Below are 69335 nucleotides of genomic sequence, written 5' to 3'. Positions count from 1 at the left end.
TGGAGGGAAGCCAGGTGGGGAAGGACAGCTTGGCCGAGAGCCCAGGGCAGGCTGCTGGGAGTGGAATATTCCACTTAAAACCTTCTCAGGGCGGACAAGGCAGGACGCAAAGCCTGGGGGGCAGGAATGGGGGAGGGCCGAGTCACAATTCCCAGATGTCCCTGAGCTGCATACAAGGGCCAAAGCTAGGGCGACTGATGAACCTTAATAGAGATGGACTCGGGGTTTGGTCTAAAAATCAGCTGTCTGAGCCAGAGTGGGGGAGGCAGAGCTGGGCAGTTGGCCTACCGTTGGTGGCATGGCACAGCAGCCCCCGCCCCCAACACCTGTGAAAATAGAAACTAAAAAGCCCCAAGGGCTGTTCCGCAAGGCCTCCCAGAAGTCCCGGGCCAGGAGGGCCAAGGCAGGGCTCCTACCCCAGCCAAAGGCTCGCTCCTTGTTGAGACCCCCCAGATAAGGAGCTTCCCATCATCCCTGAAAACGGAAGCCAGCGGAACCCAGCTGCCTGCCCACCCCAGCACAGTGGCACATCCGGCCAGAAGCATACGTCCCCGAGAGCCGGCTTTCGTGCACAGTGGAGCTTCTGCCCAGCCTCCCTTGACCCCCTCTGAAGAGCCATCAGCTTTGCCTGGCCTCCTTCCGCCCTGGTCAGCGGCTGTTGCTCTTTGGACAACTGAGTCATCGCCAGGAGAACTGGAAGGAGTGGGTTTGGGGATGCAACTTCTGAGAGGAAACCTCTGACAGGGGAGGAATCGGTGACTCCCACCAGAGTCCAAGGCCATGGCCTTGTCTTGGGACACGAGCTTATTGCAGTTGGGCCCCTGGGGGAAGAAGTCGAGATCCAGCCCCAGCTACCTCCCCACAGTGCCATGTCTCCGGGACAGTATTCTAGGGGGCCTCAGAGGCCACAGAGCCCAACCCATTCATTCTCTAGAGGGGGAAGCTGAGGCTCAAGGAGGCACATGACTTAGCCAAGGTCACTCCACTAGGAAATGGCAGATTAACTGGGCTAGAACCCCAGACCTCTGACTCCAGTCAGTGTTCACTCCTCTCCTACCGTCTGGCCTGGAGCCTGCCCATTACAGGGGAGGGCCAGAGGGGAGGCTAAGATTCTCTACCTTGTTATACCCATTGAGCCTCCCTGGCCCTGGGCATCCACTCCACATCCAGTCCCAAAGCCAGGACCCTCAGTGAGATCTCAGAATCTGAAAATTCACAGGCAAGTCGGCCAGCTGCCCAGGGCAGGTCTTAGGGCCCAGGCAAGGGAATGGCCAGAAAGGTTTCTGATTTGGGGGGTTTCCGCCTAGGCTCTGAAATCGAAGGCAGACCCCCCCCCAGCAGATCTGCCTGGCTCATGGGAGCATCCGCACCCCCAAGAGAAAAGAAGGGCAAGATTGGGGGATGTATTTGTTCGAGAGGGCCCAGGGGAGCTGCTGGCTCAGCCTTCCGCTGTGTCCCTGATCAGTGCTCTGCCCCCCCTCACGCGGCTATCCCAGCCTCTTGAGAGCATCATCATGGACGAGGCCAATCCCCAGGACCCCGCAGGGCTTCTCTAATGCCTCTCTGTGAGCTGGTCTTGCTGGAAAAAAGGTGCATCCATAATGGAGGGCTTTCTGGGTCAGACCAGCTTCAGGCTTGGGGAAAAAGAAGAGTCTGCTTCACTGGGGACACAGGCGCAAGACGTGAAGCTCCTCCTGTTCATCCCTATCGACTGCCTCGGTGTCCTCAGTAAGTCCAAGGGCCAAAGGGTGGGCCGGTAGTGTTACTCTCTGTGAAGGCCAGAGGGTGAGGAGGGGGACAAGATCATTGGCTTTGCTCCTCAAGGCCATTAGTGACTCCCAAGACCCAGAGTTCAGAGGGTGGCAAAGGCAGAAGCCAGGCTCCATCTTCGCTCAAGATGGTACCGAACTGATGGCAAACCCCAGGGTGGTAATATGAGGTAAACTGAAGAAGGCCCTGATGCCCTCAAGAGATTGCTTTCAGCTCAGGATAGGACAATGATGCGAGCTGAGCTGCTGGGGGGATTGGAAAGATCCATCAGGAGGTAGCCCTTGAGCTGAACAATGAGAGGACATGCCAGGTCGGGGAGGGGAGCAATGGTGCCCAGCCCGTCTGACTGAGACCAGCATCTCCTGGAAAGGAGGCATCTAGAATGGCTGTGAAGGTAGACTGAAGCCCAAGGAGGGCTCTCCATGGCAGACGAAGGACAGCTTGGCTCTTGGAGACCCTCAGGACCCACTGGAGTTTTCAGAGCAAAGGAGCAACACAGTGTGGGAGAGGTGAAGGAGATGCCCAAGGGGCTGGGGAGGGGGAGGGGGCACCAGGGAGGAGTCCCTCTGGAGGCACACCAAGGAGTTGTGGAGACGAGCCATCAGAGTACAGGAGAAAGAAGAGTTGAGGGTCAGAGAATGGCGCTGAGGTTGGCCACCAGGAAATCTGTGTGATGTTGGGCTGCATGGAGAGAGAAGGGAGGCCCACAAAGGGCAGAGCCCCATGGGAGCCCACCCTGGCTCTGAGTTCTGCAAGTTGCCGGTGTGAGATCGTGTCCGAGCAACACGAACGTGGACTCGCCCCATGGGTCAGTCAGACATGGCGCTTTGTTGCCTCAGAGGGATGGGGCTGCAGATTCCCTTTTCGGCTAGAGTTCTTGCCCCGATCATTCCTCTGCAAGCTTCAGACCGAGCAGTAAGCCAGAAGTGAGGCACCACTCCCTGTACCCCTGGGCTCGTGACCGCTTGTCCCTCTGGAAAGCACCCCCTGCACCACCCTGGATCTGTGGGTGGATCCGGAATGACTGGGTGGGCCGTGGGCTGGACGTGGGAGCTCTTCTCTCCATGGTGCCCAGCCTTTCCTTCCTCTCGAATGTCCTAAGAAGCAGTTCTGGGGTGGCCGGTATCTCTGGGGCCGCAGACTTCTCTGTCTCTCTCCTCACTGTTCCATTTTTCTTAGATCAGGACAGTCTGGGGTGTTCTCTGGCTCTCTTTGGAGGCTGGACTTTCTGCACCTGCTCCGCCATCTTGGCCCTGTCCCCGTCCCCACCATACTGATCCTTGGCCATCCATTGTGTTTATGGAAACCAGGCACACTAGCGAGGATACTGGAGGAAGACGAGAAAGCTCAGAGGAGGGGCATCGTGAGTGCGTGCGGGCAGCATCGGCCAAGGAGAAGCCCTGGGCAAGGACTGCTTTCAGCGTTCTCCGGTTTGGCATCATTTCCTTTCTAGGTGTCTAAGTTCATCGTGTTTCTCTCCAAATTTTCCCCCAAAGACCATGATGGGACGCTGTCCAGAGACGCGAAAATACGTCTTTGTTAATGGCAACACGCTGAAAGGGAAAAGGCCCAGCTTGGTTTCTGCCATCAGGGATGAGCCCTGCCTGTGGAGATGGTGACCTGCAGCAGGTCTTGTCCTCACACAGAGGATATGAACTAAGCCCCGGAACCGGCAGGAGAGCAGAGCTTCCAGGCTTCCCGGTGGACTTGGTGGTGACATCTATTGCCTTGGACATTGGAGCTGGGAATTGGCACACCCCCAGGAGGCACTGAGCCGCCTCAGACTCCAAGAGTAGCTCGTCAAGCCAGGCTGCCTTAGCAAGATTTAGGGGCTGTGGGGGCCCCTCTGGGTTTCCCTGTAAATCTTCTTACTGACTCAAGCAGTGCACCGAGCACTATTTTACCCATAATCCTCTAAAAGAAACACAGATCAAGGAGGCATGTTTCGCTCCAATAGTGCCACGAGAAGGAAGCCGAGTGAGTTTCATTTTCAATGACGTTTTGCCTCCCATCCCTGCCTCACGGCTCCGTGAATTCTTGTTCATCCTCATTGGCTGTTTCATCCTTACCAATGTGCTCACCATTAATTTACTTTGGGGCTCTCATTTCCCTGATGATGAATTCATGTCAATGGCTGGACACCGTCATGTGCAGTGGATGGGGATGCCTGGATTCTCTGGACCACGTCTCTGAGGATTGCTTTGGCGGAGAAGGCACAGGGACCTCTAGAAGTGGGCCTGACTGCCGGTTGTAGGAGATGCTCCTTCCACGTGGATGCTCCAATCACCTCACCTTCTTGGCCTTGCTTTCCTCATCCAAAAAGTGGGGCTGTTGGATGTTGACTCATAGCACCTTCCAGCCATCAAATTCTTGTCTCGGAAGGCAGCATGGTGTAGAGTGTGGAAAGCTGAACTTGGGGTCAGAGACGGAGTTCAGATCCTGGTTCAGACACTGACCAACTGTATGACCCAAGTTAGGAACTTTGTATCTCAGCCTCAGTTTCTCATCTGTAAAATGAGGAGGGTGGACTCAGGGGCTCTTCAGGTTCCTTCCATCTCTAAATCTACAACCTTCTGGTCCTCTGACCTTGCTCCAAACACACAAAGAAGATGGTCATAATTATAGACTGGAATGGGCCTGTGGGCTTCTTCATTGGGGAGCTTCCTCCATGTTGCCTGTCCATCTTCTCCCATCAACTTGTCCCAGGAGGCCCCTGGCCCTGCTGGCTCTTTCTCTTGACCTCACGAGGACCTCCTGGGTCACTCTGGCCTTTCACCTGCCCTCCTTCATGCTGGTCATCTGACCATCCCACTGTCTCTCCCTGGCTGGTCATTCCTGGGTCAGCTCTTCCATTTCCCTTCATCACTGATGGGTGGCCGCCCGCTGATGCAGCTCAAATTCTGTATTCAATGACATTATGGCTCAGCTATAATTTTTAAAGATCTTTTTGAGAAAACTTCAAGTCGTCCTTCAGTCCTTATAATCCCATTCGTGTATGAATTAGTCTCAGCTAGGGAATAGAGAGGCGCCTTCCTGGTGCCGAGTAATTGAGAAATCAGAATCATATGCTCCCACACCGAGTGCTCATGAGGTCAGTTGCATTTTTCTTAAATTTTGGGCCAACGGCGTGTAGCTCCATTCTTCATCCTTTGGCCAGGCAAGGCTTTCATAGAATGTAAACGCATTGCTTCCCTTCCCTCTAGGACAGTGTTGGTGAAGGTTTTCATGTTCGAGTGCCCAGAGGGCAAATTCAAGCAGTCTGAGAGCCTCCTTACCTGAGAGAGTGGAGGAAGAAATGCTCCCTTTGGACTGCTGGGCAGAGGAGTGGGGCATGCAAAAAAAATGTCCTCACATGCTGGGAAGAGGGGGAATGGAGCAGCTCCCTGAGTGCCGGCCAGGCACGTGTGCCAATACTTCACCAATGTTGCTCTGGGGGGAGGGAGTGAAGAGGGGGAAAGTCTTCTTGCCCATTTTCTTGTCAAAGGGTCATTTAATTTTTTTAATTATTTTTTTAAAAATTAATTTATTAGTCAATTTAGAACATTATTCCTTGGTTACAAGAATCACATTATTTCCATCCCTCCCCTCCTTCCACCCTTCCCACAGCCAACGCACAATTCCACTGGGTATTACATGTGTCCTTGATCAGAACCTATTTCCATGTTGTTGGTGTTTGCATTAGGAAGTTCATTTAGAGTCTACATCCCCAATCATATCCCCCTCGACCCATGTATTCAAGCAATTGTTTTTCTTCTGTGTTTCTACTCCCACAGTTTTCCCTCTGAATGTGGATAATGGTTTTTCTTGTAGATCCCTCCATTGCCACTAACGAAGAAGTCCTTTACGTTCGATTGTACCACAGTGAATTAGTCTCTGTGTACAATGTTCTCCTGGTTCTGCTCCTCTCGCTCTGCATCACTTCCTGGAGGTTGTTCCAGTCCCTATGGAATTCCTCCACTTTATTATTCCCTTGAGCACAATAGTATTCCATCACCAACACATACCACAATGTGTTCAGCCTTTCCTCAATCAAAGGGCATCCTCTCATTTTCCAGGTTTTTGCCACCACAAAGAGCGCAGGTATGAATATTCTTGTACATGTCTTTTTCCTTATTATCTCTTTGGGGTACAAACCCAGCAGTGCTATGGCTGGATCAAAGGGCACACAGTCTTTTAGTGCCCTTTGGGCATAGTTCCAAATTGCCCTCCAGAATGGTTGGATCCATTCACAGCTCCACCAGCAATGCATCAATGTCCCGACTCAAAGGGTCATTTTAGAGAACCGAGTAGTTATACCTAGAATGCTTCAATTCAATTCATTTGATGAATTTATTAGGTTTTATTATAGTTAAAGCAAGGACAACCTAGCAAAGTAGACAGCTAGGTGGACCCAGAAGCATGAAGGCTTGAGACAGAGCTGTAGCAAGAGACAAGTCACGGAGCCATCCATGCCCTGAGTCAAGCTCTTAAAGGATAAGTCATTGGGGAGTTTGCTAATCTGTAAAATGGGGGCAACAACCCTGGCATCGCCCACCTCTTCTGACCTTTTTGGTAATCCATCAAGTGCATTCTCCATGTGGCTAGGAAGCAGCATCCTGGCCGCTGCCTCCTCCTCTCGGTCAGAACAGTGCTGTGAGGAAACTCATGTGACAGGAGACAGAGTTTAGCGTGGACGACCTTTTAAAAATAAGCCGACAAATATGCCATTTATTATATTGAAGTGAATTTTTGAACAAGCGACACAGAAGCATTGCGAGGCCATGGCGGAAGGAAAGAAGAGTTGAGGGCAGGCTTGCTTCAGAGGCCGAGGTCACGCCTGGGCCGTTTGTCGCCAGTGAAATGATTTATTTGGTATTTGGGATAGTTAGAAGGAAGGAGTAGGCTGGAGAGATCGTTTAAAAATTATCTGGGCTCCTTTAGGTCAGAGAAAAGATGTGGCAGTAGGTCCTGGGTAAAGAATTCCCAGAACCCCCCAGGAAAGGGCAGTTGGAGAACTGACACCCTTTGGAGCTGCCCCGTGGAGAGGGCTGTATGGGGGGTCGGCTCTGAGCTGCTTTTGCTAGCTGAAAACGCTCTCCAAATCTTCTCCGATAGAAGATGTCTCTCAAAGGCTCTCTTTCAAGATTGCTCAGAGCCCACAACAGGCAGTAGAGAACAGCAGAAAGGAGTGTCTGGGAGGACACACTGTATCTGTGGAGCTGGGCAGATGCAGAGAGCTCCGTTCAAGCAGGAGCTTAAGGATGACTCTAAGTGTGTGTATACGTATTAAGGATAGATAAAGTGATAGACTTGGGTTGTGGGCAGACAGAAAGTAGTAGAAGGAGGTCTGTTTCAGGCAAGAAGTCCTTCGCGGGCCGGAGGGGTCTGGGATTTATTGAGCGCTGACTAGTTTAGGGATGCATAGACTGAACACCTCCCATCCTGCCCTGCTTCTAAACCCTGGATCCTGCCCCTGTTTCTTCCTCTACTTACAAGTAACCTGGCTTCTACCAGCTTCATCTAGCGACAGAGTCAGCTGCAGTGCTATTACGACCAGCTGACAGGTAACTGGCCTACTATGTGTCAAGACCAAACATGACCGTGACACCAGCCTCCCCAGAACAGCATCTCTTTGGGCAGGAGGTGCTTCTCCTTAGTGGACTCTGTGGTCAGTGAGAACAGTTGAGGAGGGAGGCCACTCATCCCTGAAGGATGTTGTTTCAATCAGGTGTGGGCAGAGAAAGCATTAAGGGCCCAAGGGCAAGTGTGCGCCCAAAGAGTTTGTGATGAGCCACAAAAATGGCAGCACCAAAGGCCCAGCTTCCCCCCATGAAGATGGAATTCTGGGAGGGAGTGGGTAGGCAGGGATCCTAGCAGGTTCTGAACAACTGTAGCAAGAGGCAGAGGAAGGGGTTTCGCGGAGGGGACCAGACTCCTGGTGTGGAGACGCTCTTCACCAATTGAAAGCAATCCCTGCTCTCCATGTTGAAGTCATATTGCCTTGGGCACTGGGACACAAAGGGAAATTAAGGCAGGAGGTGTCAGAAATAGGACCAGATGCCACGGCTTTCTCACTCTAAGCTGGCCTCTCTTCAAATAGGTGCTTAGATTTCCATTTATTTGTTTGTGTTGTTTTGATACCTTTGAAATCACGGTCATCCTCTCCCCCATTTCCATCCCCCAACCCCTGCTGAACAATCCCTTGCCCCAGATTAAAGCAGCAAAGCAAAAACATCTGATACAAAATCCAGGCAGGACTACATAGGAAATATTTCATCTTGGGAACCTGACATCAAAGTGGACGTCCATTTCATTGTCTCTTCTCTGGGTGCATCACATTTTTCTCCCTATCCAAAAACTTTCTTTCTACTTTTTGTTTGAATACATATGTAAGTCAGAAGGCTCTTTTGCCCATTTTACCAATAGAATTAAGTTTGCTGAAGAAGGTGCATTACCGTCTTGTGAGCCATTGGTAAAAATGATGGGCAGCTTCCATATATTCCTGCCCACTGGTGTTTGGGGCCAACTACAGCCTCACAGCCAATATGAAGAAGGCGCTGGGCCATCCCAGCCCTTTGGTGCCCAAAGACCTTCCACGGTTCCTCTGTAGCCTCTTAGACAAAAGAGGAGCCCACTTTGGGCATTTACAGTCCTCTACAATCCAGTTTCAGCCTTGCTGTCCAAACCAATTCACATCCCACCTAATCTGGTCTGCTTTGCTACTCCCTCTTCATTCCCTCATCTGAGTACCCACCATGCTCTCTCTCCTTCCTGGTGTCCTTCAAATTACAGCTCAGTTGCCCTCTTCTAAGAAGTCTTCCTTGATTCCTTCAACTTAAAATGTCCTCTCCTCCTCTAATGGTTCTGAATCATTAGCCCCCTCCTATCCCACGCACACAATCCATCTTGCTCTTCACCTTGCTGCCATTCCCTACTTTGTATTTGTCAGGAAACTTTAGAGATCTGCCCCGACCTCACACAGTCATGTGCAGCCAGGAAACCGGATGTCTCTAATGGGGACGTTTCGGGCATCCTTCATCATGCAATAGTAGAATTATAGAAACAAGGGAAGTTGAAGGTTGCCTTTAAGAGACTAGTATGGGCACGTGCTAGGAACTCTGAAGAGACGATTCTGGAATGCAGGGGGCAGAGGAGGAAGAGCTTGGAAGTTACAACTGGCTCTTCTTGTCCTGAAGCTGGAGAGGAAGGAGGCTGCTCTTTGGCTTTCCCTGGGAGGTACCTGTTCCACAGACAAAACCCACCAAAAGAAAATCTCTCTATTCTATAAACTCCGACTGAGAAGAAGCTTTAGCTAAAGTCCATTGTGTGTGGCCTGAGGGGGACTCAGAGGATTTGAGTTCATCTTTATTCAACTTGGAGGAACTATTCACCAGGGAGGATTTAGTGTCAGGTAGCAGAGAGGGTTCGGGGATACTTGGTCAGAAGCAGGGAGTGATGGGGAGCATCAAGATCTCGAAGACTCCATCTCACGGTGGGTATAGAGGGAAGAGGGAAGTATTAATCCTCCCTCCCTGCCCTTTGTTCATTAATAAATACACCAAGCAGTTTTGAAAGGTTGGTTTGCGCTCTGACCCTAGCGTGGTGAGGCTCAATCTGCCTTACTTCACTAAAGGGGACCGCGGTACTGAGGTCAGTTCCCTGGGGTGGGTAACAGCATCCATCTGCCTCAGTTTTGTTAGATTTAAAATGGTTGAGGTCTTAAACTGTAGTGATTAAAATAGTGGAAGATATAAATTGTGATAGATATAAGAGAGGGTGAGTAAATTTGACCGCAGAAATATGTTTCACTACAGTGTCTTGGTTTTTAAATCAAATATAAGGTGGTTGCCAGGGAAATATTCCCAATTATTCAAATATCCAAGTCAACTGGGTTTATAGAGATTTTAATGAATACAAATGTGGAATTAAAGAAAAGAGAGAAAGAGAGAAAAAGGAAATAAATATGAAGGGCCTTAAGCCAACATGGCCTAGACCTGAGTCTTAAGAGAGAGAGATCAGTCAGTCAGTCTTTTAACACTCACCACAAGGTCTGTCTAAGCAAGGATTCTAGTGACACCAGGCCAGCTCCATCTCAGCTGACTTCACCAGAGAGAGTTCCAAAGGGCCTCTCTCCAGAGCCTCCAGAGGGACAGAGTCCCCTCAGAGGAGCTCCAGCGAGATCTCCTTAGAGATTGTCCTCCAAGAGCTTCCCTTCTCCAGAGCCTCTCTCAAGAGATTCTTCCCAAGCGATCCTCATCAGAGATCCTCCAAAAGGATTTTTTCCAAAAGGATTCTCCTTTTTCTTATATAGGGGTTTTTCTCCTATGTCACCTCCCCTAAGTCCTTACATCTACCAATCACTGTAGACGTTTTCCAAAGTACTGCCCATCTGAATTCTTGCTAAGTCTACAAATCTCCTCAGTAAGTCTGAACCAGAAAAAATGCTGCTGTGTTGACTAATCTCCTCAGTAAGTCTGAACCAGTGAAAACACAGCTGAGTCAACTAATCTCATTAAGAGAAAACTTGCCCGACCCTTTTAGGTACCAAGCATCTCATTGTATCAAGTCTAAAAAACAGGCATGGCTCAAAGAACTTCTTGCCTTATTATAAGCATGGGTCCAAGTACTTTCTTTGTTTAGCAAGGAGTTTTCTCCCCTAAAGCAGTCTTAAGTACGGGTGGAGTAGAGGTCCTCCCATAGCAAGGAGTTTTCTCATCAAAATGGGGAATGTTCCCAGTCCAGTGGGGAAATTTTTTAACATTCACAAGTCTGAGAAATTTCAAGGTTTACAGTTTATACCCATGACTTCAATCATAAGGAATATTTGTATATTCACATTCAAAAAGCAGGAGTTCTTCTCTTTAAAATGAACGATTCCGTCTCACTTAACAGAACAAACCTAAAATGTTCAACACAAAATACTGAATGTTGTTGAGACACCACATGGTGCCTGAGCACTCCTGGCCACAGTCACGATGCTGGTGTTCCCAGAATGCTCTCCGCCCAAAAAGGTGGTCCTCCTAGGGAGACCTAGCTGAACTTTATCCTTTGGACGACAGGTTCTGCCTGCCCGGCCCCTACTCTGCTCATGGGCTCTGGGCGCTTCCCTCTGTCTCAGCTTAGACCAGTCTTCCCAGGCTGTCCAAAATCATGTCCATCACCTTCAGTAGCAAGTCTATCTGAGCACTTTCACATGAAGCAGCTTCTTTGGCCATTCCCCAATGGCTGGGCATCATCCCTCAGCTGCTCCCAACGCAATCTCTCTTCTGTGATCTTCTCCCTGTTTCTTTGATCTGGCTGGGTCATAGCTGGCTCTAAAGGCCCAAACCCCTTAGTAATGGTTTCTCTATTCACCCAGCCTGTCTTCCAGAATGCTTGTACCCATTCACAGGTCCACCAACCGCTCAAGAATGGAACTGTTTTCCCCAAACCCCTCCAGAACTGACCTTGTCCTTTTCTGCCATCTTTGACCTCTGCTGAGAGTGAGATGGGATCTCCAAATGACTTTAATCTGCATTTCTCCCATTAGAACTCTGTTCATAGACTTCTACTCTGTCTGTAGGGCAGGACGTCTTATTCTTGGGAACCTGAATCTGTCCCTGAACGCCTTGGAGATGGGACCTTTGGTAGGGGATCACTGCAAACAATGACCTAGTTTTTTGTTTCCTCTCTTGGAATTTGATTGGTTTTTCCTAGTTCTAAAGTCATCCACTGGCAGCTTGACTGGCCTGGCATCCCATGCGAACATTCATCGACTGTGGTACCGTTGTCTTCTTTATTATGTGGGCTGACCCATTCATTAAGTCTCTCTGGGTTTCCGGCTGTCGTGATCCACGTCCTGTGTGGATCTTAGCAAGGAGACTCCCACCTATATGTCCTTTAGTCATCCCAAAGGGGGTTTTTCTTACTTCCTGCTGGAATTTTTTGGTATTATATTGAAATTCTGATGATTGGCATGAATTTAGTCTGTATCCTGCAAGCCTGCTGAATTTTGAATTGTTTTAATTAATGTGTTAATAGAGGCTACTGGTGGCTCAGTGGATAGAATGCCTGGCCTGGAGTCAGGAAGAACTGAGTTCAAATCTAGCCCCAGACACTTATTAGCTTTGGGATCCAAGGCAAGTCGCTTCACTTTTGCCTGCCTCAATTTCTTCAATCATGAAATGGGGATAGTAACAGCGTCTTCCTCCCAAGGTTGCTGTGAGCATCAGATGAGATTATATTTGTAAAATGCTTAACACAGTGCCCAGCACAGAGCAGGTACCCTATAAGGGGTGCTTCCTTCTCTCCTTTAAGTGGCCCTTTGGGCTTCTTTAGTATATTAGGGTATTATTCTGCAGCAAAAGCAGTTTATATCCTTGGCTTTTGTGTATCCTTTTCCTACCTCGTTCTGCAGTCTATTTCGAGTTCATCCACATCACGCCCCTTATTTGGCGACCCTGCAAGGGCACTGGGGGCTCCAGCTCATTAACTGCAATTTGTCAAGTGTAAATGCCTGATCCATTTTAGCCACTCTCTTGAAGGTCAAAATCACTCAGGAGAAACTCATTTTAGGAAGAACATTTTCTTAGGAAACCAGCCTTTCCTCATCTCTGCACTCAGCTTCCCCTCTGACATTCGAGCATTCCTTTGGATATGAGCCTTAGACACGGTTTCCTCGTGCCTACACTACCTGTGTGCACGTGCGCATGTGTCCATTTGTCTCTGTGGCTTTATTCAGTCTTTGTCTCACTCCATCCATCTGTTTTTGTCCCGTGTCTCTTCCTCTTCCTCCCCCGGCCCAGCTGGGTGAGCAATTATGAAGCTCACCTGCACTTCCAGGAAAATTCAAGGCACGAAGGAGTCGATCTGTTGGCAGAGCGAGCCTCTACTTGCAACTTCCATAAAGGAAGTCCAGAAGGATTCTCCTTCTGTGGGGTTCCCTTACCAGTCTTCTGCCTTGGAACCAATACACAGTATTGTTTCTAAGAGCAGGTAATAAAAGAACCTTTTTTACATTTTTTTAAAGTGACTTGCGCTGTGCATAAGTACATCTGGCTTCCCATAAGAAAGTATTAGGACTTGGTTGTGTAGGAAGTAAAATTGGGAATCTGGTCCCTATTTTTCATAAAGTTTATCAGTATCAGTTGTCGAGGTAAAAGGGGGGGGGGAGAGACAGAGAGACAGAGACAGAGACAGAGACAGAGAGACATGAGGCCATGGCAGGTACAGCCTGGAGAAAGTTGGGGGAGTCACAGAGGGCGGCACCTCTACCTCCTTGGGCATCCGGCCAGTGGCAAGAGGGAGCCGCTACCCTGTGCCGGCACCGGATCCTCGGAACAAGGCTGCCTGGGAGGCCAGGCCCCCCCTTGTCCCCATTTCACAGATGAGGAGCCTGAGACAACTAGGTGACTCCCTTCAAGACTCCGTTTGAATCCCACGTTCTCCCCCAGGCCTCGTCGCTCTCACTGGACTGTTCTCTCGGGCAGAGGAGGCCTGGGTCTGGGCTGCTGCTTCTGCACCCTAGGAAGGGCAGGAGGGGCCCGAACAAGTGCCGAGAGCTCCGCCTCTGGCCTGCGGCCTGGGAGGGAGGAAGACACGGGGTTTGCCTACGCGTTAGAACCATATAAAGGCGCAAAGCCCGGGGCTGAGCCTTGGGTCCAGCCCGCGCAAGTCCTGATGGGCAGACGGAGGACAGGCCTGCAGAGCGCTTTGGAGGTGAGCGCCCGCCCGGTTCGGGGCTGGGATCTTTGGGGGATTGTGTGGATGGCCAGCCTCGGGGTGAGGCCTGCAAACAAGCCGGGGCGACCCCGAGCCCCGCCCCGGCCCCAACCCCGACACGTGCAGTCCTGGGCCGAAGGGGGCCCTCGGAATGCTCTGGGCTGCCCTCCTTGTCGGGTGGAGGAGGCCCGGAGAGCAGACCCAGAGCAGAGCCGCCCCAAAGCTCCTCCGGCCAGGCTGACTGCTCTGCCCAGAGAGAAGGGTGCCGCCTCCGCCCTACGGATGCTGGTCCTTCAGGGCTCACAGAGTCTGCAGACCCAGCACCGTGGAGAGCGCATGGGGGCGGAGCCTCATCCGCCCCGACCCCTTGTCCCGCGGCAGCCTCAGCCTGGGCGTTAGGGGCGGACATGGTGCCTCCGTACCTGGGGCTCCAGCCTTGACTCCTTCGTTCTGCTGAATCCAGAACTGCGCCATTCACCCGGGTTGTATCCTTGAGCCAGGCGCCCGCCCACAATCCCTGGCGGTTCATCCGGGTGTAAAATGGATCCCACCCTCGTCCCCGCCCCGGACCAAGGTGGAGGCTCATTCATTCAGCGCAGTCTTCCGGAGGCGCAGGCACACACCGGTCTGGCTCCGCAGGTAATGAGCAGTGGCATCATCGTTTTGGGTTGGAATTATTCAGCTGACCCTACGGAGGCGGCCCTGGGAAGGGGAGAAGGAGGCCCGGAGGCCCGGAAGCCGGGAGGCCCAGAGGCCCAGAGGCCCGGAAGCGGGGTCCTTCCCTGAGCACAGACTTTCCTCCTCGTGCCACAGGAAGCATATTAACTGCTAAAGAGGAGCACGTTCCTGACATTAGCCTTGACGGACCGCCTGTCCAGTGTGGCTGGAGGAGGATACTTTGAGGAATGAATGTGAATGTTCTGATGACCCCCCAGCACAAACAGCGTCTCCCTGTGCTGCCCGGCCGTGCTTTGACTACGGAGTCCTTGCCTTCTACCACGAGGACGCCATGGGAGGATGAACCGTTTCTCCTGGAAACCAGCCGCGGGACTGGCAGGAAGGCCCTGGTTTGGGGTCTTCTTGGAATTTTACATGCTTGTTTCACTCTTGATTTCCGCCTCCTTTTAAACACGGGGCACGTCAAACCGATGTCGGAAGATGAGGACGGAAGCAAGAAAGCTGATCGTCTCTCAAACGCAGATTGCAATTCTAGGCCAGACAGAGGGAGGCAAATGTCTAAGGAGACAGTCATTGCCAACAAACACACGGTCAAAGGAGCTCCACAGGCACTTTTGGGAAGAAGCAATCCAAGCTCTATGGAGTCAAAGAAAAAGCTGCTCTAAGTCATTGTTGGTTGTCCTTCAGGCTTCTGTCAAAGGGGTTCGACTCCGTGATCTCATTTGGCACTTTCTTGGCTGAGACCCTGAAGTGGTTTTCATTCTCCATCTCAGCAACTGAGGCAAACAGAGTTAGGTGACTTGCCCGAGTCACACAACTAGAGTCAGAGGCCTGATTGGACTCAAAACGCTTGGGGTTGCTGACTTCAGGCCTAGCACTCCATCCACTCTGCCACAGAGCGCTTCCGCCTTTCCATGCAGATTAAAGCCTCTCTGAGGTACCTTCTCACCCCTATCAGACTGGCTAAAATGATAGAAAGAAAATGGCAGGAGAAGGAGCTGATGTGGAAGAAGTGGGCCCCAAAAGACTGTTGGGAGGACTGTGCATGGATCCAACTATTTTGGAGAGCAATTCAGCATGAGGCCCAAGAAGTTACACCACTGTGTATCCTCTTAACTCAGCAAAACAGCTAGTAGGTCCCTTTCCTGAGATCAGGGGAAAAGAAAAGAACCTACGTGTCCTAAAGTATTGAGAAGCTCCCTTTGGGGTGCCAAAGACCTGGAAGTCAAAGGGACGCCCATAGATTGGGCAATGGCTAAGCAAGTTGTCACATGGGATTGTCCTGGAATGCCGCAATGCTGTGAGAATGAGGGGTAAGAAGGTTGTAGAAAGATGTGCATGAAACAGTGCTGAGGGCAGTGAGCAGAACCCAGAGATCGTTGTATATGATGACAGCGATACTGTCCAAAGAGAAACTGTGAGTGGCTGAGCTAGTCTGAGTAACACGAACATTCAAATCAACGGAGGACTTGGGAAGGTTGACGCTAGCCACCTCCAGAGGAGGGATGGACCAGAGCACGTATTGTGTACTTCCCACTTGTGTCTTTCTCAAATGTTGGGCTTGGGAGGGACAGAAAGAGGGAGACAGCTCACAGTTCAACACGTAGCAAAAAAAGAAACAGGAAAATCTTTTAGGAGGAAAACAGTTTTTTGAGATTCCTACAACAAATCTGTATGGGTCATTTTCTACACATCTAGCTATAGATGGCGGGTAATTAAATATTCATGTATATGTGCATTTATGCAGCTCTCTATCTATCCATATCTCTATCCATCCATCCATCTCTATCCATCTATCTATCGATCCATCCATCCATCCATCTTCTATCTATCATCTATCTATCTATCCATCTATCTATCCATCCATCCATCCATCTTATCTATCTGTCCATTCATCCATCTGCCTATCTATCTATCTGTCTGTCTGTCTATCTGCCTGCCTGCCTGTCAGTATCTAAGGGAAAGAATGGTAGGAACTCCGTTGCTTCTGATGGGCTTCTTGGCAGCCAGGAGGGGAAGGGCTACCTTCAAGCACATGATGCAAAAGGTCAGTTTAGTTTTACTGAAAGGAGAACTTCCTGTTGAACATTCCGAACTGTCCCAGAGTGAAATGTATTCTCTTGAAGGTGCACATTTTCTTCCCACTGGAGATTCTTAAGCAGAGGCTGGGTGACCATGGGGGGAGAGAAGGGGGCTGTCAAGAGGGCTCTTGTTCAGAGAGTTGGGTTGGACTCCAGGGTCTCTGAGATTCCTTCTGCCTCTAAGTTCTTTTGGTTTCTGTGACACCTTGAAAGCCCTTTGCACTCATCAATAACTAGGGCTTAGAGAAGGATGTGCTGGACATAGTGAAAGGAGGAGAAACAGAGAAAATAGAGGGGAGGAGGGAGGGAGGGAGAGAGGGAGGAAGGGGGAGAGGGAGAGAGAGAGAGAAGGGGGACATAGAGAAAGAGGAAGGGAGAGAAAGAGAAAGGGAGGGAGAGAGAGAGAGAAAGAAGAAGAGAGAGCCCTCATGCTTCGCCTATTTAGTTGTCCTTGGATCGCAGCATCCCCTGGACATACAAACCCTGGTGCTTTGCATTCTCAAAGTCTTTGTTGTGAGCTAGTCATTCCTTTGAGCAGTTTACAAATTCCTTTTAAGCAAGATAATTCTTGTTCAGTGAAGCGCCACCACTACATCACTGAGGCCTGTCCAGGGATCTCAGATGGCTTCCCCCAGTTCCCAGAACTCCTCAGATTATTCTAAGAAATTTTCTGCTTCCTCCATTTATCCCACAGAAACAAACTGAGGAACAAACTGTCTTCTAGCTGAGAGCAGGTGGCCCCCTGTCCCAGGCCAGGCTTTCCGGTGCTCTCAGGAGGACTAGGATGGGGCTTCGAGTAGGTTAGGAAACATTGGCCATCTCTTTGGGCCTCCCAGAATGCTTCCCTTCCATAGCAATTCTTACATTTCTAACTGTGAAAAGTGACCACTCCATCAGAATCATCTTAGAAGACTGGCCAGGGGACTGGCTGTGTAATGGAGGAAGGTTTGTAGGGCTAAAAGAAACAAGATCCAGAAGAGACAGCTGATCTTTAAGGTTGGCTCAGAGAGAGGAGCGGTTTGGAGATTTTCCCCCTTCAGCCTTCCCTCCTCAGCTATGGCTGCTCTCCCAGATTTGCTTTTGTCCCTCTTGTCCCCCCTCCACTACTAGAGACTTAAATGTTTCTTCTCAAGAAGATGTCTCTCCCCTTGAAGCTGTTCACTCATGTTTGATTCCAGATTTGGGGAAAGGATAACTACTTTAATGTCAATTAACTCAATCAGGGAAATACAAAGGAATGGCTGACACGGAAAAGAATGGGAAAGGAAAGTGGGGAAAAGAGGGTCCCTTTCTCTAGTTAAATCCCTTTTCCCTCCCTCCTCGAGTTTGGGGGAGAACTCAGGCCTTGGCAGCCTGAGCCCCCTGAGAGATAGGTTAACTGACCCTGGATTTGGCCCCTTGGCCATAGTTCAGACCCAGGGCAAAAGGAGCTGAGGTAAAGTCTGACAGAGACTCCAAATGTCTTTCTCAAGTTTCTCTTCAGTAGTTTTTTCCAACTGGGAAATGTTGTGGGGAAGGATTTTCAGTCACAAGCAGGAAAAAAGTGGGTAAACCTCAGGTGAAAGTCTTAATCCACCTTCCCTCTTCAGCTTCTCCAAACTGAGAGACCAACTGTTCTTCAGAAGGGAACCTTGTGCTCCTCAAGATTCCAACCTCCTGGGGCCCCTCCCCTGTCAAGGTGATCAGATCCACACACTCTTGAGCCTGGCACTTTTCCCCTAGTGCCAGCCTCGGTCACAACTATACCGCAGAGCTCGCCAGCAGGCAAAGACAGTGATGAAGTCCCAGAAACATCCTCACAGCTGTGACCTTAATTCACACAAAGCATTTATTCCTGGATGGATTTTTGTTGTGGTAGTGGGAGGAGGGTGGGGCGCTTATCAAGGCTCTTGTTTTCTGGAGAACTCGAAGGAAAGGCAGGGATGGTGGGTGGATCTCCCTTTAGTGAGGACTCAGGAATGAAAAGGAAACCATTAAAAGTTCTTTTATGTTCATCCCTGCTTCTTGGACATCCTGGATGCTGGTGTTGGGAGGCCGGGACTTGTAAACCTTAAAATTTCACAGACTTATGAATGTTAAAAATTTTACTCCACATTGAGGAATCCTCCAATTCCCTACTTGAAATAATTCCCTACCAGATAGTGAGAACTCTACTTGAATGTGAAAACTCCTTGCTATGGGAGTATCCCTACTCCACCCCTACTTAAGACTGCTTTAGGGGAGAAAACTCCTTGCTATGGGAGGACCTCGATAGACTGCTTTAGAGCAGAAAACTCCTTGCTAAACAATGAAAGTACTTGGACCCATGCTTATAATAAGGCAAGGAGTTCTTTGAGCCATGCCTGTTTTTTAGAATTGATACAATGAGATGCTTGGTACCTAAAAGGGTCTGGCAAGTTTTCTCTTAATGAGATTAGTTGACTCAGCTGTGTTTTCACTGGTTCAGACTTACTGAGATTAGTCGACACAGCAGCATTTTTTTCTGACTTACTAAAGAGATTAATCTACTCAGCTGTGAATTCAAAATGGGCTGTCTTTTGGAAAACGTCTACAGTGATTGGTAGATGGAAGAACTTAGGGGAGGTGACATAGGAGATTTTGCCCTTAAAAATAACAGCTCAGAGAAGAGCTGGATATCATTCTGAAACATTCAGATTGAGGAAGGACTGATTCTGAAACATTCAGATGGATGAGGGAGCTGGTGAAAGCAGCTGAGATGGAGCTGGCCTGGTGTCACTAGAATCCTTGCTTAGGCAGACCTTGTGGTGAGTGTTAAAAGACTGACTGACTGATCTCTCTCTCTTAAGACTCAGATCTAGGCCATGTTGGCTTAAGGCCCTTCATACTTATTTCCTTTTTCTCTCTTTCTCTCTTTTCTTTAATTCCACATTTGTATTCATTAAAATCTCTATAAACCCAGTTGACTTGGGTATTTGAATAATTGGGAGTATTTCCCTAGCAACCACCTTATATTTGATTTAAAAACCAAGACACTATAGTGAAACATATTTTCTGCGGTCAAATTTACTCACCCTCTCTTATATCTATCACAATTTATATCTTCCACCATTTTAATCACTACAGTTTATGGGCTTCACTATTTTAAATCTCACAGACTCCACAGAGCCGGGTGCGAGGCCAGCCTGAACAGACTAGAGAGGCCTAGTGTCAAATGATCTGGTGTCAAGACCTAGAGGCCATCTGATCTGTGATAGTGGGATTTGGTAGGGGAATGAACAAGAAGGAAACATATAAACATCATGTTTATTTTGGGGGAAAGGGAGGAAGGAAAAGGGCTTAGGAGAATGATGACAATGAATCTTAACCCCTACTTCCTATAAGCTTTTCTTCACCTAACTTATCCAAGCGAAAGCAGTCAGGTTCCCCAACACCAAATCTCACAAGGGGAGTCCCATCACATGGGCCAGGATCTTCACATGAAGAATTGTCCAAAGCAGGTCCAGTGGAGAAGTGGGTCCTCAGTCCTCTGTTCTAGCTGCCAGCAGCCGGGTCAAAAGGTTCCTCTCTTCAGCTGGCATCGCCCAAAGCCAGAAAGCTGTGTCCAAACCTCCAACCCAAGGTCCCTCGGGAGAGAAGTGCCAAGACTGCTGGGCCTCAGAATCCTGGCCCAGATCTTGACCCCGACGCTCCCATGCGACTCTGTCAGGTACTCCTGTCCATCCCTCTAACGTTTGCATTGCCCAGTGCTTTTGCAAACGTCTGTCCTCTCCCTAGGACAGATCCAACCCCCAGACTCCCCTCACTGAAAACTGAGGCCCGGGGGGGGGGGGTCAATGAACCTGCCTGGGGTCATGGGAGTAGAGAGTGGAAGGGCTAAGATTTGAACTCAGCTCCTGAGGTCCCCAATGCAGCCACCTTTCAGTCCCCTTTGGGCCCTCTTGAGGACGCGCTGCCTCTACCTAAGTCACTCACGTCCCCCGTCCGGCTCCATCACAGGGAGACTGCTGCCCCACCACCCCGGACCGGAGCCAGCAGCCTCCCAGCTCGCCGCGAGAAGAGCCCGGAGAGAGGCTGCGCCTCCACATGGACCCCGTCAGGACCGCCGGTGAAGATGGCGAGAAACATGGCGGCATTGGGAAAGGCGAATCCCGTAACGAGGTCGGAAGCCTCCGCAGAGGCAGCCGAGACGCCCCAGAAAGAGTCTGGCCAGAGCTGGGGGACGGGCCGAGTCCTGCCTTTGCCAGGCCTGGCTGGGTGGTCTGAGCCCGCCGTCCTCCCAGGAGGGGCCCACAAGGCCAGGGGCAAAGTCCCCGCCGGTTCTGAGGACAACACATGGCGCGGCCACGGCTCGCCCGGACGTCCCTCCTCACGGCTCAGGGAGGTGGGACGGCGGGGGGGGGGGCTGGGGGGGTTCCGAGGGCCGACGCTCCTCTGGCAAACCCCCAGTGTCGGCTGCCCCCAAAGGCCTCTCCGCCAGGGGGGCCTCCTGGTCCTCCGGCCCCTGCTCGGACGCCAGCTGTGCCCCCTGAGCCCGAGGCGCCCAGCACGAGGCCCGCACGGCGTTGAGCATGGAACGAGGGTCGGAGCCGAGAGGGCTCTGCCGGGTCCCCACAGAGGCTGCCCCCCCCGGGGCGAAGAGGGAAATGGGGAGCCCCGCGCCTGCCGCCCACCGCCCTCGGGATCCTCTCCGGAGGCCGAGCTCTGGGGTGCGCCGAGGTTTCCCAGACTCCAGCCGGGCTCGGGCGGCCCTGGAGGTCCTTCAGGCTCCGCCGTCCGAGCCTGAGCTACTTGGAGCCTGGAGAGAGGCAGAACGTGGAGCCGTCAGAGGCCGAGAAGCCCTCCACGCGCAGCAGCCCGGCCGACCTCGAGCCCCTCTCGCAGGCTGCCCGGAGAGCCTGGCCGGGTCCGAGGTCCCTATCGTGGCTCTCCCTGGCCGCGGGGCAGCCTCGGGGGCCTGAGGCCCCTCGGGAAGGCCGGACCAGGCCCCGGCGCGGCTCTGAGCCCCTCTGCAGCGGCCGTCCTCAGCCCCGGCCAAGCAGACGGGCTCCGGGGGAGGAGGAGGAGGAGGAGGCGGCACACGGCCTCTGGGGGTGAGCAGCCGGCCCTGCTGCGGGGGGAGGCCAGGCCCAGAGGGGTGGGGGTGGGGGGCTCAGCCCCGGCCCGTGAGCCAGGGGGCCTCCTGACCTTTGTGGGCCTCCCCCTCCCCCACCTTAAAGTGGGCACGCGGGGATGACGGGGCCGAGAGAGGGTCGGAGCTGGGCTCTGGGGAGGCCGAGGGGATGCGCTTCTCCCGGGCTCGTGGCCGCAGAAGTGGGCCTCCGGGACGCCGCTTCCTCGCCAGGCTCCTGCCTCGGACTGGCGTGGAGGGCGGCCTCCGCCCCGGGCCGCTGGAGCCGCTTCCCAGGCCTCGATGGCGGCCCACGAAGGAGCTCCTAGTGGGGACGAAGCCCCAGACCAGGGGCTCCTCGTGTCCCCCCAGACTCCCGGGGCAGCCAGCCAGCCTCAAAGACTTACCTGTTTGGCAGTGGACGCCTCCCCAGGAAGAGGGGCAACGGCACACGCCGGGACCCAAGCAGTGTCCCCCATTCTGACACTTGGGCAGGCAGATGGCTGCAATGAGACGGCGAGCACAGACGTGCCTGGTCAGTAGAGGGGCGGAGGGGCACCGCGGTGCTGGAGCGCCGCAGTCTGTCCGTCCGTCCATCCGTCTGTCGGTCCGTCAGTCAGTCTGTCTGTCAGTCCGTCTGTCCATCAGCCTGTCCGTCCGTCAGTCCATCTGTCAGTCTGTCTGTCCATCAGTCCGTCCGTCAGTCCATCCATCTGTCCATCTGTCAGTCCATCCATCTGCCCATCTGTCAGTCAGTCTGTCCATCCATCCCTCAGTCCGTCCATCCATCGGTCCGACCGTCCATCCACCAGTCTGTCTGTCCGTCTGTCAGTCTGTCCATCCGTCCGTCCATCAGTCTGTCTGTCAGTCAGTCTGTCCATCAGTCTCTCCATCCATCAGTCCATCCATCTGTCAGTCCGTCCATCCGTCCGTCCGTCCGTCCGTCCGTCCGCGTGTATTTAATGGCAGGCCCGGGGCTAAGGCTTGGGCAGGAGAGGACGACACGGGCCCGGCACGCTCCAATGGGAGACAGTGCGTGAAGCCCCGGGAGCTACGGCACGATGAGCCCGCAGGGCGGCTCGTGGACGGCCCAAGGCAGACGCGCCGCTCCCTCCCCCCATTTGGGGCCCCTTGGGGGGGGGCTGTCGGGGCAGAGGCTGAAGGCCGGCCTCGGGAGGCCCCGATCACGGCCCGCCGCGCTTGCAAGAAGCATTTCCGCAGGAGGAGCGCCCGGCACACACGGAGCCCCCCAGGCTGCCCCAGGGCCGGCCGCAGGGGACGAGAGCCTTGGTGTGAACGCGCTGCCGGCTCTAGAGGGGCCTCTTACGTGAGCTGCAGCGCCTGCCTCGCCACCCCGACGGACAGGAGCACACGCCGGGCCGGACGCAGCGGCCCCCGTTCATGCACGCCGGCTCACAGACGCCTGAAGGCAAAGGCACAGGTTGAGGCCGAGGCCGAGGAGGCCCGGGAGCCCGGGGAGGCCGGGGAGGCCGAGGAGGCCCGCGAGGCCCGGGAGGCCGGGGAGGCCCGGGAGGCCAGGGAGGCCGAGGAGGCCCGGGAGGCCCACAAGGCCCGGGAGACCAGGGAGGCCCGCGAGGCCGAGGAGGCCCGGGAGGCCGGGGAGGCCCGCGAGGCCGGGGAGGCCCGGGAGGCCGGGGAGGCCGGGGAGGCCGGGGAGGCCCGCGAGGCCCGGGAGGCCGGGGAGGCCGGGGAGGCCCGATCCTTCCGCCCGGCGCCAGCTTACTTTTCTGGCATCTCCATCCGGCGTAGCCCTCCGGGCAGGAGCACACGTTGTCTCTCAGGCAGTGGCCGCCGTTGTGACAGGGTGGCTGGCAGATGGCTAAAGGAGCCGAGGAGAGACGGAAACGGTGAGGAGGCGGCCAGGCCTGCGCTCTGAGACCCCGGAAGCTGCCTGCCTCAGGGCGGACAGGAGAGAGGCCAGCCCGGGGCCAGCCAGGAGCAGCCGGAGCCTCGTCCCTCCCTCCGCCTCTCCCTAGTTTCCTCGGGCCCAGGGACCCGGTGGGGCTCCAACGAGCGTGTGTGTGCACGTGTGTGTGTGTGTGTGCACATGTGCGCGTGTGTGCACATGCGTGTGTGTGCACGTGTGTGCATGTGTGTGTGCGTGCGCGCGTGTGTGTGTGTGCGCGTGCAAAGGGCTTTCAGAGTGTCCAGAGCCTAGAAATGGTGGTTCTTGTCGGAAGCGAGAGGACCCGGTGCCTGCCCTGAGCCCGGTGGACACTGGAGGGGGGGCTCCCTCCTTAGAGAGCTGTCCGGGGGCCCCTCCCCTCGTCCGGCCCTCCTCCCGGAGCCTGCAGGCCCCAACGGGCCCCTCCAGAGGCACGGACGCCCCGACGGAGCCGCCAGGAGCCCCGGTTCTTAACCAAACTCCTGCGGCTCATCTGCGACCCATTCACGTCCGCGGGGAGAAATCCGCCCGGGAGCCCAGAGCCGGGTCTGAGTTCCAGTCCTCCGGCACCAGCCGGGCTCTGCTCCCCCAAAGGGCGCCTTTGAGAGAGGAAAGGAGGGCGTCGAGCCAGGCCAGCCGGTGACAGAGGAGGAAAAGCCGCCTGTGAGACCCCCCAATCCCAAGGTTTCGGGGAGCATCAGAGCCCCCGAGGCCCCACGCCCCAGGGCTCCCCCCCCCCCCGGTTTCCTGCTTTCAGAGGACAGCAGGCTGGGGGGGACCAAGTTCCCGCTTACCGTTCTGACACGTCGCCCCGAAGAATCCGGCCGGGCACAGGCAGGCGTTTGGCTTGTGGCAGAGGCCGCCGTTGAGGCACGCCGGCTCACACGAGGCTGGAGGGAGCCGGAGAGAGACCGTCAGGCCGGCTCCATTCTGGCCGCCAGGCGGGCCCTCGGCGCACCCTTCGCTGGGCTCCCCTGAACTTAAAAGGCGACGCATGGAAGGACCAGACAACGGCCTGGGAGCCGAGGCCGGGCGGGAATTCCAAATGGCCTTCGCTGGAGAAATGAACGAGAAGCAACCCAAGGAAGCGCGTGACGAAGGGAGCCGGGCAGGAAGGAGCCCCCAAGGGGGCCCGGGCAGGAAGGAGCCCCCAAGGGGGCCCGGGCAGGAAGGAACCCCGAAGGGAGCCCAGGCAGGAAGGAGCCCCCAAGGGGGCCCGGGCAGGAAGGAGCCCCCAAGGGAGCCCAGGCAGGAAGGAACCCCGAAGGGAGCCCAGGCAGGAAGGAACCCCGAAGGGAGCCCGGACAGGAAGGAGCCCCGACCAGGAAGGAGCCCTTCGGTCCTCACGCCGAACAGAAGCTGGGGGGGACCTCCTGGGAGATGGGGGGGGAACGCTTCCACCAAAGCCCACACCGAGGGACCTGGGGTAAACCCGAGATTCAAGGGGGCTGTAGAAGACACAGCAAGGGGAGAGGAGCGTCATAAATAGAAGGCACTGGGGGAATCTTGAGCAATCCAGGCTGTGCAATAGATGATTCAGGAGGGAATCATCGCCCAAAAGACAAGGCTTGGTGATACAGAAAAGAGACCCACCATCTCCCTGTCTACTGAAGAGGGCACCTGGGTGGCTCAGTGGACAGAGTACCCGGTCTGGAGTCAGCTAGTCATCGTCCTGGACTCAAATCTGCCCTCACATACTTCCTAGCTGTGTGACCCTGGCTGAGTCACTTAACCCCATTGGTCTCCGTTTCCTCATCTGTAATGAGCTGGAGAAGGAATCACCAGTCTTTTGGCTAAGAAAAGCGCACAAAGGGACATAAAAAGCCCGACGTGACTGGAGAACAATGACAAAACGGATGAAACGGTCCAGGGGAGGTCTGACATGATGGTATGAAGGACTCAGGAGAGACAAAGAGAGGCAGGAGTCAGAGGAGAAATCAGCGTGCATTAGTGGACTTGGAGATTCCTCCTCTGTGGGTCTCGGCTTCCAGGTCCTGAGCTCTAAAAAGCCTTCACAAACACTGTCCGTGCCTATTTTCACATGCATTGCTCAGGCACACACACACACACACACACACACACACACACACACACACACGTACACACCCACATATACACATACACTCTGTCTTGGTCTTGGTCTCAGTCTCAGTCTCAGTCTCAGTCTCAGTCTGTCTCAGTCTTGGTCTCGGTCTTGGTCTTGGTCTCAGTCTTGGTCTTGGTCTCAGTCTTGGTCTTGGTTTCAGTCTTGGTCTTGGTTTCAGTCTTGGTCTTGGTCTTGGTCTTGGTCTCAGTCTTGGTCTTGGTCTCGGTCTTGGTCTCGGTCTTGGTCTCAGTCTCGGTCTCGGTCTCGGTCTCAGTCTCAGTCTCAGTCTTGGTTTTGGTCTCAATCTTGGTCTCAGTGTGGTCTTGGTTTCAGTCTTGGTCTCGGTCTTGGTCTCGGTCTTGTTCTCAGTCTTGGTCTTGGTCTCGGTCTTGGTCTCAGTCTTGGTCTTGGTTTCAGTCTCGGTCTTGGTCTCAGTCTTGGTCTTGGTTTCAGTCTTGGTCTTGGTTTCAGTCTTGGTCTCGGTCTTGGTCTCGGTCTCAGTCTTGGTCTTGGTCTCAGTGCTGGTCTCGGTCTTGGTCTCGGTCTCAGTCTCTCGGTCTCGGTCTTGGTCTCGGTCTTGTTCTCAGTCTTGGTCTTGGTCTCGGTCTTGGTCTCAGTCTTGGTCTTGGTTTCAGTCTCGGTCTTGGTCTCAGTCTTGGTCTTGGTTTCAGTCTTGGTCTTGGTTTCAGTCTTGGTCTTGGTTTCAGTCTTGGTCTCGGTCTTGGTCTCGGTCTCAGTCTTGGTCTTGGTCTCAGTGCTGGTCTCGGTCTTGGTCTCGGTCTCAGTCTCTCGGTCTCGGTCTCGGTCTTGGTCTCAGTCTTGGTCTTGGTTTCAGTCTTGGTCTTGGTTTCAGTCTTGGTTTCAGTCTTGGTCTTGGTCTTGGTCTTGGTTTCAGTCTTGGTCTTGGTCTTGGTCTTGGTCTCAGTCTTGGTCTTGGTCTCGGTCTTGGTCTCGGTCTTGGTCTCAGTCTCGGTCTCGGTCTCGGTCTCAGTCTCAGTCTCAGTCTTGGTTTTGGTCTCAATCTTGGTCTCAGTGTGGTCTTGGTTTCAGTCTTGGTCTCGGTCTTGGTCTCGGTCTTGTTCTCAGTCTTGGTCTTGGTCTCGGTCTTGGTCTCAGTCTTGGTCTTGGTTTCAGTCTCGGTCTTGGTCTCAGTCTTGGTCTTGGTTTCAGTCTTGGTCTTGGTTTCAGTCTTGGTCTTGGTTTCAGTCTTGGTCTCGGTCTTGGTCTCGGTCTCAGTCTTGGTCTTGGTCTCAGTGCTGGTCTCGGTCTTGGTCTCGGTCTCAGTCTCTCGGTCTCGGTCTTGGTCTCGGTCTTGTTCTCAGTCTTGGTCTTGGTCTCGGTCTTGGTCTCAGTCTTGGTCTTGGTTTCAGTCTCGGTCTTGGTCTCAGTCTTGGTCTTGGTTTCAGTCTTGGTCTTGGTTTCAGTCTTGGTCTTGGTTTCAGTCTTGGTCTCGGTCTTGGTCTCGGTCTCAGTCTTGGTCTTGGTCTCAGTGCTGGTCTCGGTCTTGGTCTCGGTCTCAGTCTCTCGGTCTCGGTCTCGGTCTTGGTCTCAGTCTTGGTCTTGGTTTCAGTCTTGGTCTTGGTTTCAGTCTTGGTTTCAGTCTTGGTCTTGGTTTCAGTCTTGGTCTCAGTGTGGTCTCGGTCTCAGTCTTGGTCTCGGTCTTGGTCTTGGTCTCGATCTTGGTCTTGGTCTCAGTCTTGGTCTTGGTTTCAGTCTTGGTCTCAGTCTCGGTCTCAGTCTCAGTCTTGGTCTCCTTCTCCCTCTTGCCTCCCCCCATGACATGCCTGTCTGGTGAGCCCTCACCACCACAGCTGCCACTACTTCTTGCTTCTCATGGGAAATGGGGACATTTGCGTCATGCCCGTTTGGAAAGGGATGGAAGAGCAAGATGGCAGGCAAGGACATGGGAGTGTCCTCTGACCTGAACAGGAGGCTCAGCCTCAGGCTTGGATCACCCCCCCCCAGGCACGGAGGCCCAGGCCTAGAGGAAATGGGTTCACTTCATTTTGTACTCCCCGATGGGGCCTCCATTTACCTGTGGCACAGGTAGGGCCAAACCAGCCCTGCGGACACTGGCAGACATCTGTAGCGACGCACGTGCCACCATGTTCGCAGTGCCTGCTGCAGACCACTGGGATGAGAAGGAAACAAGAGAGGCTCCAGGGTAGGTCGGGAAGAAGCCAGACTCTCCTCAGCCCCTGCCAGTGATGCCCACCCCAGGGACGAGAGTGAGCGGGGGCCTTCCCTCGGCTCTGGCGGTCACCCACGTTGGACGGCCAATAGACATGCCTCCGGGTCTCCTCCGAATGATCGGGGCGACGGAGGGGCTGTTCCCCGACTCCCCCCGAAGCCATCCTCCATGAGCCCACTTACTCGTTTCGCACCTCGGGCCGACAAAGCCGTAGGGGCACGTGCAGAGGTTGCCAGGCACACAGGTCCCGCCATGCTGGCACGGAGGGCTGCAATGGGCTGTGGATGGAGACGATGGTGTTTACCGGGAAGTCCACTTCCACAGTGGTCGAGACCCACCAGGACGTCAGCTCAGGAGGGTGACAGGCTAAGGGTCAAGAGGCCGGAGCCAGGTCCGAGGAAGGAGAAGCAGCGGGGGGGGGGGGGGGGGGGGGGGGAGGAGGCCTCGGTGGGCCCCACACGGACGGTACCTTCTTCACAGGAGATGCCACCAAGGCCTGGGAGGCACTGGCAGACCCCGGGCCGGACACACTTCCCGCCGTTCTTACAGCTGGGCCGACACAGAGCTGCGTTCAAGGAAGACAAGGCCTTAGAGGCGAGGGCGGCCTCTGCGGGAACACAGCGAGGGAGCGAGGACGGGCAGCGAGAAGGGGATTCTGAGAGAAGGCCTGGGAGAGGATTCTGGGTAGCACAAGGCATGCTGGGAGCCTGAACTGACATTCCTGAACTGGCTTCCTGCTTGGGTTTCCTGAGCCGGAAGGCGTTGGCCTGCCTGAATTCCCATCCCGCTGCTCCCTGGAGAGTCAGGATTTCATGGAGAAACCCTCGACTCCTGGGCGGAGAATCGAAGGGAGGAAACCATTTCTGGGTGCAGAGGTCATCGGCCAGAACCCCTCGGGGCTGGGGCAAGCCAAAGCCTTCCCTCTGGAGCTTTGGGCTCCTCAGTGCGGGCTCTGGGAGTCCCTGGGGGAAGACCGCCTGGGCAGGGGGAGGAGCCCAAGGCAGGGCCCGAGCTGGGGGGGGGGGGGGGCGCCCCAAATGGCAGCCACGAAATCCAGCGTGTCAGGGCGGCCCGGGCCCGGCGGGTGGCTCGCCACGGCAGCGGGGAGGGTAGAAACGGCCATAAGAGCGCAGCAACTGCCGCCATTGGCAGGGGGGCTCCGTGGAGTCCGCCAGCCTCCGGCCAGGAGAATTGGGGTGACCCTTCCGGAGGCCCGGCACCCCTCCTACCTTGGCACGAGGCTCCGTCTCCATAGTAACCGGGGGGGCAGCGGCCGCAGCGGGGGCCTCCATCCAGGGCTGGAGCGCAGGGCACACCCTGAAAGCAGGGCGGGGGCGCACAGGGGTCCCCCGTAGGCGGCGCCGAGGAGGCCGAGCTGCGGCCGGGTCCCAGCACGTCCCGCCGGAGGCTGCCTGAGGTCCTGGGGGCTGGGCTGGGCCTCAGAGAGCGGCCGGGCTCTGGGCTGCTGCTGGCCATCACAGGGGGACCCTCAGCCTTCACGGCCACCCCAGAAGAGAGGCTGCTCACGGCCACGGGGGACGCCGGAGAGGGTGCAACGTGGGTCGAGGCTGCGTCTAAAACACCACAGAGACGGGCACGTGGAGGGGGCGTCGTGTGCGCTCTGGAGATACCTCCAAGTGCCCCCCAAAGGAACGCAGCCCTGGCAGAGGCCTCGAAACCTCCTCTCCGCCGGACCCCCAGGATGCCGCAGAGCAGCTGCCCAGCCAGAGGGACAGGAAGCCCTTGTGTGGAGGTCCAGGGCCTGCGGGGGCCTGTGGGGGGCCTGTGGGGGCCTACGGGGGTCTTTGGGGGGCAGCTGTGGTGGCCTGCAGGGGGGCCTGCGGGGGCCTGTGGTGGCCTGCAGGGGGCCTGTGGGGGGGTCCGTGGGGGGCAGCTGTGGTGGCCTGCAGGGGGGCCTGTGGGGGCCCATTGCCTCCCCCAGGGGGGCTCCTCCTCGCACAAACTGCCCGGCCTTCAGCAGGATGCAGATGTAACCCCCCACCATGGAGTCAAGCCCGGAGGGGCCGAGGAGCTGCGCCAAGGATGCTTGGTAGAGACCAAACACCAAACGTCCTCCACACGGTCAGGGCCTCCCCCTGCAGCCAGGTGGACGATGGGCCTGGGCTCTGCTCTGTCCCCCGTGGGAGAGCCTTCCAGCGCGGAGCTCCACTGGCTGAGCCCCGGATAGACCCGGCCTCCATCCCCCCAAGGAAGAGGCCAGCCATGGAGGAGGCCCATCAGAAGGTTAGGAAATACGAGACTGGCTCTTTGAGGCAGGAAGCCCCTAGACGGTGCCCCAAGAGCTCGGTGAGGAGGCAGCAGCCCTCCCAAGGTGTCCCTCCAGGCTGGTAGCCCCTGGGTGCTCGGGAAGGCCACAGACTCCCTCGAGTGCCAGCCAGGCCACATTGCTAGGCCATGGGAAGCTCCAATGACACACTGAGCTCTGGTGGGTCCTGACAGCAGGAGAAATGGAGAAGGAGGAGCCTCAAGGCCTGACCCAACACCCTCAGGGGAGGAAACAGACTCCAGCAGGTAAGGGACTTGCTGGAAGCCATAGACCTAGGAAGTGTTAGAGGCTGGATTTGAACCCAGACCTCCAGACCCCAGTCTAGCCCTCCTTTCTGAATGAGGAAGTTGCAGAGGAGGTGAGAGGCTCGAGGCAGATCACCTCCACAGCTCTGTCCATGTCAGGCCCTTCCCTCCCTGGAAACTCCCCCTCCAAGAAGCCCCATTTTCCTTCCCATCAACCCTCACCCCTGGGATGAGTGGAATTACACTGGAAGCCTTCCTCCTTCCTTCCTTCCTTCCTTCCTTCCTTCCTTCCTTCCTTCCTTCCTTCCTTCCTTCCTTCCTTCCTTCCTTCCTTCCTTCCTTCCTTCCTTCCTTCCTTCCTTCCTTCCTTCCTTCCTTCTTTCCTTCCTTCCTTCCTTCCTTCCTTCCTTCCTTCCTTCCTTCCTTCCTTCCTTCCTTCCTTCCTTCCTTCCTTCTTTCTTTCCTTCCTTCCTTCCTTCCTTCCTTCCTTCCTTCTTTCCTTCCTTCCTTCCTTCCTCCCTTCCCTCTTTCCCTCCTTCCTTCCTTCTTCCTTCCTTTCTTTCTTTCTTTCTCCCTCCCTCCCTCCCTCCCTCCCTTCCTTCCTTCTTTCCTTCCTTCCTTCCCTCCTTCCTGGGAGACCACATTTGGGCAGCCCAGAGGGGGGCTTGCTGGTGTCCCAGGAGGTCCCTGGGAAGTTCTGGGTCCGGTCCAAACCCCTCCCTTTGCCGATGAGGATGGGGAACCCTTAGAGAAGCCCAGGTTCCTGGGGGTGAGAAGATGAGCCCAAGTTCCCAGCAGCCTGGCAGCCTCCCCTGCCTGGGGTCCCCTCTGGCCTCTCCCGTCCTGGCTATCTGCCTGGGTCGAGTCCAAGTCTCTGGAAGCCTCAGTTTCCCTACATAAAAGGGTCCCATCGGCCTGGCTCAGGGCTGACCCCGGTTATTGCTGTCTCTCTACAGGCCTAGAAAGGGAGACTGCAGAGACGAGGGCTTCCTGCCCCTGCCTGACTCCACTTGAACCCTGAGATTTCCCAGTCCAGAGAGCTAGGGGCAGGACACCCTTCCCCAGCTGCTCCCTCTGAGAAATTCAGGGTCTCTAGACAAGCCCCCAGAAGCTCTTTTGTCCCTGTGGAAGGGATCAGCCTGAGCAAGATCTCCGGCTTCCAGGCCTTTACCCTGGGCCACAACACAGACCGACCCTGAGCACAGCCAGGACTCCCACGATGGGCCATGTTTCCGAGGGGTCTTGATGCTGGTCACTGTGTAATTAAATGGGGATAACAAATGCCAGCCGTGCGTCCTCGGAGAGAAATGCCATCCGTGTTGGCCTGAAGCAGCGTCTGTAGCGCTTGAGAACCTACCAAGCACTTTTTGAGTCTCGGCCTCCACCGAACGCTGGTGGACAGAGTGACTGGAATGATTCTTCCCATTTTACAGAGGAGGAGCCGGAGCCTAAGAAAGCCCACATCCACAGAGAGCGCTCCGGAGGCGAGCAAGAAGGCGAGCTTCGCAGGTTCCTTTTGTATCCCACGACTGGCCTCCCTGAACCTCGCAAGATGGGGAGGAACAGCCATGGGGGACCCCACCTCATAAACAGGAGCACACTTACTAGCTGTGTGACCCTGGGCAAGTCCCTTCACCCTGTCTGCCTCAGGTTCCTCATCTGTAAAATGAGTCAGACAAGGAAATGGCCAACCAAGTCAGTGTCTGCCAAGAAAACCCCAAGGGGGGGGTCGCAGGCACGACGGAGACGGCCGCACGACCACTCTCTGTGGGTGCCTTCTTTTCTGGACTAGAGGGAGGCTCCCCAGGGCAGAGGCACCATTCTCATTTTGGTCCCTGCACCCTCTTCCCCCGGCACAGTGACGAGAGACGACCCTTTTACCCACTGAGAGACTCCGTTTCTTTGAGGAAGCGTTTCTCCAGGAAAGGAAGCACAAGATGGTGTGTGGTTTCTAGCTCCCCAGTAGTTTGTGAGATAATACGAGAGCCTGGGCTCCAGAGGATGAACACCCATTCACATGCGTGCACACACATACACACGCACACACACATGCACACACATACGCATACACATGCACGCACATGTACACTCTTACACGTGTACACACATGCATGCATGCACACACACACGCACACACACTCAGGCCACCGAAGGCCAAAAGCTGTTTTCCCCCGGAGGTTTTCCAGCTCCCGGACTTACCAGAAGGCACGCCACAGTCATAGGAACCAAAGCCCTGGAGACACGCACAGCCCCATTCCATGCAGCGCCCGTGTCCACTGCACAAGTTGGGACACCTGAACGCGAGAAGAATGTCTTCCAGGAATTGTTCGTTGCTGCCCGGGTTGTACTTTCCTTCTTCCAGAAGCCTCTTTTCACATTCGTTTTCCAGGAGGGCCAAACCTGCTTCGGCCCAGCTCAGGTCATCCTTCAAGAGCACGTCCCTCACGCACATGTCCACCGCGCCATCTATGTGCTCCCCCAGAAAGCCCGAGCACAACGTTCCGATGCTGGAGTTGGCCAGGGTCTGCCGGCACACTGCCACGACGCGGGCTTCCGTCAGGCCCGAAGGGGTGGGCCAGGAGGGCACAAGCGCCGCGTGGGGGGCAGCGCCGTGGTCCTCGGGGAAGAAATAGCTGAATGCGTCCAGGTCGGCGGGACTGAGAGTCTGGAAAGCCAATGTGGGCGGGTGTTCGCGCAGGCTCTGCCTCTTCCGCCTCCTCAGTGCAGGCCGTCCTTCTTGGCGACGGCGATCCGAAGTCCGCGTCTGCCTCCTGGCTCCCAAAGGAGCTGCTCTTCCTTGGCTGCCTTCATGGTGAATCAGTCCCTCTGAATGACCTCGTGCTAGACTCGCAGCATCGTCTTGGCTAGAAGGGAAGGCCGCTGCATCGCTGTCTCCTCCTCCTCTCACTGAACGCTTCTTGAGATGGTTTCTCAGCCCATCAACGCAGATGTACTCCGCAGTGACGTCTAGTTCTGGTATCAAGGAAGGACGCCTGATGTGGCTGCCATCGGTGCATCCCGGAATGGTTCCGGATTCGGGCGGACCAGCCCAAGGGCCAGCAGATGGGAGTCCAGCCTTGTTTCCTGAACAGCTGCAGTAGGAGATCTGTCGAGGAGACTTTCGAGAAACTGGAAGTTTGTCAAACATGCTCTTTCCTGGTGACATCCTTCCAGGGAAGAGAAAGACAAGACAACAGACGGAAATGAAGACTGTTGGCACATGGATGCAGTTACATTGCAAAGAACATCAGGTGTGGAGTATGTGGGTGTATTAAAAATCTGAGCAAATGAATGAGATACAAAGCTTTGTGCTATTCAAGTTCCTTTGTCTTTGGCCCTTCCCTTTTGTCTTAGAACCCAAACGCTATGTTGGTTCCAAAGCTGAAGGGTGAAAAGGACTAGGAAATGGGGGTGAAGTGGTTTGCCCAGAATCACACAACTAGGAAGTGTCTGAGGCCAGATTTGAACCCAGGACTGTGAGTGTAGGCCTGGCTCTCTATCCACTGAGCCTTTTAACTGCCCTTTGATATCCAAATATTCTTGCTGTCACATCCCTCCAATGGAAAATCAGATCCTCTTACCTCCATTCATTACTGAAAACAAGGTATGGATTGGACTCATCCTTGATCATGGTGCCATGTTCATCATGGAAGTCATTCTCTGGGTCTTCATCAAAGGTGCCACAAAGTCCCCGGGTGTTTCTGTAATCCGAGCTAGGAGCCTGGATCGTCAAACTGATGCCCCATTCGCTCAGGTCAGCACGAACAAAAGCTCCAGAATAAAAGAAGATCTAAAAGCAAACACAGTTGGAGACAGGAGGGAAGCTGGAGACATGGGGAGGCAGCAAGTTGACATCTAAGATCCTCGAGAGGTTCGTGTGCGGGAATCAATACTGGCTCAGAATTATAGATTGCTTTTTGCTTCAGGATTCATGGACGACGAGGCATCTTTATAATGTTGGCTGGCTAGCCAGAGAGCTCAGAGATCACAGACTTAGAGGTGGAAGGGATCTAAGGGGTCCTCCAGTCCAGTTCCCTCATTTTTATCATCAGAGAAACTGAGGTCAAGAAGGTTGCATGGTTCCTATGTGGCAGAGTCAAGATTTGAACCCAGGCTCTGACCTCAAACCCAGCCCTCTTTCCACTGCTCCACAGTCGCCTCCTCAAATATTGATTTTTCATTAAAATGATAGATTTGTCTAGGATACATTTCCTCTAGAACATCATATATCTTGCTGGGAAAGCCTAATAATCTCCTGATGACATGAGAAGGCTCTGAATCAAGGGACACAATCACTGAGCATTGTGGGTGACCCACAGGGCAAGGGAGAGAGGACGAATGGCAGGTGTGTGAGCTGGCTGTTGCATATTCCCAATGACTAGGCACAAGAAGGGATGGAAAAGGCTTCTCCATGCACATGCATGACTGCTAAGGGAGAGGGGCTGGTCCTGTCCAAAGATGGGCAGCCCAAGGAAGCATGTAGTAAGTGTCTGCTGTGTGTCAGACATTGGACTGACCGAGGAGGTGAAAAGATGGGTCAGTCTCCTCCCTCAAGGGACCTGCAGTCTACCGGAGCAAATCCCTTTCGACAGAGCAGTATGCAGACAGTAAACTGAGGCATGGAGACCCAAGCAGCCAGAGGGACCAGAAGGGACCTCGTGCCAGCCGTGGGCCAGGTTCTACAGAGCAGCATTTCAAATCCAGAGAAAGGCATCTAGTGTACCAGGTAAATTGTGGCAGAATTTGTGGGAGAACGTGGAAAAGAAGTGCAGAATGAAAAGAGAAGAAGAGGACGGACGGTCTCCCTGCAGACGGGAAGCTCTCTGGAAGCAGAGTTCATCCTTGTCTTCGTGGGATTTCTGGTGACTTGTACCTGGCAGGGACTGGGGTGCTATATAGCACGTTGGATTTCGTTAGAGGAGGAGGAGGAGGACCCGGATCAGTTGGACGTGCAAAAGTCCCCCTCTGGCTCTATCTTCCTGCTCTGTCTCTGTTACACTGGTTAGGGGTTTCTAACGTGAACATCTTCCATCCTCACTAGCAGCAAGCACCTTCTTTTACTCTAAAGACGGCAGTGGCCCATTTTTCGGATTCAAGTTGTGCAGCCTCTAACTCTCCCTAGGAAACAGAGGCACATGTCTGAAGAGGAGAGCTCGGCTCCTTTGGCCTCTGGTGCTGGACTGAACACTTTTCCGGGGTCTGTTACTTCAGGCAGGAACCCCTTTGGATGTGAAATTACCAGTTGTACGAAGGAAAATAAGAATGTGCACTCGAGACCCTCCCCGGAAATCCCATCGTTACTTACTGTGACTTTCCGTCCCAAATACGACTCCTTGATCTTGATGCTGCTGCTGGCGCCTCTGCTCTTCACAGATACATAGGGCTGTGACGCGTGGAGCTGGCCGCTGCACATGTCCAAAGCCACAACGTCGTCTCCTTCCTTGGCAACAAAGCCACAGTTACAGGACCCGCGGGAGTGAGTGCTTCCACAGTCCCACTGGCGAACGTGGACTTCAAAGTCTCGAGACACACTCTTATAGAGCACGAACGTTCCCGTCCTGAAATGCTCGTAACGCCTTTCGTGGTAGAAGAGAAAGGTTAGGGGGAAGAGAGTTACATCTTGAGGGATAATAGTGTGTAGCCGTTACTCAAATTTAATAACATCTTGGGCATTATTGAACCTCCCTGGGCCTCAGTTTCCCCAACTATAAAATTAGGAAGCTGGCACAGGCTTTATTTCCTGCTAAGGTCCTTTTCACTATATTAGTCATTTATCCACTAAAATGTCAGCTTCTTGGAGGCAGCAACTGTCTTTTGCTTTTCTTGGTATCCCCAGCACTCAACATGCCACCTGGCACAATGTAGGTACCTAAGAATGGCCTATTGACTGACAGACTCTAGCATAAATACCACCCTGCCTTGTCTAGGTCTGCCTGAAAAAGCAGTCTTCCTCGTGGAAACGTCTCCCTCCCCCCAGCCACCACCGTGACGAGGAAGAAATGAGCTTCGCCAGCTGAACACCATGTCCTTGTAGTGGTGCCTCTGCCAGGCAGGACTTCCATTTCTGAGCGCTTGGGGAGTTCATCCTTCTGGAGTTGCCCAGAGCTACCTTCTACGTGCCCAGGTCCCGCCCAGAATCCTCCCATTCGAGGAAGCTTGATCGTGTTCTATTGCCAGCTGGAGAGAGCACCAAGAGGTGGGATGCCGGGCATTCGGGCACTGCCTGGATTTTGTGATGCTGCCGCTCAGCCTTGGGCTGGAGACTCCAGGCATCGTCCAGGACGAGGGAGAATTGAGGAGCTTCAAGAGTGTGGGTTTGCAGGAGGATCCACATCCTCGTTTTTAAAGGAAGGAGACTCAGGTGACCCGCCCAAGATGGCACAGCCGGTCATCGGCAGAGCCCTTCTGACTTTCGATCTAGGCTTCTCCATCATCCCACGCAGCTCACTGCTCACCTCCCAAAGACGGATAACAGCTCCCTTCTTTGCAGAAATAGAGCCAGGACCAGCCCATGGTGTTTCCCTTTCAAGTGATGCCCACACAAGGCAGGAGTGGCGCGTCCTGTGCTGTTCTCTGCGGAGGTTAAGAATGCACCCCCTGCCCTACGCTTGAATGAGATTCTAGTCAGCGGAGGAGGTCTGGAAGAGCCCCTTCCTCCTGTGCCCCCATTAGCAGAACGCCGGGCTTCAATGGCACCGGAGGATTATGTTCCGGTAGGTGAAATTGCAGGCGGGCATCTTCGTGTCGAGGAAAGAGAGCCCATCATCGCTTCCACCGGGCACCTCGTGATTTTAGGTGGAAATATCCCGCGATGGCCCCAGCTAAGAGCCCACCATAAGCAATCAGTGTGGCTTCACTTGTACCCACAGAGCCTCGAGCTTCTTGTTCCTGAATGATGGAGGAAGGGAGCCGCACAGGACGTAACCGAAGGCATCCAAACTCTTTATTCTGCCCCCGCCAAAACCACAAACAAAGTTACCTCCCATCCAGCGTGATTACATGCGGGTCGGTGAATGAATAGCAGCTGGCAGTGGGCACGTCCTTCACGGTGATCTGGAAAGCCAAGACAAGCTCAGTAAACGTCCCCGCTGCTCGCTGAGAGCCCGAACCCTCCCGGCGTCCCAGCAAACTGGCCTCGCCGCTCCAATGAGCTTCTACAACACGAGAGAAGATGCATGAGCGAGAGGGCAGGTTCTTCCCCCAAACGCACTCCTCAGGCTCTGCTCTTCATTGGCCACAATGAGGACGGTCATGTCGGCCTCAGAGTCCTGGGACACGCAGCGTCTGACCCTGGGGGTCGGGACGGGCTCGCCGTTCCAGTAGAGAGCAGCGAAGGCAGCGGGTCTAAGATGCTCTGCCGCCCCCGGAGGGAGTCCCACTAGGAGACGCCACACGAGAACCTGACCATGCATTCTAGGGTTATCCACAGGGCAGCCTGCGCTCATGAACAAGGACCTCTGACGCACCCTGGCTATCGCTTTGGCCCTGTCCTTAGGTAGAGCCACAACTAAGCTCTTTGGGAGCGACTGGCTAAGCCAGTCCACTTCGGTTCATGGCGGGTGGGAAGGGAAGTGGATCTCTCTCAACAGGGGACTCGAGGACTCTGAGGGGACCTGAGTGTCACCACACGTTGGCAGCTCTTTCTCGGGGAAGCCGGACGTTCTGGGCCGAGAATGAGCAGGCTCAGAAGGGGGGGATCCCCATGTCCTCTGTATGTGAGAGACACGAGGTCGACCTAATGGGCGCTCACCCCCTTCCCCTGCCATATGGGTGTCTGATGAGAAGAGACATTTTTAAACTACGTAGAGGGGCCACGGCTCTGGGTCCACCTGAATGCTTTCAGGAACATAGCTGCTCCACAGGAAACTCTCCCTGGTAACGGGCTCCACAGCAATCTCGGTAACTCTATCTCCATCCCGCGCAAAGTCTGTTACGGCCGTGAAATGCAGCACCGCCTGGCTACAAGTTCCATTCTCACAGGATAAGGTCTCAGGAAGGTCCACTTGACAATGAGAAAGAGCCAGATTGAAACCTGGTTGGTCACGACCTATTTTCATCAGGAAAAAAAGTGTCAGAGCTTCTTCCCGAGAGGAATACGCCCTGGCTGAAGGAGTCTAAGATCGCTAACTTTGTTAGCCTTCCGTGTACAGACTGACGGACCTGGGCAGAAAAGCTTCTGTTCTTGACAGAAGGCCACCCTTACTCTCTGAAGCTTCTGGATAATGGCTCTTTATTAAAAGACGAGGCGACCTGATGACGTAAGAAAGGCCGGGGCATTCCTTTCCTGGGCCAGGGAGAGAGCTGGCTCTGCCATCTTGCTCTGCCTCTTGGGGTGCATTCAAGGAGTTCCCTTGGAATTGATCCCATCTAAAGAAATGGCCTCCTTGGCTTTATTGATCATAGTTGTTGTTAGGAGACCTTCCTCTCTTCAAACATCCCCACCAATACATCAGGAAAGAAAATGCTTTGACAAGCCCCTTCAGCTCAATTTGTTGTGCTCTTTTTTTACATTCCAAGTACCTCTAGCTCTGTGTTGGCAAACTTATGGCACACATGCCAGAGAGGGACGTTCCCTTCCCCCTCTCCACACCTGCCTGAGGACATTTCTCCCATCACCCGCCCCTCTGCCCAGCAACCCAATGAGAGAGTTTCCTCCCTCTCCTGTCTGGGGTAAGGTGAGGGGCTCACATGTGGCCTGCTGGTTGCATTTTGGGCACTCAGACTCTAAAAGGTTCACCACCACTGCTTTAGCCTTATCTATTTTAGCCACTGTTTAAGGTATTCAACTCCTCATAGACTTGGATAACATTCCACAGCAGGGAATAAAGATTATGCATCAAGATAGTCCTAGTCTGTGGCCCTGTTCCTTTCCACCCCCTCATAGCTATGAACTCCTCCTACTGCCTTACTGGCCCACCATCCTTCTTAAGATAAAGAAGGAACAAAGGCCACTGGAATATCCACTGTAAAAAAGAAAAGATCCAGATAGACTCTATCTGGAGGTTCTGGCCACAAGATGAGCCTTCAGGAAAGCACCAAGTCTTGTCTGGGGCTATGAATTGTGGCTCTGCTCCAAGGAAAATCAGAAAGACTTGGTGAGGGTTAATCACTGTCCATCCATTAGACTATGATCTGCTTGTAACTGTGTGTTATTATTGTTTTTTCTTGAACAAAGTTCATTGGCTAAGCCCCCTGCTGGAGGTAGGGTGAGAGGAGGAATGAGGGGTACAGGAAGACAAAACATTCTCCTCTCATGTACCCCCACCATTTCCTAAAGCTTTGTCCATCAGAGCTTTTGAGAGAAAATTACAAAGGGGGGAGGATGCAATAGCAAAGAGGAACTCTCCCATTTCAAGTCTCCCAATCTGACTCCAGCCTAATCTTCCTTTCCCAATATTCCCCATTGCTCCCTCTCTGGGTTCCCTATTCCAGCCAGATGGGTCTCCCTGGGGTCTTTGCATCAGTCAGCCTCCATCCCTGGAATGGCTGATAGGATCCCCCTCATTTCAGCCTGTAAGATTCCCAAATTTCCTTCCAAGGCTCAGCTTGTGTGCCACACTCAATGGGCAGCTTCTTATACTTAGGCTGAGTTCTAGATCCCTGAGGCTGCCATGTTGGTCTCCATGTGGACTCTCACTAGACCCCTTCCCCCATCCGTACCCCTTTTTAAAGTAAACGAAATTAAAATTTGAAAAGTCTTCACCTTCTGTCTTAGAATCAATACTAAGTATCAGTTCCAAGGCAGAAGACAGGTAAGGGCTAGGCAGTGGGGGCAAGAGACTTGCCCAGGGTCACACAGCGAGGAAGTGTCTGAGGCCAGATTTGAACCCGTGTCTAGACCTGGCTCTCTATCTGCTGAGCTGTCCAGATGCCCCTATTGGCATCTTCTTTACCATTGTTTTGGTCATTCCTTTGGTTGAGAACAATAGATGTTTCAGTGACTACAAATCTGAGCCTCTGCTATAGGGTGGCCCTTAAATCCTGCTCCAAAGTGCCTCAGAGATGGTCCAATGGAACCCAAGAGCTTGGAGAGAGAGTGCTTTGGGACCCCCTAAGTCTGGCCCCCAGCCCCCCTCTGCCCGTTATGGCCCCTGGAGAGCTGCCCTGTGAGCCTCCCTCCACCCATTATGGCCCCCAGAGAATCCTCCTGAGAGCCCCCCTCTGCCCATTATGGCCCCCAGATAGCCCCCCTCCACCTGTTATGGCCCCCAGAGAGCCCTCCTGAGAGCCCCCCTCTGCCCGTTATGGCCCCCAGAGAACCCTCCTGAGAGCCCCCCTCCACCCGTTATGGCCCCCAGAGAACCCTCCTGAGAGCACCCCTCCACCCGTTATGGCCCCCATAGAACCCTCCTGAAAAAGCACCCTTCCACCCGTTATGGCCCCCAGAGAGCCCTCCTGAGAGCCCCCCTCTGCCCATTATGGCCCCCAGAGAGCCCTCCAGAGAGCCCCCCTCTGCCCGTTATGGCCCCCAGAGAGCCCCCCTCCACCTGTTATGGCCCCCGGAGAGCCCCCCTCTGCCTGTTATGGCCCCCAGAGAACCCCCCTCCGCCTGTTATGACCCCCAGAGAGCCCCCCTCCACCCCTTATGGCCCCCAGAGAGCCCCCCTCTGCCTGTTATGGCCCCCAGAGAGCCCCCTCCGCCTGTTATGGCCCCCAGAGAGCCCCCCCTCTGAGCAGGGGCTGGGACACAAGCTCTGGGCAACGGGCTCTCGCCTTGGTCCAGGGTGCTCAGCATCAGTGAGACTCCGCATCCTTGGCCAGGCCGGCCGGGCCCGGGGCAGAGGACTGGCACGGTGCTCTGGATCCTGAGCTGGTGCTCTCGGCCATCTTCCGCGATGGTGCTCGCCTCGGGGTGCAGCTGGCATAGGAGGAAAAGGGGGTGCTGAAGCCGTGCCCGCCGCAGTGAGTGCTCAGGGCATCCCTGGGGGTCCCTGGCCTGCGAGCAGCGAGCCTTTAGCATCGGGCTAGCCGGGCCCTCGAGCTCGGGCGTCCTTGGCAGCCAGGACAGCCCCCAGGGCACAGGACGTGGCACGCAGGAGGGATTCTCAGACGGACTGTGGCCTTGACGGCAGAGGAGGTGCATTTGATGATCAGAAATGACTGACGCTGACGGGCTCTTCTAAGGTCTGCCAGCCCTTGGCGTAGCCTTCAGACCTCCAAGTCTGACTGGACGTGCGCAGGACGGTCCTCCCATTGTGCGGTGCCAAAAGTGACGCCTGGACAGACCAAGGGGCCGCCTGCCAGTCTGCTCTGGCCTCACCCCAAGGGGAGCCGTGTCCAAAGTCTGCCCGGAGGAGAGCCTGCTCCGCTCAGGGAAGAGCCTGGCTGCAGGAGCTCCGAGGACCTGCTCCAGAGAGCCCAGCCAGCCCCGGGACCTTCTTGTAAGCCGCAGAGCAGTGAGTTTGGGGGAGGCAGGCTCGGCCCCTCCGGTCGCTGGTGCCTTTGAGTCGGGGCGCGTAGAGGGGGCAGGGCCAGGCTCGGAGTCAGGAAGATAGGAGGGTACATCTGGCACTAGCTGGGTGACCCTGGACAAGTCACCTCACCCTGTGTGCCTCGGTTTCCTCATCTGTAAAATGAGTTGGAGAGGGAGCTGGCTGACCCCGCCAGCATTTCTGCGGAGGCAATCCCCAACGGGGTCACCGGCTCAGCCCCACCGGACGACGTCCACGTCAGCAGCCACATCTGGGAGCTCAGGAAGAGCTGATGGGACCGTTGAGGATCTGCGCCCCGGGGATCCCGGCTGAGACGCGCCCGCACCCTTCTTCTTGGTTGGACTCCTGCCCAAGGTGGGACGGGCTGGCGCAGAGGGTTCAGGCTGACGCTGAGCAGCCCCTGGGCAGCCCCTCTTCAGGCACACGAGAAGACAACTGTCTGCCCAAAGACCCATTTCCCAGAGTCCCGCGGGGCAGCGCCTGGACGAAGGAGAAAGGCCAGGCGATATGCAGGGCGACAGGGGGCGCCTCCCAAAGATGGCGGCGACAGGGATGGCCAAGCCTGCAGGCTCCTGGAAGTCGACGACGTCTGAGGACGACCGAAAATGGAGCAGCCAGAAACAGAGATGGGTGAATGGAGCCCCGGACGACGCAGCAGCCGTGGCTGGGCAGGAGGCCCATTGCAGGGCTTGGGCAGAGGCCCCTGCGAGTGGCCTGAACCCCAAAGAAGAGGGGGAGGAGAGGAGCACAGCAGAGGGGGCAGAGCTCGGGGGTGCCATGGGAGCCCCGAGCCAGGCAGCTGGTCTGCAGATGGCTCTTGTTGCTGTGCCGAGTCCGGCAGAGACGGAGACGGCTTTCCAGGAAAGCCCCCAGTGCCGTCCGTCCGGGAGAGCTGGTCACCACAGAAACGACCCCAGGCCACCAGAATGGCCACCCTCCAGGCCCTGTGTGTGGGAGCTACTCTCACAGGCACCTTGGAGGCTCCTCTGCGTCCTCAGGGGCCAGGAGGAATGTGGAAGCGCCTCTCAGATCCAGAGACAGGAAGAATCCTCCGTTCCTAATTTCCGGTTGGACTCAGGATGGCTAAAAAGCCATTGAGGAAGCCCCTCGGCGGGCCCTTTGAGGCTCCACTTTTGGAGCGCTTTAAGCTGAGCAAAGCCCTTCCCCGCAGCAGCCCAGTGAAGCTGGCAAGCCTGGCGCCAGGCCCTCCGTCTGCAGAGGGGAAGCAGGATCAAACACACACAAAGCGCACCCAGCTCCCGGCGTCTCCCCTCCACCTACCTGAATGCCTGCAAAGAATTCTTCACTGTGGGTGGCCGAGCTCTGAACGGCCGGATCCTCCAGGAGAAAGGTAGCCGCTCTGCAGGAGACCTGTGGACAGAGGCCTTGTCTCAGTGACCAGCGTCAGCCACACCGCCTCAAAAGGTGCCTGGAAGCTCCTTCACTCTGGAGAAAGCAGAGACCCAACCAGATGGGCTCTGGCCTCCCTGGGGACGTCCCAGCACCCTGTCTCAACATCTGGGAGCCCCCAGAGGGCAGTCCAGTCTGTCCTTGACAAGGGTCCCCTCCAGACCTCCAGCCTTTGCTGGGGGGCCTCCGGGGAGGCGGGACCCTCCCCTCTCCCAAAGCAGCCCCTTCCAGAATGAGAAATCACAAGTTGGGGGCCATTAAGAGAGGAGTGCAGACGAGCCAGAGGCCGCTAGCCCTGTCGGCATCCAGGAGCCCCTGGACTCTGAGGCAGCCCTGAGACCCGCAAGACAAGAAGCTCTTTAAAGCGACATTACAGAATTCTGGGCGGGGAGAAGCCAGGCCTGGAACCCAACTGGCAGAGCCCCCAGAGGGCAGACTGGGGCAGCCAGGGGGAGAAGGAGAAGCTCACTTTCTTCCCCAAACTGAGATGCCACCTTCCCCTAAGCAGTACAGATTCAGACCAGAAATCACCCGGGAACTCAGCCAGTGTGTCCTAGCCTGAGCTGTTATCACAGGATAAGCTGTTATCCAGAGCCACCGAGGCAAAAGCTGAAGAACGAGCCATGCTGAGGAGGCCAATTTAGTGGGAGAAATCCAGGGCTTCGAGGGCAGGCTGAGGCAGTGTCCTCCTGGGCTGCCCCCGAGCTGCGATTCCTTCGGGATCCTGTAGAAGATGGGCTTCTAGTCCGGCGTGTTGATGTTGTTTCACCCCTCTGAGCACCAAGTTATAAAGACCAATTGCAGGGTCATGGCTCATGCCAGGTCTGTTTCTATCTTTGGATGTACTTCATAGGAGAGATGAGAAAAGCAGATGAAAAATGAGAGCCGGTGGCCCAATAGTGCTCCAGAGACAGACCCCTCAGCCTAGAGAAACAGGAGTCCTTCACTAGAGGAAATCTGGGATGCGTGCCGAGAAGGGACAGGTTTTAGCTCAGACACCTCTCTCCCATTTACTCGATCCACAGTTCAGGCAAAAGGGTTAAAGAAACTACACAGTCTACCCTTCAGGACTTCCTAACGTGGCATTTGTGGAAGAGTCCTTTATTGGGCCAACTTTGAGACGAAGAGGAAATTTCACTTTCTAGGAAGCACCTAAGAGCCACCTTTCAGATGGACGGACACAAAGGCCCTTCAGGAATGATTCCAGTGCCCAGAACTAACTATTCAGGGGAGAAAGGGTCATGGACATGCTTGGATCCCCCCAAAGTTATGTTATCATGACATAATGACAAGGTCTGTTTTCTTACAGTGAAGAATCGTTATTGATTTTTTAAATTTTTCTTTTAACCCTCACCTTCCATCTTGTGTATTGGCTCCAAGGCAGCAGAGTGGTCAGGGCTAGGCCATGGGGGTCAAGCGACTTGCCCAGGGTCACCCAGATGGAAAGTGTCTGAGGCCAGATTGGAACCCAGCACCTCCCATCTTTAGGCCTGGCTCTCCATCCACGATGCCTCCCAGTTTCCCCCTCAATTTTTTTTGAATGGCCAATCCGCTGATGACTTAGGAGGCAGTCTGAGAAGTCCTCAGGCCTCCAAATCACTCCTTGACCAAGCAGGTGCTGAGCCTTTCCCAGTACAAACACCTATCCAGAGCTGAGCCAAACAAACAAGCCTCCCCAGTGCCAGGAGTATCCACTAGACACTGTTCCCTGAGAGCGCAGCCTTGGACAACCCAGTCACCCCTTTACCATGGAGTGTCAGCAGGGGAGGATGTCTGTACATAGAGGAAAAACTCTGGGTGTGAAATATAAAGGTGGTCAATTAGGAAACGGTGCCAGGAAGGTGGGTTTGTCTGCTTGAAGAACAGGAGCTGAAGGCATCCACCCGAGGAGATGGCAACAAAACCTGCAGATGGGTTTGGTGGCGACCACGGATATGTCTACCATCACCGCTTAAAACCGGAAATGACACGAATGCCAGGGAAAGGCTGGCGTGAACTCCAGATGATCTCTCTGCTACAGACAGACGTACTTTTAAGACACCCGGCAATGCCCTTTGGAGGAAGCCCACTCTTCCCACCTACCCTGTCTCCGAGCCTCACGTTGATGCCATCAAGCTCTAAAAGGGAAGATTCCTCGACGGTGGTCTCCTGCTTCAGCTCCTCTTTGAATCCTTCTGAAGAACGTCTGGACCAAGCAATGATGAATCCCAGGGGGCTGCCGGGGAGGGACGCACCAAAGGTGCACCGCAGGAAGATCCTGCTTTCCAGCCACGTGATTGTAATCTCGGGAGCCCCTGGACGGGGTGGCGGTGCTGCTGGGGCAGCCAGAGGCCCTAAAGGAGAAAGAGATCCAGTGTTTAGATTCTTTAACAGAAAAGGGGACGAGAGACAAGACTCTGCTTCCAGCTTCAATTCATTCAATGATTCTTAGTAAAAATGATCTTCGCCTTTAGACTGGGGATAAATGGCACGGCTGGACTCATCCCAAACATGGCGGAGGCTGGCAGAGGGATGGACGAAAGCTGGCCGATGCCCTAAAGGGGGAAACGGGATCCCATAAGATGTGACCTGAAGCACATTCGAGGAGGACGGGAACATTTTCTGGTCTTCCACAAGGTGGAAAACGTCCTCTTTGGATGGATCCCCTCCAGCCCCAGCGGAGCAGCCATTCACCCACCGCAACAAGGCACGTTTACTGTTTCTATTCCTGAGCTAAGTTCAATGGCTGAGCAGTAAGCCAGAGGCATCGTTCCAAAGGATGGCCGAGACACAAAACCTCCCCATGCTCAGCCTCCCAGGGAAAAGAGCCTCCTCATTAAAGACCCAGCGACGCCTCTTCCTCCAGCACACTCCCTGCCAGAACTGCTCTTTCGGAGAGCAGAGCGACACTGACTTGTTAAGGAAATGCCTAGAATACTCAGACACAGCCGGCCCAGCCTCATGTGGAGGCTCGTGTGGAGGCTCATGTGGAGGCTCCGGAGCCCAGCCTCATGTGGAGGCTCGTGAGGAGGCTCATGTGGAGGCTCCGGAGCCCAGCCTCGTGCGGAGGCTTGTGCGGAGGCTCATGTGGAGGCTCGTGTGGAGGCTCATGTGGAGGCTCCGGAGCCCAGCCTCATGTGGAGGCTCGTGCAGAGGCTCATGTGGAGGCTCCAGAGCCCAGCCTTGTGCGGAGGCTCCGGAGCCCAGCCTCATGTGGAGGCTCGTGCGGAGGCTCATGTGGAGGCTCTGGAGCCCAGCCTTGTGTGGAGGCTCAGCACTCTCTTTACCTCCAGGAAATGGAAGGTGCATTTTACATGGCTCCATTCAGAGGGATGAGCTGGAGCTCTCTGAGACTCTGCTGAGGCTTGTTTTATTGTATTTTAAAGAAAGGGAACAGCGGCCTTATCCGTGACCATTGGGAACCGGAGGCGACAGCAGGAACACTGCTCTGAAAGAAAGCCTCGGTGCTGCCCAATTCGGGAGCCGCATCCAAAGGTCCAGGCTGGCCTGGACCCGTGACGGGCCTTATGGACACGGCCCAGGAGAACCAAGCTGGCCACCAGCCAGGGCCCCGGGCCGAGGGGCGCTCAGGCAGAGCTGCCGGTTCCTCACCTGCACAGGTGCCCTCCGCGTCCGCTTCGTCGGGGCCACACAGTGGCGATGCCGGGCCGGAAACAGCTGTGAGGACAGACACGAGTGAGTTCAGGCTGTTCATACGAGGGGGCTTTCGGAACGGCGATAACTAGTGGCCGGAGACGTCCCCGTTGGGGACACTCTGTGCCGGGCCCCCACGGGCTCCCCACGGGCTCCCCGTGCTCCGACTCAGCTCAGACCCGTAACTGGGGGCGCGCCAGGACCTTCCCTAATTCAGGGGCAGCCGCGGTCCGCCTGGCTGCCAACACTGTGATCCTGGGCGTCCGCTCACGGCTTCCTCCAGCTCTAACCAGAGCGCCGCCCTCAGGCTGCTAGCTGGGCTCTCTGTGACACAGACAGGCCACATGGAGTACAGACGCGCCGTGCTGTAGACGCGCCGTGCGGGGTGGGCTCGCGTGCGCGGAAAGACCCCAGACGTGCACCCAAAAGAAACGGCCGTCAGTGCGGCTCCCCCCGACCACGACGCCCAAATGGGTTTCTAAGATCCCAGAAGTCCAGGCTGGGAGCCGTCGGACCTTCCTGAGCTTCTCGAGTCGGGTAACTTTTATGTGGATAAACAGGCTTAATTCTAATAAATTTAATAAAAGCATCACAAGGTTTCATCCTAAATTGGGCCTTAGCGATGAGCGGATTCAGTGTTTGGGGATGTCTCGGGGGCCTCCATTCTAGCTTCAATCCGGCACCCCAGCAGCAGCTGGACGTACAAGTCCCGGAGTCACCATCAGCCCTGCAGCGCCCCGAAGGGAGGAGCTGAAGGTTTAAAAGTCAGCATGGGGTGCAGAGAGGACACGGGCTTCCCAACCCGTCTTGGCTGGTCTTTCTCTCTGAGCTCTTAACTCATCTCCTGATTTCTGACTTGACTGGCTGTGATGAAGGAATAGATTGTCATCTAACTTGATACTCTCCCTCTCTCTCTTCTGTCTCTGTCTCTCTCTCCCTCCCTGTCTCTCTCTCTGTCTGTCTGTCTCCCTCTGTGTGTCTCTGTCTCTGTGTCTCTCTCCCTCCCTCCCTCCCTCCCTCTCTCTCTGTCTGTCTCTCTCTCTCTCTCTCTCTCTCTCTCTCTCTCTCTCTCTCTCTCTCTCTCTCTCTCTCCCTCCCTCTCTCTCTCTCTCTCTCTCTCTCCCTCCCTCTCTCTCTGTCTCTCTCTCTGACTCTCTCTGTCTCTCTCCCTCTGTCTCTCCGTCTCTCTCTTCCTCTCTCTCTCTCTGTCTCTCTCTCTCCCTGTCTCTCTTCTGTCTCTGTCTCTGTCTCTCTCTGTGTGTCTCTCTCCCTCTCTCTCTCTCTCTCTGTCTCTCTCTTCCTCTTTCTCTCTGTCTCTCTCTGTCTCTCTCTCTCTCTCCATCTCTCCCTCCCTCTCTTTCTCTGTCTCTCTTTCTCTCTCTCCATCTCTGTCTCTCTGTCTGTCTCTCTGTCTGTCTGTCTCTGTCTGTCTCTGTCTCTCTCCTCTCTCTCCTTGTGTCTCTGTCTCTCTGTCTCTGTCTCTCCCCCCCCCCCACCTCTCCTGCTCTCTTTTATTCTCCTCCATCTCTCTCCTTCTGTATTTCTCATTTTCCATGCATACATCCATCTGCCCGGTGGAAAACTGGCCAACAGAGTGAGGAAGCCCTGGAGGGGGCCACGCCAGTGGTTCTTCACCTCCCTCATGGGCTGTGGCCATGGGATTGTCAGAGATCAGGGCTGGAGGCTGACTGTGAGGCCTCTAGATGCCTCCATCTCAGTTTTCAAGCCCATCTCCCTGTGCCCCCCCCCCACCTTGGTGATTTGGAGCAAGTCGAGGCTCCTCTCACACTCAGGCTCTCCTGCCTTCACCCATCTCTCAGGGCCCCTGGCACAGGCCAAGCCGGGCAAGCACGGGCTCCTTGTTGAACCATGAGGGGGGTCAGGGTGGTGCTGTGGAAGGAGTCCTGGATTGGGGATCATAGTCCCTGGGGCCCCATCCCAACCATGCTCTGGAGGGGCCCTCACCATCCCTGGGCCCCCCCCCGAGACCCCCTGCCCGCATGGCTCCTGCACTGGGCACCATTTCTGAATGACAGCCCAGCAAATGGCTACTGGGAGCCGAGGCACCGGCTCTCTAGGGGCCTCACCTTCCGCGCAGTAGCCCATACAGCCCAGGGTGGGCTGCAGGAAGTAGACCAGGAAGGATCGGCAGTTCCTCACTGTCACAGGGATCCGGAACAGGCAGCAGTCCTTGGCGGCACCCAAGAACTCCCAGGAGGCGCAGGCTGTCAGCTGCACGGCCTCCCCGGGCAACGGCAGGGCTTCGCCTTCTCTCAGAGACAGCCAGAGCGGGACCTGGGTGCCACAGCGGTGTGCCTATGCCAGGAGGGGAAGAGCAGAAGGCACAGCGGCTGTGCAGGGGGCAACAAGCTCTCCAGGCATTTGGCCAAGCGGCTCGTGAGCAGAGGAGTGGGCATCTGCCACCGCCACAGCCTGCAACCGCAATGACCATAGTGGGAGCAGGCAGTCGGGCAGGTTCCCGTTCCCGGTGTGAGGGGCAGGGGGCTGGGCAGGACAGAGGCCCCCCACCCCATCTGCAAGTCCTGGCACCCTGGGCTGTGAATAGGAAGAAGCTTAGCAAATCCTGTGCTTGCAGTTAAGGGCAGGTTGCAAAGACAGAGCCTCCTATCCTGCCAGGCCCTGGGCCTCCCCAAGCCCCCACACACCTGGGAACCCACTCCAGGTCAGCCAGCTGCCCGAAATAAGCACCCGTGTTCTCTCTGCGTTTCCCATGGACTCTACCCCAATTCTCTGAATGGAGACCAGGCGGAGAAGGAAAACTGAGGGGTGGGGGGGGCACTGGCATGTGTGGAGTTAGATGTGACCTGTGAATGCCCCTTTGGGGAGGCCAGTGTCCCTCTCCTGGGGCCCTGCCTTCCCCCGCCACCTCCTCAGCTGCCATCATCATTTCCCAGGTGCCTCTGCTCGCTGGGTGCCGCCTATCCAAATGGAACGCCTCACCGAGAAGAATCCCGGCTTGGGTCTGAAGTTTGGGGCAGCGGCATGCTGTAGAGGCTCTCTCTGCCTTCCTGCCCTTCTGCCCAGCAGGCAGTGTCCCACCCTCACTGCCCGGCCCATCTTTGGGCCCAAGAAATCCAAAGGCCGGAATGATTCACTGGACTGGGAAGAAAACATGGCAGAGACATCACATGCCCTCTAGTGCGGCGGACAAAGTGAGACGTTACCTCTACGCACGCGGTGGGCATCTCTGCGGGTCTGTCTGAGATCTGGAAGCGGTACCAGCCTGGGCGGAGGGAGCGGTCACAGGTCAGCTCCGCAGGCTCTGAGGCATTCCAATGCACGCTCCTCCGAGGGCTCTGCAGGACCTGGTGCCCTCCGGGAGAGCATTCCCGAGCTAGGGACCCGGAGGAAGCAGGGGTTCAAGCACCAGCTGTTTCGCAGTCTAGGCACAAGATCAGCAGGAGCCCCGATTTCACCTCCCTCTGCTGGCCCCCGGCCCATTCTCAGAATCTACCCTGGATAGAGGGACTGAGCTTCAGGGCTGACCATCCAGCCACAGGCCCACCACAGCCTGGACCTCCGGCTTCTCCCGGATATCGATACTGTGTCCAGCAGTGAGCTGGAAACTCCTCTGCAGCGCTGCCCCCAGAGAGGAGCAAACCCTCCATCTCCTTCCTTTCGGGTCTCAGCGAGAGAGAGAGAGACATCCCTCATCGTGGATTTAGAACAGCCAAGCAACAACCCAGAGCTCCAAGGCTGGTCCTTGACTTCCCCAGATGGGGCTCTTCCAAGGACAAGACCAGAGTGGCCCAGAGGAGCTACGTGTGTCCTCGAATGCCAAGGAGACTAAAAGTCGCCCATGATCCTTGCTTGAATCAGCAGGCTTCCGAGACATCAACTCAAACTCTGGGGCACAAGAAAGAGCAATTCCGAAAGGAATCAGAGGGCGGTTACTAAAGCCGCGAGTGGGGAAATCCTGTCCAGGAGAAGAGGAATGGCTGCACCATGACCAGGAGAGAAGTGAGCTGAGCCCAGCGGGGTGGCTGCCCCCTTCCTGGAGGGGTTCCAGCCCCTAAAGTGAGTCCTAGAAGGAATGAAGTGGACAGCTCCTCCTCCCGCTCTCTCCCCTCTTCCCCCTGCCCAGGCCCTTCCCTCAGTTTCCCTTCAGGGATGCAGAGGCTAGCTCGGAGCTGCTCAAGCTTCTCATCGGGTTTTACAAGGAAGGGCTTCTTTACTCTCCCAAGTAGCTGCCGTTTTCCTACTTAAAAAAGTTTCTCGACACGTTTCACAAAAGGCTTAAAGGGCTCTTTGGACCAGAAGTTCTGGATCTGCTTCTAGAAGAATTGCAAGTCTGACGTTTCAGGAAAGCCTGAAGAACCCCCTCCCTGTGCTAGTAACTCCTGGGGGGCCACAAGGGCCTTCAGCAGCCCTCCTTAATCAATAACGGTTGAGAAAAGTCACGGGGCTGGATGGGCTGGGCTGGGATTGGAGAAGTCCTGGCCGGCTGTGTACAAAGAGGAGACGGTGCAGACCTATGCAGGACTCTCCCCGCCACCTCCACCCCCAGCCTCTCAGTGGCTTCATCTTCCCTGTGACCCACCCAGGCGAGAGGCACAGTGACCCCCACCCCCTCCCCAGGCTTCAAAGGCATCTCCTCTGCCCAGAGTGCTGGGGCTGTGGATGTGGGCCTGGAAAACAAGGACCAGCCCGCATTGGTTTGCTAGTCCAGGGCCTGGTTACAGCGGGCTCAGAGCCCTCAGTTTCCTCAGCTGTAAGACGGTCTTCGCAGGTATGTGGTGAGGCTCGATGTAGCTCGAGGCTCCTGGTCTAGCTTTCTCCTTTTCCTGAGTCCTCTATTCTTGGGTTAGGGTCAAAGCCATTGAGGGGCGCGCCTGGGGAGGGGCGGGGAAAGGGAGGCTCCACACTGCAGGCCCCAAACGCTAGCAGAGAGGAACCAGTGCCTGAACCCCTGCGGGCAAGTCCCTGGCCACCCTTCCCTCCCTCTGGCTCTGGGATCTGGGGCTCCGCACCCGCCTTCCTTCAAAGATGGGGGAGGGAGCCAGGAGGCCAAGTACCAGCAGAAAGCCTCCTCCTGCCCCCGATGCTCGCTGGGTTTTCCAGTGATCAGACGAATTTAGAGGAGGACCCTGAGGGTCAAAGGAGGTCTCGGACGTTTGGAAAGCAATATCGAGACTTAAAGTGCATCTCAAAGCCAAGGCGGGGGACGGGGAAGGGGGGGGGGTCAGTTCCCTGAGCCCCTCCGGCCCGTCCAACGAGCTCCAGCAAAGCCCCTAGCGGACTAGAGGACGCGGGGCGGTGCCACTAACGTCTAACCAGCAGGCGCACTGGGCTCCCACCCGCACCTCCAAAGCTGCCTCCGCGTTCGAGCACTTTTTCGGCTAGACACAATGGGAGCTCCTGCTTCGTGAGCCGTAAAGGCTCACGCCGGGGGAAGCCTGGAACTCCCCTGGGGAGGGAGAGAAGGGGCCAGAGCTGGGGGCGCATTGAAAGCTCCAGCTCCCAGGAGCTCACACTAGGGGCGCGCTCCGATTGGCCGATCTCCACCCCTCTCCCTGGGCCGGCTCTTACCTGGACTGCCCGCCTGGGCTCCGGCCGCCGCCCTCGACTCCACCATCCACGAGCACATGACAGTCACCCAGAGCACCGGGGCGCCTCCAGCTGGGATCCCCGGACCCATCCCGGCCCCGGAGCAGCCCGACGTTTTCGGGGAGCTGGGCTGGGGGAGGGGGGAGGGAGTCCAGCTCCCCGCCTTGCCACCTCTCCCTAGCGCGGAGCTACTCTCTTGCCCTCCCGCAAGGCCCACCGTCCTGCAGAACCTGAGCAGCTCTGGCTTTGCAGGGGCCTCAAGATGCTCCCGTCCCAGCCCTGGGCCCTCTTCTTTCCCCTCCCACCACTTCCTTCTCCTCCTCTGCCTCTGGGCCAGGCTGCCTGGACACCTCCCCCCTTCTCCTATTTAACTCCTCCCCCTTTCCGGTCCCCTTCTCCCCGACAGCAGCCCCCTGTTCCCCCGGAGCTGCCTCTCTATCCACAACAGGCCTGACCCTAAATGGGGGAGATGCATTCCCCACCCACCCACCCAAGGCAAGCAATAGAGGGATGGAGAAGGGCCATTGCTCACTCCCACCGTGGAAGATGGCTTTCCAGAGCCCTCCCTCCTCTCTCAGCACCCCAAGCGCTCAGTAGAATAGGACTAAGAGCATCATACCCATTTGGCTGACAACATCAGCGAGGCCCAAAGAAATGAAGATAATATCATTTCTATGGTGCCTTCTATGTGCCAGGCACTGGGCTCTACAAGTTAGGTCCTCACAGCAACCTTGGGAGGTAGGTGCCATTATTACCCCTATTTTTCAGATAAGGAAACTGAGGCAAACACAGGCTAAGTGATTCTCCAAGGTCATGGAGCCAGTGTGTGAGTTCAAGCCTTCCTGACTCCTATTTTTCTTGGTCTTGCCTCCTTGAGCCCAGGGCTCCCTGGCCCAGGGTCAGGGCCCCGAGTCCCTGAGATGTGAGCACCCTCCAGCTCTGGTTAGCCCTGAGCAGAGCAAAGTCTTGAAGGAAAGCAGTGATTTATATGTACACATAAACAGATGTGTATGGATAGTCATGTGTATGTGTGTATATATGAAGAAAGAGGGGGGAGGGAGGGGGAGAAAGAGACAGACAGACAGACAGACAGACAGACAGACAGAGACAGAGAGACAGAGAGAGGGAGAGACAGAGAGACAGAGAAAGAGAGAGAAGGGGGAAGTTGTGAAGAGCTTTCAATGCCAGAGAGAAGGGTTTATATTTTATATATAATAGGGAGTCATGGGAGTTTATTGAGGGAGAAGTTATAGGATCAGACCTGTACTTTAGGAAAATAACTTTGATGGCTCCAGGGAGGGAGGAAGGGAGGAAGGAAGGAGGGAAGGGATAGAGGGGGGAGGAAGGAAAAGTGGAAGGAAGGAAGTCCATCATTTTATTGAGGGCTTATTATTTGCAAACCCCTGAGTGTACACCAAGAAAAACAAGTCAGTCCTTGCTGGCAAGCAGCTCTCATTCTGATGGGGGAGACAACACCCAGGGAAGGTCTCAGCTGTGCCAGATGCAAAGCCCCAGGGTCTTTGGGGGCAGTGACAAGGCAGATGGTGGTACTTCTTTCATATCATCTCGGCCATGTTCTTATCTGATGTTGAGCCATTTGGCAGTGCCAAGGATTCTGAAGGTGAGAACGCTTGTCCAGGGCTTCAGGAGACAAGGCCACATATTGGAGAGACATTATGGAAGTCTAACTGACCTAAAGATTTGGCAATGGGTTGAATATGCAATTGGACTTTGCCCCTCATAGGAATTTCAAAAGGGGAGGTGGAGTTAGGAAGAAGAAATAAGCATAAGAGGGGCAGCTTCAGCCTCTCCTGCCATCAATGTGCTGAGGGGACACATTCTTTCCAGGGAATTGGGCTGGATCAGGTAAAGCATCCTTTGGACCAGACTTCAGTGAAGCCCCAGCATTGCTGAGTATCTGAGGGAAGGGCCACATGGTTTTGTCCCTGCTAACTGCTTGGGTCTAAGACCAAACATAACTTCCAGCCTAAACCAGACAAGCTTCCCTGACTTCCTGGTTCTAGAAACAGTCCTCCCATTCCCCAGTGGCTCAGGCTCATGCCTCAGACTCATCTTGGACTTAGTCTTCCTCCCTGTAGTCATTAGGTCACCATATCTAATGGAGTCTCTTCCTAAGTATCCTTGGCCCTCCCTGTGGGCACCCTGACTACCTGGGCTCCTTCCACTGACCATGACCCCTTCATTCAAGCCACCCTGATGTCTCCAATGTCATCCAAATGGCCTCTGCTTTCTTTCTGCATCTCCCCTAGAATATGCATCTCCCTGGTCTCCACCTCTCCTTTCTTTCACAGCTTGTATCCAATTCCACCACTCTCTGGGATCTTCTTTTAACTCCTAGAACTCTTTTTTGGGGGACCAGTGATGTGTACTACAGCAGAAATGATGCTGGCTGTACATCGATTCAGGAAAGATGTCCGTTTGAACACATTCTCTGTGTGACCCCATAATTCTGAACCTCAGTTTCCTCGTCTGTACAAAGAAATGAGCCAGGGCAATTAGCCAGACTTGTCTTGTGAATTATCCTTTCCTGTTTATTTCTCTCATCTCCCCAAATAGACTTTTTGTACCTGTTGATGGGCCTCTCTCATCCCCACCAGTGCTGGGGCTTCTTCAGCCCAGCTCAGAGTCACCTCTCTTATGTGATGAGGTGTCTGAGCAGGGAATGTGTGCAAGAAACTCTGCAGCTGCTCCCAGGATGATTTGACTCTTCCCTTCTGCATACAATGTTCCAACCAGACCTCTCACATTGTCCCTTGGTCTCTCACTATCCCTGATGCCAGGGATGCCTTCCCTCCTCACCTCTGCCCCCAGAGTCCTGGGCTTTCTTCCAGCCCGGGCTCAGGTGCCAGCTGCAAGGAGAGCCAGCTCCTGATGCTCCTCATGATTAGTGGCATCTTTCTCTTCAGAACATCTTGTGTGTGCGGAAGGCACCTTGTAAGCCCCCAAGAGCTTGGGAAACGGCACTGATTATTATTACTCTTGTTATGATTCACGCCATTGTCATTACCACCATCATCGTTATCATAGATTCCTCCGAGTTCTTATGGTACTCTCTGGTAGGATGTAGGGTCCTTGGAGGTGGCGACCAGGTCATTTTCTTTGACTTTGTGTCCCGGGGGCTAGTACATAGTAGGCACATAAATGCTTGCTGGAGTGGAGAGAAAGCCTCATCTTGGGTAGTTGCCTTTCCTGCTACAGTCCCTAAAAATGTGGCTGGATGGCCGGGCTCGCCTATCCATCAATCTCATCCCACACATGGCTCTCCGTCCAGCTCAGGCCGGTGATGGGCATCTCTCCAGGAGGCCACATTTTCTATCCAAACCCCTTTGGGATCAGCTTCCCTCCATGGAGACAAGAGGTGCCACTTCTCTGTTGGGTACCCTGAAAGGAAGTTGCTGTGGCCTGAAGGAGAGGCATGAAGCCATGGCCCCATTCCCCTCCACCATGGGGAGAGACAGGGATGTCCTGAGAGATTTGAACTCATGATGCAGCTGGAAAGCCCGTCTTCTCTGGCTTGGAGCTCTGTGAGGGATGAGGAGGATGCTGATGGGGGACCAGGGAGAAGCCCAGAGGTTGGTTCTGGGGCTGGTTTGGTTCAGCTTTTCTCCTAAAGAACTTAGGAGAAGAGGCCTGAAGGCCAGGGCTCACCCACGGGGAATATGCTGCGGCATACAGAATTGACAGGAAGGGGCCCCAGGAGCATGGAGAGAGGAGGATCAGGGCACAAGTTTGACTGGAATAAAGGCAAAACATTGCACAGAAGGGAGACATTGTGTGAGGCATGAACACCTGCTCAGGCTCTCATCCAAAGTTCACCCTGAAAACACCATCAGCTTCAGGGGGAGTCAAAGCCAGGTGAGACCTGTGCAGACAAAGCCCTTACAGCAGCGCTTGGGGGGTCCCATCCCATGCTTCCCCAGCTATCTGCAGCCTAAAGGGAATGTTCTGAGTCAAGGCTTCTTGGTGCATCTGTGGGGAGATTTCCAGAATCCCAGAATCCTCCAATTTTCAAGTCAGGAGGGACCTTGATGACCAGCAGAGCCAATCTGTGGCTCTCTCCCTGGTCCCTCGTTGGGGTCCTCTTCTTCACTCACAGGGCTCATCCAGGCTGACCTCTGATCTCCATCCCCAGAAGCCCCATCTCTATGACAGCCCATGCCACTTTGGGAGCATCTACGGTTGCTGGAAGTTCTTATCTTTAACCTCTTTGAATCATTCCGCCTTCCTCCAATTCTTCTTCCAGGACTCAGTCTTTAAAGACTTGATGAACATTGCCATGGAGCCCTCTGGTCCTCTGTTCCAAGTCTTCTCTTCTCCCTCCCCCCATCCTTGGTCTCCCAAACCCTCCCCATCCAGCTTGACTTCTTCTGGATAGACTTTAGCTTGTCAAACTCCTTCTTAGAAGGGGGCAACCATCTGTGTGTGCTCAATCTAGAATATTTTGTAAGAGTGGAGACAGGAAGGAGGGGAAGATGAGGTGAGGGACCCCTCCTGCTTTCAAGAACAGCATCATCAAAAGAGCACTGAACCTGGGGTCAGGTAGACTTGAGTTCAAATCCAACCTCAAATAACTTACTAGCTCAGTGACTGGGCAAGTCACTTCACTTTTGCCTGCCCCAGTTTCTTCATCTGTAAAATGGTTTCCCCAGGTTACTGGGAGGATAACACATGGTACTATTTGTAAAGCCTGTTGCAAATCTTCAAGTGAGTATAATGGCACAAATCGTTCTCCTCTCTTCTGTCTTTTCTGTTATTCTAAACTATGCAACCCTTCAAATGCTTTGAAAAGGCCGGCGTGTGAGCTCTCAGAGCTGCCTGGCTCCATTGCCCATCTCTGGGGGTTTGGGTCTTCCTTGGGTGCTCTCAGAGGGGAAGCCAGTGATTCTCAGCAGTCCTGCCTGCCCTCAGGGGGCAGATGGTCACAAGCACTGAGGACACAAGGGCAGAGGAAAGAATGGAGGAGGGAACAAGGAGGATTCCTGGAGGAGGGAGCCCTGGGGCTGAACTTGCTGGGGAAGGGACAAAGTGAGACAAAGGGGATGGAGGAGCGGAGGGGGAAAGGCTCAGGAACCTGGGATGGGGAGAGGACTAGAAGGAGACGGGGCTGGCAAGGCAGGTTCACATCAGGCTGGGCCACGTCCTTGGAAATGCACTTGATTGCTCAGTGATAGAACAGCAGAAGCCCAGCCTGGAGAGCTGCCCCCTCATTCACCTTGGGTTCTATCATTCTGTTTCAAGGCAGATAACATTGGAAGGAGATGGAAGTATGGATGAACAGAGCCTTGGCGCCAAAGGGAACCATCTGCTCCGTGTCCTCTTCCTATAGGTGAGTCTGGGACAGCAATGCAGGATATGAAGGGAAAAGAGTATGGCACCCATCCCAGTCACTGTCTTCCCTTTCTCTGGGGGAGGTGCTAATGGGGTCCCCATTTTACATGTGAGAAAACTGAGGCCTGGAGAAGTTATAAGACATGCTCAGTGTCACACTGATAGGAAGACTCTGAAGTAGGATCTGAACTCTGAGCTTTGTGACTCCCAGGTCAGCCCTCTCTCCACTGAACCATCCATCAGTCCATGGAGGTGTGAACAACTCAGGTGGTGTTGAGTGGATCATTGTTTGGCTTTCCCTCCCTCTTGGAGAGTCTGTGGTCTTTGGGGTACCCTGATAAGCAGAAGGTGAGTTGGGAAATTGGGGCCATCATCTGTTGGGAATTCAGTGAGGCGGCTTAAAGGAATGGATTTCCAAGAGCTTTGCTTTGGACTTTTCCATGAACTGAGCCTGATCCCTCATGCCCTGGAGTTGCCAGTGTAGATGCTGCTTGGGAGGCCTCCCAGAAAGCAGCTGCTCCAGGGATTTCTCAGCACAACATCTCTCTCAAGCAGACCTCCGAGGCTGTGCGGGACCTCCACTTCCATTTCAGTTGACAGTGGAAGTCAGGCCTTTCAGAGAGATGACATGTCTCCTCCTGGGCTAACTTGGACATGTGTTCAAAGGCTTTCAAAGCACTTTACATCCTTAAACATTGTTTATAACTGGAGTCTGTGTCCCCGGGGCCCCTAATTAAAGGGTCTGCCTGGGATGGGATTTCCAGCAATTCCCTCCTGCACTTTCCAGCACTTCAAGCTCTTTAATCCTGCAAATTTCTGTTTTTCATTTCCCCCATCCTGGCTCTTGCTCATGTTGGAGTGTTTGATCTGGGCTGGGGAGATAGCTCAAGCCAAGGGGTGAGAGGTGGGGGGTTGGGGGGAGCCCAAGGCTCTGGCTTTCCCTGATTGGTCCTTGATGTGAGACCCCACCCAATTCTCAAACCCTCTGGAGCCTCCCAGGCCACCCAAGCCAAGCCAAGGCTGTTAGGTGGCTCCACCTGGCCAGAGGAGTCCAGAACCCCCAGCTAAAAGTCCATCTGAAGAACATGGGTCTTCACCCATTCCAGGCATGATCCCAAACATGCCGTGGAAACTTTCTGTTTGTGAGATTGGGCTAACCCCAGAATGAGCCCCGAACACCCCACCTAGAACAGTCTAGCCCTCTTGAAAACCTTTGGGGATGAGAACCTCCTTCTCTGCCTCAAAAGTTCCTTCCATTGGGAGACAGCTGCAGACGGCCAGGGACTCTTCTGCCATACAAGCCCCAATCCTGCCTCCCTCCTGGTCCTGGCTCTATTGACTAGATCCCACCAGAATCCCCCAAGCGGTCTATCCTCTTCCCTACTCTGACTGTGATGAGAGCTAGCCGGGGCACCCTGTGGGTTCTCTTTTCTAAGCTAAACAGCCTTCATTCCTTCTGAGTGGTTTCAGTCTTTCCACCTTGGTTGATCTTGGGATAAAGGACCTAACTAAGGGCAGCTAAGGGGCACCACAGTGCACAGAGCAAGGGGCCAAAAGTCAGGAAGATTCCTCCAAGTTCAAATCTGACCTCTGGCATGTACTAGTTGGGGGACTCTGGGTAATTCACTTAACTTTGCCTCACTTTCCTCACGCTGGAGAAGGAAATGGCAAACCACTCCAATAGCTCGTGTAAGAAAGCCCCAAATAGGGTTGAAAAGAGCTGGGCATGATCGAACAACCCAAGAGCCAATTCGTTCAGGCTCCTCATGTTACAGATGAAGAAACATGACTTAGGAAGCTAAGTGACTATTCCAGGGTCACTCAGAGAGGAAAGAGCAAATCCAAGCTCCAGTCCTGGGCCTGGTTGGTTCCAAGTTCAGGGTTCTTCACACCTTCTCCTGAAGGCATCCTGCGTTCTGAAATCAGCCTCCCAGAAATGAAGCCAGGATTCCCAGGTGTCCGACCAGGGCTGAGCCCAGCAGGACCCGCCCCCCCCCCCCCCCCCCCGCCCCTTATTCCTGGGCACAACATCTCTCTCTCTCTTGGCTTTCTAGAGCAGCCTGCCCTACTGCCCATCGTCCTTAATCTCCTGCCAAGCTGACAGGCTCTGAACCTCTTCCCAGCCATTCCCACAAGCTTCCTTCTTGCCACACGTCCACCATTTTTACTCACGTGTTGAACCCCCAAAGTGCAGAAGAACGCAGTGAACTAGGAAAGAGAAGAGCACTGCAAGAAAACGCAGGCCATCGTGCAGAAACGGGCCTGTGGGAAGGCGAACGGGTTGGGACTGGCCGGAAGTGGAAGACCTCAGGAGGAGGGGACACACAGAGGCAGGAGGACCCGACCAGGCTGTGCCCATGGGCCTTAAAGGGTCGGACTCTCCCAGTGACCGAACCCCCACCCGGGAGCCTCGCTCTGAGCTCTCCCTTTCATTCCATTTCTGCCCCAGAACCTTGGCTGTTCCTCCTGGATCCCGTGATCTGAGGACGTGCCGAGCTTCTCGGTCTCCCACCGAATCGTTGCTGAAGAGACCCGACAGAGGATGACACCGACCTGCACCAGGAGAAGAAACCTCCTCCTTCCCCTGCGGGGAAGCCCCCAAAGGGGCTCTGCTAAGCCGGGTTCTGGCGCTGTCCAGCTGCTGCCTCCTCTTGGCCCTGGGCCCAGGCTGCCCCAGTGATGAGGGGCCGCCATGGACTGTGGGGAACGCCCGCCCTCCGGGGCTCCTCGAGGAAGGCAGTGGTGGCTGAGGGGATGCTTTTAGGAAAAGGGCCCGATCTCTGGATTTAGACGCAAGCGTGAGAGATCCCGACGGTAGGGTGGGAGGAAGGAGACTTCCGCCAGCCTGGCCCGTGAGGCAGGGCTTCCTTCCCAGTACACGGCAGCCCCCGCGAGGCTCGGAGAGGAAGCCAGAGCGCCCGGGGCCCGCTGGAGACTGGACTTTGAGCTCATGTTCATCTCTTGGCGCACATTTGGCGAGCTCTCGCTCTGGAACCTCCTTTCCTTGGGGAGGCCGCTGGCGGGAAGCCCATCTGGCTATATCGGAGGATCTAGTCTCGCGTCAGGCCCATCCAGGCGCGCAGCACGACGGATACGATAACACACGCGATCAGCGGCATTTCAGGCGTCTCCTCCGGCGGGACCTCCTGTGGGCTAAGCTGGTCACTCTAAGCGTCAGAGGCTGCGGGAACGGAATCCGCCTCTAGATGGCGCTCTCCAGCAGGCACTGTGCTGAGCGCGCTACGAACATTCTCTCCTTTGGTCTGAATCTTGGCTGGAACGGAGAGCCTCGGGAGCCAGCAGCGTCTCGGGGTACACCGGATCCTGGCCGAGACTCCTCAACGCCCCTAATGGACCCTGGTGGGAACCCCTCCGGCCTTCTGGCCACACGATGCCCCGACGAACACGCTGAGCTGGGCTTGACCGGCCGCCTCTCGAGGGCCACATTTCCCTTGGATGGCGCCTCGCCCGCCTCCTAAAGCCGTTTATGCTGTTCCTGTGCTTCCAGCCCAGAAGGCACCCCGCGGACCGAGGGGAGGCGGCATTGCCTCACCTCCCTGGGCCGTGACGAAAGCGAGCTTCGTGCCGTCGGGATCCTGAAGGAGGAAATCTCCGCTTGGGCCAAGAGATGTCGGGCTTCTGTGGTGGGGATGACCGTGGTGGCCCTGCAAGAACAAGGAAAGAGCCGGTTCAGGCCCTGCCTCTGAGGGTTCCCAGCAGGGTGACCACGGGCAGCCCCGGACCTTCTCTGTCCACCGGGACCACGCCAGCAGCCGGACCTCTCCAGGGATGCCGGGAGCGAGTGGGGGCGGGGCGGAGGAGGGCTTCTGGCTGATAGGGCGTCCTTACGGTTAGCTGAGGGTTACTCTGCTGAGGAGGCAGCTGCTGTGTGAAAGGAACAATGGCGGGCTAATTAGGTGAGATGCTGGAAGGGAACAAGATGGAAATGACCTGGGAAAATGGACTGCCATGGCCATTAGGATCAGACTCAGGGCAGAGGCCGGGGCTGTGCTTTCAGTGGAACACCCTCAACCATGGCAGGCCACCATCTTCTCTTAGGAGAAGCCTCCGGAACACTGGAATGTCCAGTGACCTGCCGAGGGTCCCAGAGCAAGGCCACGGCAGGACTTGTGCCAGCCCTGAGGCCACCTCTCCATCACTGGTCCATCCTGCCTCTTGTGTCTTATGTGCATTTAACATATATAATCATGGAGGATCAGGGATGACAATGCAAGGCCATGGACTCTGGGCATAGAGGGTGCTTGATCATGTTGGACACCCCCAGAGCCCTCCAAAGGTCTTCAGCATCAAGAAGAGGTAGTACCTGACCAGGTGGGGCTGAGAATGGGGGTGGCTGAGCCTGTGTCCTTTCTTCGACTCCACATCGGTCTGCCCATAAGGAGACACCAAGGAGGCTGTAGGGCAGGCCATTGGCCAGCCCCCCACAGTAGTCCACCAGGAAGGAACAGGGCATCTGCCTGACCCTCCAGCCCCAGCCTGTCCTGACTGTGTCGCCACAAACATGTAAAGGAAACTAGAAATTGTGTGTTTGAGGAAGCGTGTGGCTTCTTGTAGACGAGAGGAAGCCAATTTCCACCTCTGCCAGTAATGAGAGGCTTGGGATCCCCCGGAGTCTTTAAATGAGCCCCCTCTCTTCCTTCTCTGACCTCCCAGCAAATGCCCAGCTTTGCTTCAGGGCTCCCGCCTTCCTGTCTGGCCCTCTGTGGCTCCCCAAGCAGACTCCCATGTCTGACGCTCTCATCTTGTAGCAGCAGAAAAGCGAGGGCTATAATAATAGGATTTGTTTAGGGCCGGCGGAGAGCCAACTCCTGGCATCAAGGAGGGTATGGGAGTTTGGGGGCTGGGGATCAGAAACAGGTCTGCTCCATTCTCAGTCACCCAGAAGGGAAGGACGAGGGACTTCTGGGAGGAGGGCGGCCAAAGAAATGTCTTTCTAACATGTTGTTTCACCTGCTCCGAACTCTGAACACAAGGTGAGATGGTCTGGTTCCTAAATAGCAAAGGAGTCCAACCACATAGTGCCAATCTCCTCATTTCCATGGCTTCTGTAACATCTTCTCTCCCAATCTTTGCAAACCCACCATTTCTGGAGCTCTATTCCTGTTCACCTCTGCTTGTTGGAAGATTTTGCTTTCTTCAGGGCTTCCTGAGCACGCTCACTGTCATGGTTCTTTCCTTCCTGAAAGACCCTGATATTTGGCCATTTATTATATTCTGGAAAGTAGGAGGGATGGATGAAAGCTTGTGAGGGGCAGGTTTGGTGTACAGGGGAAGGAATCCCCAACAATCAGACCATTGCAGAACAGCATGTTCTGGCTGGGAAGGTGCTGAGCTCTCCAGCCCTAGCAGGGAGGCAGAATTCTGTGGAGGCGGGGGGGGGGGGGGGGGGGGGGTATTGGAGGATGTGCTTCCATTCAAGTCCAGATCGGATTGATTGACCCCTGAGGGTCCTTTGAACTCTGAGATCGATTCTTCTTCTCTCCATAGATGGCAACAAATCCCTAAAGTCATGGGCAAGAGATTGGCATTGGGATTTGGCAGATGGAATTTCCTGCAAGAAGTCCATTCCCTAATTTGAAAAAGGAACTTTTATAAGCATGGTAATACATGAGTATTTGATCACCCAGAAGCAGCCAGATGACGATGATGATGGCAGCTCCCTCACTGGAGAAGCAGACGGGAGGGTGGACAAATCTTAGAGCAGGTCTAGGCTTCTCTGATGGGTGACCTTGGACAAGTCTCTTGGTCTTCCTTCACTGATCAGGAGAATGAGGATGACATTCTTTCTCTAAGGACCTTCCCCCTCCCTGCCAACTGACAAGGCAGGTAGTGTAAGCATTTTGGTCCCCATCTTATAATTGTCAAAACTCAATGACTTACCACGGTCATTCATCTGGGGAAGCTCTGCAGACTGATCCACCATTCTTACCAGTGTTGTCACTGATTATAGCTTGGACATTGCTATCCATTGATGGATAATTATTGTTGAGATCTGCCCAGCATGATGGGAAGGGGCCAAAAGTCCATAATTTGAGGTAACAAAGATTAATAGTCACAAAACTCTGTCCAGAAGATCTGGACAACACAAAGAGCATCTGTCTCTCCCTAGGTCTTTAGGGGGGAAATTAGAGTGTCAACTCAATGCTGGTCTTTTTCCCCTAAGCAAAAAGCAAATTTGGATTTTTAATTTTTACCCTTGACCAAGCCTCAGCAGCCTTCCTGAAGGTTTCTTCCAGGAGTTCATCCAGATACCTAGGGCGTGATAGATAGCTGGGAGGGACTAACCACCAATGATGCCTCCCCTTGTGCCTATTTTTCACCTTCCCCTGCCTGTCCCTCAATGCCCCACACCAATCATGCTACAATTGTTTGTTCAGTCAGGTTTCATTCACATCCAATTCTTTGTGACCCTGTTTGGGGGTCTTTTGGCAAATATCCTGGAATGGTTGGCTGTTTCCTTCTCCAGTTCATTTTATAGATGAAGAAACAGAGGCAAACAGGGTTAAGTAACTTGCCTAGGGTCATCCAGCTAGGATGTGTCTGAGGTCAGATTTACTCAGGTCTTCCTGATTCCCAGCCCAAGCTCTATCCACTGTGCCCAGGAGGTGCCCTAATGACACTGCCCAGGGGGTGTATTGAGGGAAAGAAAAACTGCTATAGGGAAGAATGGGCTTCTTCCTGTCTTACCTGTAAAAGGAGGAGGTTGGATCACTTTCAGTCTAATCAACTGCTCACACTGGCTCCCAGCTCTGACACTTACTTGCTGTGGGACCCTTAGATGGTCACTTGATGTTTTTCAACCTCAGTTTCTTGCTCTGTAAAATGGAGATAATAATGCCCCCAAACTCCTAGAATGTTTGTAGAAGAAAGTGCTTCACAGACCTGGAAGGGCTGTAGAAAAGGTGACCTACCTCCTGAAGGTTGCAGACTCAGAGAGCCCAATCTACTTGTGGGGAGTGGGGCTTCTTTTGGCAAGTCCATTACTCCTCTCTAAGGAGAAAGGGAAACAAGCTCATTAACCTCTAACTGAGAAAACTGAGGCAGTTCCTAGACCTGAGTATGCAAAAGGGATGTGACTGGAACTGTCACTGGTGAGCCTGCCTGCTTTGTTCTAGGCCCAACAAAGGGAAAAAAAGCTAGATGGTGCATCAGAGAGTCTCCTGGACCTGGAGTATGGAAGACCTGACTTCAGATCTCCTCTCAGATATTTACTATCTGTGCAGCTTTGGGTAAGACATGTAACTTCTCAGCCTCAGTTTCTGCATCTGTAAAATGGGGATAATAAGAACCTCTTCCTCAAAGGGCTGCTGTGAAGATCAGATCTCTCTCTCTCTCTCTCTCTCTCTCTCTCTCTCTCTCTCTCTCTCTCTCTCTCTCTCTATCTATCTCTCTCTCTCTCTCTCTCTCTCTCTCTCTCTCTCTCTCTCTCTCTCTCTCTCTCTCTCTCTCTCTCCCCCTTGCCAAACCTTAAAGTGCTCTATAAATGTTGGCAATTATTATAATTTGGACCCAAGTGGAGTTCCCCAAGAGCTCTGTGAGAAAGCCTCCAGCCACAGCCCCCAACCCCTAGCACGGATTGGAGCCTGAACCTTGACAACCATTTTACCAGCTGCCCAGTGTCAAGGTAGATCATCTTTCCTAAGTTTACATGCAGAATTTGAATGGCCACAATTTGATTAAATCATGGTAAAACAGTGTTAGACATGCATCGGTGCCATCAATCAAAGAATGCTTTAAAAAAATAATGAGAACAGCTCACTGAATGGCAGAGAAGCCCCAGGATGAAACTTCTGTGAAGTGGTTGGCAAGAACAGTGATGTTTCCAAAGTGAAAAGAGCAGTTGTGCAGAGTAACTGGAAGAAGAGCCCTCAATTTCCCTAGTAATCAGAGAGATATAGATTAAGGCAGTTCCAAGGTATGATCTTACACCCCACAAATGGACAAAACAGAGTGGCAAGCCATGAAGCTGAAGGCTGACAAGAATGGGATGTTCCAGGCTCGTTCCTCTATTGGTGGCAGAATCACAGACATTCAGAATCTTTTAGGAGAGCTGCCTGGCAGTGCAGAGTGAAGCCCAGTAAAGTGGGCATGCCCTTCAAGCCAATCTTTTCTTTGTTAGGAAGATCCACTAAAGCTATTATTAATTCTAAAGAGGAGCATTTTCATGAACTCATCAGTCTCTCCCTGACTCGATTCCCCCATCCCTCCCAGGAGAAAACAACTCTGAGGATAGCCTAAAACATTCTAAAACAACCAAAAAGATAGGAGAGTTAGGACTAGGGGTCGCCCTGATGGATTGTGAGATATTGAGGGAATGGATTGTAGGAGGCTTGAGAGCTCGATGGAATAATGCCCTGTTAAATAATAATAAAATATTAGCACTAGTCATTAGATAAGCAATTCTCCAAGACTCTGGACTGCAGAGCAGGGGCTGATCTACATTGATAGAAGGAATTTTCTCACTGGGAGTTTCCTATATCAATGAAATCCTACTTCTAGTCCCCTTTTCCCTCCCCCTCTCCACCAAATCAGACTCTCTCTCATTTAAACATTATCAAATACTCATAACAGTTGTGGGAGGCAAGTAGCTTCAGTTTTATCTCCACTTTAAAAATAAAAAAAAACAGATTCAGAGAGGTTAGACCATTTGTCTGGGGTCACACAGCTATTGAGGATCCGAGGGGTATCCTACCCCCAGTCTCCTGACTCCATATTTGGTTATTCCTTTAAATGAATTAAATTGTATCCTAAGAAAAGATGCCTCTCCAATGGATTTTATTTATAAATTCAGCCTGCCTCTGAATTGCCATCAGACTTATCTGTATTCTAAAGACCAACCAAAAAAAATGATGCTCTGTACTGTACCCCTAAGTCACTATTCAAACTGGATCATTGTAAGTAATAGCAGCCTTTGCCTCTTCCTACCCTACCCCTTGCTCTATGCAGATTTAATGGGACTTGGCTGGGTCTCCAGAGATTAAGCATGCAAATCTGGAGGGTTCAGGGAGCCTCTTCCCTCACATATTTACATAGTGAAAGTTCTACATTTATGTGTGCCTTGGGCTTTGAGGGCTGGAGACCCAACAAGGACCATAGACAGCTCCCCTGTCAGCTCTAGCCATTGCATTTATGCACTGAGGTTGCATGTCAAATCATAAATGGGCTTGGGGGGAGGGGGGGCTGGGCTGGATGCCAGTCTGCCAACCCTGAAAAGAATTCAAGCATTTTCAGACATTGATATCACTACTTTTAAATATATTTTAATTGATCATAAATGTGCTTGACCCTCTCTGAGCCTCATTCTACTGGTCTTTAGAATGGGGACAATAATACTTGTCTTCCCCCCCCCCCAAAGGCTTGGGATTTAAAAAAAAGCTTTGTAAAAATGAAGTTGCTTTAACAATGGGAGTTGTTAGCAAAGTTTGCAAAAACCATTTGGGGAAATAGTGCCTCTGTTTTCAGGTTAACAAAGCAGACACACACAAGTATAGGCATCCCTTCCACCTTGTGACTTTCTGCATCACAATTTCAACATATCACAGGTCAGCATAAGAAATTAAATGAGAATTTTAAGAGTTTTGCAGAAGCCACAGATGCCACCAAAAACATTTAGAAACTCAGAAGTGAACCCAATATGTCTGCTACTGTGTAGTGTCAACATATTTTATCTTTTAACACAATAAACACATGCAATTTACTAATGTTAAAATAAAACGTTAAAAGTACAAAGAATGCAAAAACCAGCAGAAAACACTCAAAGGCTAGAAATGTAGAGATCTTAGAACACTGAGATACATATAGCCTATGACCAAATACTTAGCCTAAACTTGACAGTAAGATACTGCAAACATCCTATATAAAAAGGGAAAAAAATCAGACTCCTCTGGTCCAAAGGGAGACCAAAACATGTCATGAGGATTTCCCAGCTTGTGGAGACCCCTGTGATGTAAAAGAGATACCTGTAGTAAGGCACTATTTCCCCAAATTATTTTCCTAGTCTTTTCTAATAACTCCCATGGCCTACCTTGATGAGGGGATAACCAAGATGGTGCCATGAGACAGGCTAAACATCCCTCAGTGCCCCCTGGAGTATGGCTCTGGGACTCGAGGTACCATTTTCTTAATTTACCAGACATTATTTCTCATATCTTATGCAGAAACTGATGGGGGGGCAGGGAGGAGAGAAGAATGTGTTTCTATGGAAACCAGGTAATTCATCTAGCAAAGCTGCTTATAATAAGAAGCCCTGCTCCTGGAACATTATCTGGAGTAGAGATTTGCCAGCATGGAAGAGGACTTTGGAGCCCTAAGATCATAGATAATGAACTGGAAGAGACTAAGAGGCCACAAAGTCTTCTTGACTAACTTTATAGAGGAGGAGGCTGAGAACCATCTTGAGCGGTTCCCAGTGAGTCCACATCTCTATAGTCCTGCTTCTTGATGGCTTGATCTATTCCTGATGCCTCTGTTCCCTAGGGCTCCTACCGCTGGGGAATATCTTAGGGGAGGAGCTACTTTGAGGTTCCCTCAGAGAAGGGCAAATTGACCCTCCAGAGAATACCAACCCACTGGGCCTCCTTCATCAACAGGCAACAAACTGGTAACATTTGTAAACTTCTTACTATGTGTCAGGAATTGTGCTAAGTGCCAAGGATAGATATAGATATAGATATAGATATAGATATAGATTCAGCATTATATCTAATACAGAAAAGAAAATGGGAAAACTAGCTGGCCTGGAACCCTCCACAAAACTGAATCCACAAGAAGAATTTAGCAATGGAATAAGGAAGCCAGCAGGTCGAGTGATATTCCACTGAAGAAGGCTGCAGGAAGAAGTGGATGTTCTAGGGTGCAATGGCTCCAAGACTTGGAGGAATTTCCAAGGAAATTCCAAGATAAGAGCTGTGACATGATTTTCAAATTAAGAAAATCAGGGTCAAAGCCAAGAGGGGAATGTTAACTGGCTCTGTGTAACTGATGAGAGAAAACAGAGTCACAGAGATAACGCTAAGATTTGGGACCTGGGAGAGGAGATCCCTAGTGGGGTTGCTGATCTTCTGGACCTGAGTTCCATAGAGACAGTCAGGAAGAGATGGGGATTAGTGAGCTGAGACTAGACATGTGGGTTTAGAAATCATTTGCCCAAAAATGTTCATCAAAATACTAAGGATAAATAATGCAGCCAAAGAAACAACTCTAAAAGTTAAAAAAAAAAGTGGGGGAAAATGACCTGGTTGTACAAAAATATTTCCAGCAGCTCTTTTCATGGTGGCAAAGAATTGGAAACTGAGGGGATGGCCATCCATTTGGGGAATGGCTGAACAAGTTCTGGTGTATGATTGTGATGGAAAGCTTACTATAAGAAGGGATAAGGATGATTTGAGAAAAACTGGAAAGACTGATATGAAGTGAAGTGAGCAGAACCAGGAGAATATTGGACATATTAACAGCAATATTCTATGACAAACACTCATGAGTGATTTAGCCACACTTAGCAATATGGTGATCCAAAGAAACCCCTGAGGACTCATGATGAAAAATCTGCCTCCAGAGGAAAACAATGGAGCCTGAATGCAGATTGAGATGTACCAGATTTCACCTGATTTCTTCACGTTTCTTTGGTTTGTTCAAGTTTTCTTTCACTAAATGACTAATAAGGAAAGATATCTTATACCATGGTGCCTGTAAAATTGATATCAGATTGCTTGCCATCTCAGGGAGGGGTGAGGGTATGGAAAGACGTGTCAGAATTTGGCACAAACTTTTTAAAAATTAAGTTTAAATTTTATTTTTTTCATGTAATTGAGAGAAAAAACTAAGACATTTATTTATTAATTTAATTTAAATTAGTTTATTTAGTCAATTTATAACATTATTTCTTGGTTACAAGAATCATATTTTTCCCTCCCTCCCCTACCCCCACTCTTC

General features: G+C 53.9%; 1 protein-coding gene across 1 annotated transcript; it reads right to left on the bottom strand.

Moving 5' to 3' along the window:
- Positions 1–19458: 19458 nt before the first annotated feature.
- VWDE (von Willebrand factor D and EGF domains) lies at positions 19459–52344 on the bottom strand. Its single transcript, XM_056800582.1, has 20 exons — positions 52017–52344; positions 49652–49821; positions 48554–48782; positions 46425–46490; positions 44916–45166; positions 42705–42794; positions 40705–40849; positions 37821–38038; positions 36971–37044; positions 35297–35567; positions 33573–33781; positions 32191–33158; positions 28689–29033; positions 27929–28024; positions 27642–27737; positions 27304–27399; positions 23977–24072; positions 23021–23116; positions 22604–22699; positions 19459–21779 (listed from the first exon to the last, which is right to left on the bottom strand). Exons 1-20 carry the CDS (start codon positions 52123–52125, stop codon positions 21319–21321), a joined length of 4182 nt encoding a protein of 1393 aa, XP_056656560.1. The 5' UTR covers positions 52126–52344; the 3' UTR covers positions 19459–21318.
- Between the last annotated feature and the right edge of the window lie 16991 nt (positions 52345–69335).

This window comes from Monodelphis domestica, chromosome 5 (genome assembly GCF_027887165.1).
Source record: "Monodelphis domestica isolate mMonDom1 chromosome 5, mMonDom1.pri, whole genome shotgun sequence".
NCBI lineage: Eukaryota > Metazoa > Chordata > Mammalia > Didelphimorphia > Didelphidae > Monodelphis > Monodelphis domestica.
This window is presented reverse-complemented; position numbering and strand designations above follow the sequence as displayed.

Bases quoted from the DNA above. Each gene is read 5' to 3' on its own strand.
- VWDE (XM_056800582.1), bottom strand. From the start codon at position 52,125: ATGGGTCCGGGGATCCCAGCTGGAGGCGCCCCGGTGCTCTGGGTGACT. The intron at 49,822-52,016 runs GTAAGAGCCGGC...CCGGGTCCCTAG, and splicing joins AGCCCAGGCGGGCAGTCCAG to CTCGGGAATGCTCTCCCGGA. The intron at 27,738-27,928 runs GTACCGTCCGTG...CTCCATCCACAG, and splicing joins TGGCATCTCCTGTGAAGAAG to CCCATTGCAGCCCTCCGTGC.